Source organism: Trichomycterus rosablanca, chromosome 6 (genome assembly GCF_030014385.1).
Source record: "Trichomycterus rosablanca isolate fTriRos1 chromosome 6, fTriRos1.hap1, whole genome shotgun sequence".
NCBI classification, from domain to species: Eukaryota; Metazoa; Chordata; class Actinopteri; order Siluriformes; family Trichomycteridae; genus Trichomycterus; species Trichomycterus rosablanca.
The window spans coordinates 23725105-23797193 of NC_085993.1; the positions used below are offsets into that span (position 1 = coordinate 23725105).

The 72089-nt window shown below is 40.0% G+C and overlaps 2 protein-coding genes across 2 annotated transcripts; one reads left to right on the plus strand and one right to left on the minus strand.

The window, feature by feature from the left end:
• Positions 1–4686: 4686 nt before the first annotated feature.
• On the plus strand, positions 4687–27774 carry tomm34 (translocase of outer mitochondrial membrane 34). The gene is made up of 8 exons (XM_062996737.1): positions 4687–5113; positions 5265–5410; positions 8629–8728; positions 10054–10206; positions 11858–12015; positions 12117–12258; positions 23071–23197; positions 27355–27774. Exons 2-8 carry the CDS (start codon positions 5281–5283, stop codon positions 27454–27456), a joined length of 912 nt encoding a protein of 303 aa, XP_062852807.1. The 5' UTR covers positions 4687–5113; positions 5265–5280; the 3' UTR covers positions 27457–27774.
• A 7323-nt stretch (positions 27775–35097) lies between these two features.
• ywhaba (tyrosine 3-monooxygenase/tryptophan 5-monooxygenase activation protein, beta polypeptide a) lies at positions 35098–48402 on the minus strand. Its single transcript, XM_062997559.1, has 6 exons — positions 48290–48402; positions 43954–44254; positions 43362–43485; positions 38229–38392; positions 38040–38135; positions 35098–36829 (listed from the first exon to the last, which is right to left on the minus strand). The coding sequence occupies exons 2-6, from the start codon at positions 44245–44247 to the stop codon at positions 36773–36775; spliced, it is 735 nt and encodes a 244-aa protein (XP_062853629.1). The 5' UTR covers positions 44248–44254; positions 48290–48402; the 3' UTR covers positions 35098–36772.
• Between the last annotated feature and the right edge of the window lie 23687 nt (positions 48403–72089).

Below are 72089 nucleotides of genomic sequence, written 5' to 3' on the forward strand. Positions count from 1 at the left end.
CAACCACTATAGCCCAAGAGCTAAATAACCCATCAGCAACAACTACCCCACAGCCAAGTACCCCTTACACCAATTACCCTTTATTAATACCCTTAATTATTTATTTGTTTGACCACCATCCTTTTTGAGTTGAGTTTTAGAGTTATTCGGTTAATTGGATTTGGAAGCAGAGGGGCTGATGGTCCCTTTTGGGCTCGGATGGATTTATTATGGTCAGCTTTAACCCCTGAAGGAGTTATAATTTTGCCCTTTAAACACGAAACAACGGTTTACCATATGAACATTTTGGGTTACGAACGATCTTTTTTTACTTAACGTACGAACAAATTTCGGATTACGAACTGAAATTCGCGAAACACGTGACGTCACGAACAAGTTGACTCCGACCATCTCTCTCTCTCTATATATATATATACAGTGAGCGAACATTCATACAGCGGACGGTGTTTTTCCGGTGTTTTCTTTATATTTTGTTAAATTCTATATTAAAATGTCCCCAGAGAAGGTGCAGAGAAAGCGCAGTTTTTTGTTGTTGTATAATTACTCCTGCCAGTAGCTGTCACTGTGTATCAGACAGAGGGGACATTGAGTAAGAGAGAAGAAGGAAGTTATTCTTTTGTGAAATTACACAAAATACAACGCTATTGAAATAAATAAGGAAATAATAGAGAAATATGAGAATTATTGTTGTTTCTGATACAATGTATTATGGTGTATAGTACAGCACACGTACTGTACTGAAATGTGATGTGTGTTTATGTACAGTACAGTACTATTACTGTGTATTGTTGTTTATTATTGTTTATTACAGGAATGTCTATTCTATAATTTAAGATTTAAGGGAAAATATACTTGTATTTATAAGACATTAGAGAGGTTAGGTAAGGGAGTGGTTTGGGAGGTCTGGCACGGATTAATTTACATGATTTCTTATGGGAAAAGTAGGTTTAACTAATGAACCTTTTGACTTAAGAACAGCCCTTTGGAACCAATTAAATTTGTAAGTCAAGGGTCCACTGTATTTAATTTTCACTTTAGACCAAACAGGTAAGGAGCTATGCATGTATTTACTTGTGATCACCCTGGCCATCCAGAATACACATGGCTGCTAATCTCATATGTGTCCTGAATAGAACTATTTCTAGGACAGATACTCTCGAAATAACATTTACTCCCCTATGTCCACCCAGCCAGATCAAAATTGCCTCCAAGACCATTTCTGTCCATCGTGTGTGTGAAAAGATGTCGGGGAGGGGGGATGCCAGCACTATACGGAAACGTCAGGGGGTATGTGTTAAATGTGTAAGATGTGATACATTTGGTAAACACCAAACACTATGTGTTGAATGTGTATGTGATACAGAGGGAACAAAGATTTTTATCCTACAGCAGCCCCATGGCATGCTTCTATCTCCATACTTCACTGTGAATATGATGAATTCATACATGATCATACATGCAATCCTTCTTCTCCAAAATGACAAGCTGATTCATTGCCAGCAAGCTGTAGTTTTTGAGCACCCATTGTTATAATTTCCCTAATGCTTGATGCTAATTTCTGTCCTTTTTAGCATAGGAGTTTTTAGTGGGTTGTGGCGCACATGTCCAGCTACACATCAATTCTATCCATGATTTTCCAGGCAACCCAATGGGGGTTGCCATGAAGCCTCCCTATTTCTGTTTGCCGTTTTTTTGTTTCCGTATGCGTTAGATTTGCTGTAGTACTAACTACAACATTTCTAATGAGAAGAATTAAAATACTTTTGGTAAGGACTGCATGGTTCAAATATGAGCTCTGGCTCGACGTGTGCCGCTCTCGGATGCCACAACAACTCAAAAAAATTGAAGCTGTTGACGGAAAGTACGTGCATTAAACACCAGCGGATTCGTAAACACTGTCCGTGACCTGCGCCTTATGCGTTACATTCCATGCCAATAAAGAAATTGCAGAAATTGGACAAATAACATTCAAATCCAGACACCCAGACACGGCTTGTCCAAGTGAATACCGAACGGGTGTTTGCTGTTCCCAGTTCATTGTTTTAGTAAATTAAACAACGCAACGTGTTTTATTCTCTCCCTTCAGCTCCCCTTTCCTGCTTTACATCCACTCATGAACACTGATGGTCTGTAACGCGTTACTTAGTAACGCGTTACTCTAATCTGACCACATTTTTCAGTAACAAGTAATCTAATGCGTTACTATTTCCAATCCAGTAATCAGATTAAAGTTACTTATCCAAGTTACTGTGCGTTACTATTTTTGTCATTTTCCTTAGTGAAAAGATATTTTTGCTTTCTTCTTGGCAGGGGCGGAGCCAGGGGGTGGCCAGTGGTTGCCATGGCACAACACAATTACAGAAGTATTACTATTTAGTAGTATTCGTGGCGCGCTACGAGTAAAAGCGCCAGCTGGCTCTGCGCATTCCAGTGTTGCCAGATTGGGCGATTATCCGCCAAATTGGGCGGATTTTGTTGGAAAACAATTTAATAGCAGGTAAATAACACTTCTATTTAAAAAAAAATCTTCCGTTTTAAGAAGCTCCAGCATTGTAGAAGGCTATTAAAAGTAAAGTCCATTTTCAATGCTGATTTAGCGTAATAGTGTTGGTCAGTCTGTATCATATTCTTGAAAGAAAATTAAAATTTGTTTTCCATGCATTCACACTAGCATGTTCTGGGATTCAATTGAGTCTCATCAGTACACACAAGTTGGCAGCCAAATGATGAAGTATTGCAAAGGAATATCTTTGAAATATTCCGCATTATATAACTAATAAAGTAACTTGTAATCTAACTTAGTTACTTTTAAAATCAAGTAATCCATAAAGTAACTAAGTTACTTTTTAAAGGAGTAATCAGTAATCAGATTACTTTTTCAAGGTAACTATGCCATCACTGCTCATGAACCAATATAAGTATACACTGTTGTAGAAGTAAAAACAATCAACAAATTAGTCATTATACATTGTTTATTATTTTCAATGTTTCACAGCAGTTAGAATGTTCCTAGGCTCATCCTTCCACAACACAGCTGCTGCGTGGCTGCAGGACTTCCCTAACCCTGCAATGCAAGAGCAACACACCGTCTTGACTACTCCACTTTCCCTCAGCATTACCCACGCCTGAAGTTTACCTCAGCTGACGCTCTGACTTGGTTCTACCTCTGCTTTCAAGAAAATGAAGTCGCTGTGCTTGCTATATAAAACCTTTCCTATTTTGTTGCTATATAGGTAATTGTATGCCTCTGTGCTTTTACAGTTCCGTAGCTCCTCACCGTCTACACCTTCGGAAAAGACGAAATGGTTCACTATATCAATATAGCTAACCTCTGGCCACAATGTCATCTACCCGCTCTGTAAGCGTGGAAGGGTGGGGCACTGTCAGAACACGGTCACCACAGCTTCTTAAAATGTCCTTACTATGCAACCACCTAGCGTTTTTGGCCATGTTTGTTAAAAAAAACAAACAGTTACGAATGACCACTACTTCTGTCGTTCAGAACATAAACACTGTAACCGGAAGTCAAAAACCGGCTATGAATCACAGGAAAGGTCAAAGTTCAGAAAAATCATGGATATACAGAAACACCAGGTTTTCTTGGCCTATGCAAGCTCATCTAAGATTGGCTAAATGACAGTGGAAACATGTTCTGTGGGCAGATGAGTCCACGTTTTAGCATGTTTTCTGGAAAAAAGGACATTGGGTTCTCTATGACAAACACAAATGGACCATCCAGACTGTTATCAGCGCAAGCTGTAAAAGCCAACAACAGTCATGGTATGGGGGTGCACCAGTGCCCCTTTTTTGAGTGTGTTGCGGGCATCAAATTCTAAATGATTTTATATTTATGAAATACAACAAGGTTTATCAGTAAAAACATTGAAAATCCTTTCTACTGTGGTCAGTTAAATAAAGATTCAAAAGAAGAATATACAATGATCAGCCATAACATTAAAACCACCTCCTTGTTTCTACACTCTGTCCATTTTATTAGCTTAACTTACCATATAGAAGCACTTTGACCAACTCAAACAGCAGCAATAGATGAGCGATCGTCTCTGACTTTACATCTACAAGGTGGACCAACTAGGTAGGAGTGTCTAATAGAGTGGACACGGTATTTAAAAACTCCAGCAGCGCTGCTGTGTCTGATCCACTCATACCAGCACAACACACTAACACACCACCACCATGTCAGTGCAGTGCTGAGAATTATCCACCATCTAAATAATACCTGCTCTGTGGTGGTCCTGTGGTGGTCCTGACCATTGAAGAACAGGGTGAAAGCAGGCTAAAAAGGTATGCAGAGAAACAGATGGACTACAGTCAGTGCTTCTATATGATAAGTGGAGCTGATAAAATGGACAGTGAGTGTAGAAACAAGGAGGTGGTTTTAATGTTATGGCTGATCAGTGTATATCTTATGTAAAGCGTCTTTGAGTATCTTGAAAAGCGCTATATAAATAAAATGTATTATTATTATTATTATATACTTGTGAATTTACTAGTCAGTTACTAGTGGTAGTGAAATTAGTAAACTGCAATTTCTGTCTCAATGTGCTACAAAATGTTATTGATGACTAAAAATAAATAGAAAGATGAAACATTTCTACAGTATTAAAAAGATTAAGTTAAGTCGGTTATTAATTACTACATTACACGTCTTGTATGGCAGTTTAAAATAGCAACCTGAGAGCAGCATGGATCTAAACTGAAAGTGAAAAGTGACACCACTTCTTCGCAATGTAAAGAGATGCTGTTTCACATGAGCTAACGCTAGCAGCTCCTTCTAGCATTTTCTTTACCGACCTTTCTCTGACACTCTTACTACGTTAAAGAAAGAAGAAGCAGCTCCTGATGAACAGCAGACTTTACGTTTATGCTAAGTTACAGCCTCGGGTGTCTTAACTGATCTTTAAACGGCTTGGGAAATAATTTGAATTTATTGTTAGCTTCCTGGTTGGTGGAGCTTACTTGAGCATTGAAAATAAAGGCAACGCGCCGTCAGACCGGCTCCTGTGGATTACCTTAGCGCAACGTGCTACAGTTACCGAGCAGTTTATAACGCTCATTTTAACAATTTATTACACACAAGCCAGTGAGTTTTAAGGTAAGAACCCACCACGATATATACACTGAGGTAATGCTTTATACTTAGCTATGTACCGAGCCTTATTTTGTTGTAAATAGAATAAACCAACCTAGCTAAATGTAACAACTGTATTCAGTATCACGCTAATGTTAATCTTGTCTGTGTGTAGTTCATTAGTAAGTATCATGGCTCAGAAGCGGAGAACACAGTCCTGGGCAGAGCTGAAACAAGCCGGTAACCAGTGCTTCAAAACCGGTCAATATGGAGAAGCGATTACTTTGTACACCCAAGCCATCCAGCAGTTAGAAAAGTCCGGTATGGAAATGATTTTCGTTTACTTGACACTGTTTCCATCTGAAGAATAAGTCAAAACCGTCTGAACTCGTTTAAAAGTATTATGTCAAAATAAAGGCCCACTTCATTTTTCCACTATGTACCTGTTTTAATTAAATAGGATCTAAGAAAGCCAATGCAAAACAGTGTTTAAGAATGGTTTGCACAACGTTTTTAGGATGTGTTTACACACCGTAGCAAGTAAACAAATCACGGCTATATATATATATATATATATATATATATATATAAATGTTATGGCTGATCAGTGTATATGTGTATATATATATTACACTGATCAGCCATAACATTAAAACCACCTCCTTGTTTCTACACATACTGTCCATTTAATAAGCTCCACTTACCATATAGAAGTACTTAGTAATTGTAGTTCTACAATTACTGACTGTAGTCCATCTGTTTCTCTGCATGCTTTGTTAGCCCCTTTTCATCCAGCACCAACAGATAAGCGATCGTCTCTGACTTTACATCTACAAGGTGGATCAACTAGGTAGGAGTGTCTAATAGAGTGGACAGTGAGTAGACACGGTATTTAAAAACTCCAGCAGTGCTGCTGTGTCTGATCCACTCATACCAGCACAACACACTAACACACCACCACCATGTCAGTGTCACTGCAGTGCTGATGATTATTCACCACCTAAATAATACCTGCTCTGTGGTGGTCCTGTGGGGGTCCTGACCATTGAAGAACAGGGTTAAAGCAGGCTAAAAATGTATGTAGAGAAACAGATGGACTACAGTCAGTAATTGTAGAACTACAAAGTGCTTCCATATGGTAAGTGGAGCTGATAAAATGGACAGTGAGTGTAGAAACAAGGAGGTGGTTTTAATGTGATGGCTGATCAGTATATATATATATATATATATATATATATATATATATATATATACACAGTGGGGAAAATAAGTATCTGATCCCCTGCTGATTTTGTAAGTTTACCCCCTTACAAAGACTTGAACAGTCTATAATTTTTATGGAAGGTTTATTTTAACAGAGAGAGACAGAATATCAACAAAAAATCCAGAAAAAAAACATTAAATAAAGGTTATAAATTAATTTGTATTTAATTAAGGGAAATAAGTATTTGATCCCCTACCAACCAGCAAGAATTCTGACCCCCACAGACCGGTTATGTGCCCATGAGGCACACAAATTAGTCCTGTCCCTGTATAAAAGACACCTGTCACAGAATCAGTTTCTTCCATTCAAATCTCTCAACCACCATAGGCAAGACCAAAGAGCTATCAAAGGACGTCAGGGACAAGATTGTAGACCTGCACAAGGCTGGAATGGGCTACAAGACCATCAGCAAGAAGCTTGGTGAGAAAGAGACCACTGTTGGTGCGATCATTCGAAAATGGAAGAAATACAAGATCGTAGTCAATCGCCCTCACTCTGGAGCTCCATGCAAGATCTCACCTGGTGGGGTAAGAATGATTCTGAGAAAGGTGAGGTCAGCCCAGAATTACACGGGAGGAGCTTGTCAATGATCTCAAGGGAGCTGTGTTGTGTTGATTGTGTTGATGTCAATTGTGTTGATGTTTGGTGAACGCAGTACCCGGGTCATTGCAGCAGATTTCAATGCAAGACACCCTACGAGACCACCCATCTCCCATGCTACAGTTAGCAAACTGCTTGCCAAGTTTCGTGAAACTGGTTCAGTGTTGGATTTGCCAAAATGTGGACGCATGAAAACTGTCACTAATGAAGAAACATCAGTGGCTGTCCTAGCTTCATTCAGCAAGAGCCCACAGCGTAGCACTCGCCACATGTCATTGGAGAGTGGCATCAGTCGAACATCCCTTCGGCGGATATTAGCTACTCACAAATGGCACCCTTACAAACTCCAGCTGCTGCAGCATCTCAACGAGGATGACCCAGATTGGCGCACTTAATTTGCAGAATGGGCAAAACAAAAATTGGAACAGGACCCTCAGTTTACACAGAACATTTTGTTCAGTGATGAGGCAAACTTTTATGTGAATGGTGAAGTTAACAAAAAAACCACCGCTATTGGTCTGACACTAACCCACATTGGATAGATCCCTCCAAGACTGTTGGAACACAAAAATTGATGGTATGGTGTGGTATATGGGGTACAAAGATAGTGGGGCCATTCTTCATCAATGGAAACCTCAAGGCCACTGGATATTTGAAATTGCTACATGATGATGTGTTTCTTTATGCACTGAAGCTGGCACGTTTCCTGAGTTTTTCCAGCAAGATGGTGCACCACCACATTATGGGTGTCAGGTCCGAGCATTCCTAGATGAACAGTTTCCTGGAAAGTGGATTGTCGTCGTGGGCCAGTTGAATGGCCCCCAAGGTCTCCCGATCTGACCCCCTTAGACTTTTATCTTTGGGGTCATCTGAAGGCAATTGTCTATGCTGTGAAAATACGAGATGTGCAGCACCTGAAACTACGGATACTGGAAGCCTGTGCTAGCATTTCTTCTGCGGTGTTGCTATCAGTGTGTGAAGAGTGGGAGAAGAGGGTTGCATTGACAATCCAACACAATGGGCAGCACTTTGAACACATTTTATAAGTGGTCAGAAACTTGTAAATAACTCATGAAAGAATAAAGTTACGTTAAAACCAAGCACACCATTGTTTTTCTTGTGAAATTCTCAATAAGTTTGACGTGTCACATGACCCTCTTCCCATTGAAAAAACTAAAGTTGGATCCAAAATGGCCGACTTCAAAATGGCCGCCATGGTCACCACCCATCTTGAAAAGTTTTCCCCCTCCCATATACTAATGTGCCACAAACAGGAAGTTAATATCACTAACCATTCCCATTTTATTTAGGTGTATCCATATAAATGGCCCACCCTGTATATATATGTATGTGTGTATATATATATATATATATATATATATATATATATATATATATATATATATATATATATATATATATATATATATACACACACATATATGTATATATATTTATTTATTTATATAAATATAAATATACAGTCTCTTTTTAAATGGTTGTGCGAAACATACCTCAAACAGATAAAAAAAAAATTATGACATTATTTTTTCTAGATTAAGTAGATGGTTAAGTAGTGGTTATAGGTTATATGTTCCTTGTTGAAAGAAAGGAAACTGTTGAAAGCAGTTGTTTCTGCACTATTACTAACCTGATGTATTTATTTTATTCACAGGTCAAAAGAACCAGGAAGATTTAGGTATTTTGTATTCTAACCGGGCAGCCAGTTACTTGAAAGATGGAAATTGCAGTGAATGCATTAAAGACTGTTCAGTGTAAGTTTGCAATTTAGAACTTAAGATAAATGCATAACATAAATATGCAGTATGTGGAATAGTGGCTCTGATAGTTACAAGATGAGCTATAGCACAAAGAGACATGTTATTTAAATATTGTAGTCCAGTGCTTTCAACTGTGGATGCTATGATGTCTGTACAAAAGTGTCAATAAATCCAAAAGACAGTAATTTTCAACATATGTATAGCTAATAAAAATTTAGTTTAGATTCATGTTATATGTCACCGACATGTGGATTATGTAAATGCTCTTTTAATTTCTTGCTTAAATTATTTTTCTTGTTAAGTCCATAAATGTTTGCATTGTTAGCAGTGGAAAAAGCATGCATCCACCCAAAACTTCCATGCGCAGACAGTAACATCATAAAACCTTGAAATAGATTTTTGACACCAACCACCAACAGAACCTTATTATTATGTTTTAGGATTTTAACGTCATGTTTTACACACTTTGGTTACATTCATGACAGAAACTGTAGTTACTCGTTGCACAAGATTCATCAGTTGACAAGTTCAATGTCACACACCGTCATGGACAATTTAGTATCCCCAATTCACCTCACTTGCTTGTTTTTGGACTGTGGGAGGAACCCGGAGCTCCCAGAGGAAACCCACGCAGACATGGGGAGAACATGCAAACTCCACACAGAAAGGATCCGGACCGCCCCATCTGGGAATCGAACCCAGGACCCTTTTGCTGTGAGGTGACAGTGCTACCCACTAAACCACCGTGCCGCCACCAACAGAACCTGAAGGCTGTAGAAAATGAACACGATTAAATCAATGCCATTGTACACTCCAGTCTGCAAGCAAGTTAGCAAATGCAGCATTTGTAAAGGGTAAAATATGAAGGTATTTCAAAACATGCAGAATGCAGAATTGCTATTTTATGATATTCACAGTATAAAATGAAGTGTCATGCACTTGCACTGCTTTAATTAAATTATAATGATTTATACCAAAAGCAAAAATAATAAAGAATGAATAAAAAATAAGATGACTAATACTGAATTCACATATATTAGATGAATGGAGGTGATATTACTATTTTTATTATTATAATATTGTAATGATTTATTTATCATAATTATTATTTAGATGATTATTTTAAGAACAGCTTGTTACAGGTAGCAATAATATTATGGCCACTGCTTTTCTGGTGTGTCCTGTAAACACGGGAAGTATTTACAGGAGTGCTGTGACTGTAAAAATTTCAGAAACCACTTGTACTGACTGTACATTTCATTAAGTTTAAAGTATTAAGCTTACCTTGGCTTATTCCTCACTATTTCTCATTTAAACAGATCTTTGGACCGGGTTCCATTTGGAATTAAATCATTGCTTCGCCGTGCTGCAGCTTATGAGGCTATGGAGAGATACAGACAAGCCTATGTAGACTATAAAACAGCTTTACAGATGGACTGCAATTTACCTGCAGCTCACGATGGAACCAACAGGTAGGTGTTTGTAGTTCGTCATGAGTTATTTATTGGTGGGGCACTTTTTTAATGAATGCAGCTTAGAATCTTTCCTTGTGGAATCTTTCCCAAGAATACAGTAATGTATAAAAGTATTTGCCCCCACTTGATTTCTTCTATTTTTACATATCACATTTAAATGTTTCAGATGTTTCAACTATTTGTAATATAAAATGAAGTTAGCACATGTAAGCACAAGTGTAGCTTTTAAATGGACATTTCATTTATTGAAGATTTATTAAAAACCTATATGACCCACATAAAAAAGTAATCCCCCCTTAATTCTCAAATTTGGTTGTGCCATCCTTGGTAGTAACTGCAATCAAACATTTCTGATAACTTGAAATTAGTCTGGGTAGGAAGGTTAGTCTGCTCGTCTTAAAATTAATGTAATCTTAATGTATTGTAAAATAATTGTAATTTGGCTACATTGGTTGTTTTCGAACATGAACTTCCCGTTTAGGTCCTGTCACAGCATCTTAAGGGGATTCATGTCAGGACTCGGTCACACCACAATCTTAATTTTGTACCATTTACAGGTGAACTTGCTCGTGTTCTTCAGATCATTGTCCAACTGTCCTTGACCTTTAGTCAGGAACAGACGGGCGGACATTCTCCTTCAGAATTTTCTGATAGAGAACAGAATTTACGGGTCAATCAAGTCATCCAGGTCCTGCGAAAGCTAAACAGCCCCAGACCATCATACTACCACCATGTTGGTGACTGTTGGTATAATGTTATTTTAGTGAAATTTAGTGTTAGCTTTACACCATATGTAACGGGACCCATGTATTTTAAAAAGTGCCACCTTTGACACATCAGTCCAAAAATACCCCCAGTCTTGGGGGTAATCTAGATGTTTTTTGGCAAATGGTAGATGTTTTTTGGCAAATTTGTGTTCTTGGTCAGCGGTGGTTTGTGCTATGCAACTCTCCAATAGATGCCATTTTTGCCCAGCATCTTTCTTAATGTGTAATCGTGTACATTGATCTTAACTAGGGCTAGTGAGGTCTGCAGTTCTTTAGATGATTTTCAGGTTTCTTTTGTGACTTCCTGCATGACCCGTTAATGCATTTTTGGCTGACCACTACTGGGAGGGTTCTACTGGGAAGGTTCATTACTGTTGTGAGTTTTCTCCATTTATGTAAAATTGTTCTCAGTGTGCTTTGCTGGAGTATAATAGCTGGTAGATTTCAATTACTTTGTTTCACATCTGTATTTAAATGTCTTAAGAACATGGTATCATGTGCTGCTTTTTAAGACCTTCTTTAACTGGCAGGTTCCCAGTGGTAAATTGAATTAGATTAACTGGTTGGTTTAGTAGCTACGGGGGCAATTACTTTTTCACTTAGTGCTAGGAAGGGCTAAACAGCATTTCTCTTTTAAAAAAGGAACTAATTAAAAATGCATTTTGTGTTTACTTGGATTAAAATTAGTTATTTACTTTAAATAAATAAGCATTAAAAAAAATCACAAAAAAAGTCATTGCAAAATGAAAGCGCACGGTAAACAGCAGCACTGCGACCCAGATCAACCACACAGCAGCATAAAATGCGAAGCATGATTTACCTGTAGTTAATATGCATAAAAAAATCAGAAAATTCATTAAACAATTCTGTTTTTACTTCAGAATGACAAAGGCTCTGACTGACATGGATGGACCATCATGGAGAGAGAAGCTTCCTCCAATCCCAACTGTTCCCATGGCAGTAAAAGAAAAAATTATGCTGGCTGCCAGCCCCAATGCCATTTCTAAGCAAAATGGCATCAAGGAAACCAATACTCAAAGTAAAAAGATGTTTGTTGACAATTAATGTATTTACATAGTTCTAGTATTAATGATTACCAAGTTGACTGATAATCAACCTTTAAACTTCCGTTTATTCCAGTGGCTAGAGATGTTAAAAAAGCTAAACTGCTTAAGGAAGAGGGGAATGCATTTGTAAAGAAAGGAGACCACAAGAAGGCAGTGGAGAAATACACACAGTCTCTCAGTCAAGACCCCAGTGAGGTTACGACCTACACAAACAGGTAAAATGGTATTGTGTATGAAATATAATGTGTACCTGCACAAAAATGTAGAAAATGGAGACCAGATTAAAGCAGTTAATGAAAACATAATAAAAAATATTATGTTTTCATTAACTAGGACTGCCAAACCCTAGGACTGCCAAAAATCTGTGAGAACGGCACTCAGGTGGCACAGCGGTAAAACACGCTAGCACACCAGAGCTGACATTTTGAACTCGTCGGTTCGAAACTCAGCTCGATTGGCGGCTGTTCTCTGTTACTGGACGGGACCTCATAATTAATGCAGTTATGACCTCTGCTGGCTGATTGATTGCGCCTGCACGAGACGAGGGATGAACTCACCTCATGCAGGTGAAAAGATGCAGTCGGCTACTGCACACGTGTCGGAGGGGGCGTGTGTAAGTCTCGGCTCTCCTCAACCAGGGTGGGGTTCAACATTAGTAGAGAGGAAGCATAATGCAATTGGGTAATTGGATATGACTAGATTGGGAAGAAAAACTGTGAGAACTGCATTTACCTTTCAGTTACATTTAATGATTTAGTATTTAAATACATTTCTTCATTTCATTACCATCAACTGCTTCATTCTGGTCATGGTCACAGTCGGTCCGGTTTCACGCAGGAATATACTCTGGCCAGGACTCTAGGGCTGCCACTAACTACTATTTTTCTATCGATTCATCTATAGACTAATCGATTAATCTAACAATTAATTTTTCTTCAAAACATGTAATTCAGAATCGCATTTAAGCTTCTTTTATTTTAACAACACTGTATGGCATAATAATATGGCACAAAACTAAATGTAAACAGGGTTTATGTCCATATATTATTAATCAAAGTGCAACGTGTTTATGGCATTCCGTACACAAAGCAAAGTGCTTAAACTTATAGCAGAAATAAAATGGTTAGAGGTGAGCACGTCTCATTAAGTCCAATGTACAGTAACGACAGAATGAGCCCAGATTCTAACCTACACATTCACTCAAAACTTACTTCACATTCTAAGCGATGTAAACAAAGTGGTAAGTGTTTCACATGAGAAGCTTTTTGCGCTTTGATTGCCGCGGCACCGCAAAAATCATGAGCCCAACGCAGCAAGTGCGCAGCGCGTGTGAATGCGCCCTAACTAAGGAATACGGTATTCCAAGATCTCCACAATTAAGAAGCTTAATGAAGCGATATAGAAGTAAAAATGCGCCGTAACTGAACTCGCTAAGGAATACGGTATTCTAGGATCTTCGCAATTAAGAAGTTGAAACAATATAGACGTGCAACATCGCGCCTGTGCTGCTGTGGTACCATCAAAGCTTTGCACAGTGTACAAACCACATGTTTGTTTTGTGCCAGTTGTTAGTATTTCCAAACTTTTGCTGATTCAGGTCTTGGAAAATGTTTTGCTTTTCTTTGAAAGCTGTCTACAATCGGCCTCTGAGTGCTGCAGACGGCATTTGTTAAGACTGCGCTTAATGCCGCCAACCAGTGACTGGACCAAATACAACTTAGATCATGCACACAGCAAGTAGTGCTGAGGGAAATCATATGAACGGTTATATGAATGGAAATGTTGTAGAAATTAAAAAGGATTATTTATAAGCATAGATTTAAAAAGATGCATCGACTTTAAATATTAACTGCGTCGACGCCATCGACTAGGTCGACCAATCGCTGCAGCCATACAGGACTCCAATCCAGTTGCAATAGCAAGACATAATACACTCACAAATTCTTTCACTCACACTTAGTGGCAATTACATTGATGTATGAGAAAACGGGTAAATCTGGAGGAAACCTATTAGGACACAAAGAAAACATATAAAATGTAAAAGGCAAAAACTTATGACTGTTGGTTAACACATCAATATTTTATTTTTTATTTTTTATTTTTTTTAACTTTATTTTTTATTTTTTATTTTTTTACAAATATGACACTGGAGTAATTTGAATAGTTGAGATTAGATGATGGACAGGAACAAATCTAGTTGCATTTTGAACAAATACAATCAACCATTTAGAATAAAATTGAATGCAGTTGCTACAGTATGTTAGTGTTGGGACAGTGGTAAGTAAAACATAACAATCTATTACTGTAAGAGAATAACCCTATTATTTAGGAATTGCTCTTGAGTGAATTACAAGGGCATGGAAACAGAGGCCAGATCTGAAATATTATATAAATAAAAAGGCAGATTCCTCTTATCAAACAAGTGGAAGTGAACATACAGGTCATTAAACACGATACACTTAACAAGAATGGTAACTTTACACAACCACTGCAAAACGAACACAAAATGTGGTCTGCACTACATCAAGTAGTGTCATCATGCATCATCTCAGCATAAAGCATGAACATAAACACTTCTACTTACCTTATTACTGTTTCGGCCGTGAGCACGCTGTATCGTGGGATACCATGCTCTTCCGTAACAAGGATCTGACCCATCAAACAAAACTTGTGGTCTACAATGCCGTCGTCGCATCCACTCTTCTGTATGGATGTGAAACCTGGACCCTCTGGACCGAGTAGATCGGAAGAAGCTGGAGCAGTTCCACCAACAGAAGCTGCGAGCCATCCTCAACATCAACTGGGATGATTATGTGACCAATAATTCTGTGCTGGAAAGCGCTTCCTCTGTCAGCATTGAAGCATCCATCATGAAACATCAACTCCGGTGGATAGGCCACGTAACTTGCATGTCAGGAGATCGACTCCCACGACGGATCCTGTTTGGTGAACTCACATCGGGGAAGCGACCCCTCGGTGCCCCACTAAAACGCTAGAAAGATCAATTAAAGCGGACCCTAAAATCCACAGTCATTGACGCCAAGACCTGGGAAGCATTGACTCAAGAAAGACCTCTGTGGAGAAGAGCGGTCAAACAAGGAATTACACTATTTGAAGCCAACAGAAGAGCGGATGTGGAACGAGACGACAACGGAGGAAGGAAAGAGCATGGCAACCTTGAGCTTTTACAATCCCTTGTAAAATATGTCCAAGAATGTTTGCTTCAAGAACTGGCCTCACCAGCCAAACACTGACGGAGAACCAAGCATTGCACTGGAGAGCTATCCTCGGACTACGAGGGGATGCCATCATCATCATCATCACAGCTGGTGACATAGGCAGGCTCCCCGTGGGGACCCAGGGTAGAATAGGTCCTCAGCCCCCTCAGGCTGCTCGTAAGAGGCGAGCAAATGAGGCACCTTGTTTGCCGTGAGGTGCGACCCATGTCTGCGGAGGAAGGGATCCTGGTGTTTGAGGGAAGTGGCAGCTATGGCTGCCATGCACCCAACACAGCACTTTGGCCCCGACTTTGCATAGACAGGAGGTTGGAGAGGCCCGTTCCAATCAATTGGCTGGTCAGGACGTGCCCTAGGTTGTATCTCTAGTGAGATCCCTAGAAGGCGCTGGTATAGGGTCAATCAAGTGCCGATACCATCCGGAAGCTCGAGTATATCACCTCTGTATCCTTGGTGTGCAGCCGCTGGAGTTCTGCAGCTCTGTACATCCCCTTGTTGGGCTCCAAGGTGTGTGGGGAGCACGGGTGATGAAAATGAAACCTTTTAAACATGGATACTGAACACACCCCGAAACGAAGATTGACGGATTACGATAACGATCTAGACCTAAAATCAGTCATATGGAAGCCAAAAAACTGGTCGATGACTCTCCTAGTTTTAAGTTTACAAAATCCTTTGCAGCAGTAGTGAAGACTACCCAATCCAGCGCATGTCAGACTACTTTTACTTGGCTAAATCTGATTAACATAGCCAAAAATCTTCCTCCTAAAACAAGAAATTCTGCCGTACAAAGCTTACTGCTACCCCCTCAGGCAGTCCAAGCACTTCAAAAGCTCAAGAGGAAGCAACACCAAGTGACATAAAAATGCAAAAGAAATTAGATAACCCTCAACAACTCCATAAAACAAACCAAAGCCAAGGTTTAAAGAAAACAGACACCCCCAAAGATGTGGAAATGAGAGAGGATCATCAGAGTACACCTCCCAGAAGCAGAAGTAAATCCTGCTTAACCTCAAGTAAATTCAAATGACTATAGAGCCAATCCAAGTTCATATCAATAGAAGCTATGCAAGCTGATGTTATTCTAACCAAACTATCCCCTTTTGCTATTCAAAAAGAAATCATGGGCATAGCAAGAACTGTAAAACTGTAAAAGATGTCAACTTCGATCAGGACAAATTTTGATAGAATGTCAAAAAAAAATACAGGCAGACAACCTCCTCAATATTAAAACATTTACCAACATCAACGTAAAAACATTCCCTCACCCGACACTGAACAGCTGCAAAGGAGTTATTCGCTGCAGGGAATTAGAAGATATGGATGAGGAGGAGATAACCAAAGAGCTGACACCTCAAGATGTGAAAAATGTCAAGCGGATTGTAATCAGAAGGCAAGAAAGAACCATAAAAACAAATATATACATCATAACTTTCAACAGAGCCAATCCCCATGAAAGAGTGGATGATGAACTCTACATCCCAAATCCAATTAGATGTTTTAAATGTCAAAAATACGGCCACGGGTCAGCTACATGTAAAAATACTACAACTTGCTTTAACTGCGGAGAGGAGGGTCATGATATGCCCTGTCTAAAGACTCCTAAATGTAGGAACTGCGAGGGCCCGCATTTGGCATCAAACAAAACTTGCCCGCTGTGGATAAAAGAAAAGGAAATCCAGAAGATCAAATGTACCAAAAAAAAATCAGTCATATGGAAGCCAAAAAACAGGTCGATGACTCTCCTAGTTTTAAGTTTACAAAATCCTTTGCAGCATTAGTGAAGACTACCCAATCCAGCACATGTCAGACTGATTTTACATGGCTAAATAAAGAAAAACCTCAACTACTCAACATAGCCAAAAATCTTCTTCCTTAAACATTCTGCTGTACAAAGCTTACCGCTACCCCCTCAGGCAGCTACAAGCACTTCAAAAGCTCAAGAGGAAGCAACACCAAGTGACATCAAAATGCAAAAGAAATTAGATAACCCTCAACAACTCCATAAAACCAAAGCCAAGGTTTCTCCAACATCTCCTAGAAGCAGAAGTAAATCCCGCTCAACCTCAAGTAAATCCAAATGACAATAGATCCAATCTTACAGTGGAACTGCCGTGGCCTTTGAGCCAACTACAGTGAACTTCAATGACTAGCCATATTACTAAACCTATCTGCAATTTTACTCTTAGAAACACTAACAACACCAGGCATCAATATAATCCTGAAGGACTTTGTCGGCTATCACACCTGTGGGCCAAATATAAACAGATCATCAGGAGGAACATCCATCTACATAAGACGTACCATCCCACACTGCCAAATCCATCTCAATACCACACTTCAGGCAACAGCAATTCAAGCCACAAATATCATTGCAGACATCCCAAGTCTCCCGGAAGTTCCGGGAGTCTCCCGCATATACATAGCGGCTCCCTGATGCCCGCAAGTCAGATAAAATCTCCCTCAAACTCAAACACGCACACACACACACACACGCAGGGACACACACAGGTTTTTGCAACTTGAGATGTCTGTCATTGCAAGAACCATCACAATATGCTCCATCCTCATCCCCCCCAGCATATCTCTCAATCCAACAAGCCTAGATAAGTTAACAGAACAACTTCCTCCTCCATACATACTACTGGGGGACTTTAACAGCCACAATCCAATATGGTGGAGTCAAAACCACAATAGATTTAACACTGTGCCATCCAGAACTCTACCTTGAGTTCTCGTGGAAGGTGTGGAATGACCTGTGTGGCAGTGATCACCTCCCAATAACAATTAGGCCAGTAAAACCACAGCAGACACAAGCTCCTCAGCGATGGAAACTAAACAAAGCTGACTGGCACACCTTTCAAAAACTTTGTCAGGAGAGATTGAGTGCAGAGCTGAATCAAACTACAGACCTGGCAAATGATTTACTGACACCCTAAAAGAAATAGCTGAGGAGACAATACCAAGAACTTCCCCGAAACCGGGGAAAAGATGCAATCCCTGGTACAATGATGAATGCGAGCAGGCCATCAAGGTACGCAAACATGCAGAAAGGACTTTCAACAAACATCCCACCTTAGAAAACCTAAACAACCTAAGAGTCACCAGAGCTACAGCCTGAAGGACAATTAATGCAGCAAAAAACAGAGCTGGAAACTATTTGTTTAACAGTATCACAATAAACACACCATCCAGAAAACTGTGGAACCTTCTACGAAAGATGAAAGGTAAAGAAAGCCTACCACGAATCCAATATCTCTCATTGGTAGACGGGTTAGCTACCAGTAAAAAAGGAATTGCAGAACTACTAGCAGAGACATTTAAAAGGGTTTCAGCTGACAACAACTCCACCCCAGAATTTGCAGTAATATGGGTACGAATGGAAAGTAATAAAATCAACTTCTACTCTGATAACACAGAGGCATACAATCAAGACTTCACCTTAGAAGAACTACAACTTGCCTTACAGAGAGTCCATAACACAGCTACTGGTCCAGATGACATACACTATCAAATGTTGAAACATCTACCCCCAGACTCTATGACACTGCTCTTGAAAGTCTTCAACCAAATATGGCATTCAGGAAAAGTCATACCTGCATGGAAAAAAGCTGTGGTAATTCCTATCTCCAAACCGGGGAAAGACCTAGAGGCCTATAGCACTGACTAGTTGTACAGTAGAGTTACGAACCGTTTACCATACGAACATTTTGGGTTAAAATTCGCGAAACACGTGACGTCACGAAGAATGGTCTCTCTATGGATGGTGTTTTTTTCGGTGATTTCTTTATATTTTGTAAAATTCTATATTACAATGGCCCCAAAGAAGGTGTAGAGAAAGCGTAGTGGTGAGAAAGTGAATCTATTACTATTTGTTGTTGTATAATTACTCCTGCCAGTAGCTGTCACTGTGTATCAGACAGAGGGGGCAGTGAGTGAGAGAGAAGAAGGAAATCAGCTGTGTAAAGTATTCTTTCTTTCATTCAATTACACCTACAAAATACAACACTATTGAAATAAAGAAGGAAATAATAGAGAAATATGAGAGTTATTGTTGTTTCTGGTAGATACATTTTATATAAAAAAAAGAAGTAAATTTATTATGGTGTATAGTACAGCACACGTACTGTACTGAAATGTGATGCGTGTTTTTTATGTACAGCACTACTTTGTATTGTTGTTTATTATTGTTTATTACAGTAATGTCTATTCTATAATTTAAGATTTAAGGGAAATATACTTGTATTTATAACAAAAAAGACAATTTAAGACATTAGAAAGGTAAGGGGGTGGTTTGGCAGGTCTGGCACAGATTCATTCTATTTACATTATTTCTTATAGGAAAAATAGGTGTAACTAACGAACATTTTGACTTAAGAACAGCCCTTTGGAACCAATTACATTCGTAAGTCAAGGGCCTACTGTATCTGCAAAACCATGGAAAGAATGGTTAACAATCGCCCAATGTGGCAACTGGAATGGGACAATATACTAAAATAAGCCCCAAGTGGGTTTCGAAAGGGCATAAGTGCAATAGACAACTTGATCAGACTTCAGACTTTCATTTGAGATGCTTTTTTCAGAAAAGAACATGCAGTAATCGTATTTTTTTTATTTAGAAAAAGCTTATGATACTGCATGGAGGTATGGCATCCTGAAAGACCTTTACCATGCTGGATTCAGAGGCCGCCTACTGAACTTTATAGCTGACTTTCTAACAGATAGACACTTTAGAGTCAGTGTCAATAACTGTCAATCAAACATCCACATACAGCAAATGGGTGTCCCACAGGGGTGCATTCTTTCAGTCACCCTCTTCAATCTTAAAATAAACAGTGTCGCAAAGGAGATACCTTCAAACACTTTCTGCAGTTTGTATGTTGATGACTTATGCATTGGATATCGAGGGAAATACATGAATAACATAGAGCGACAACTCCAACTAACCATCAACCGAATTCATAAGTGGTCAGTCTCCAGTGGATTTAAACTCTCAAAAAACAAAAATACATGTATCCATTTTGTCAGAAACGAGCACTACATCCTGAACCAGAAATCTACCTTGAAGGAAATCCTGGTAGAATCAACTCAATTCCTAGGCCTGACCCTAGACAAAAAACTGTCTTTTATTCCACACATTACAACACTAAAAAAGGAGTACACCAAAAAGATGAACATGATTAAGATCCTGACCAGCACCAAGTGGTGAGCAGATTTTAAATAACTTATCCTTATCTATTTACAGATCTTTGATAAGACCAAAACTAGACTATGGATGTATAATTTATGGATCAGCTAGAAAATCATACTTGAACAGCCTAAATACCACCCACCATCAGGGTATCAGAATGGCTGGCTTTGAGTGCATTCCGAACCTCCCCTGTGCAGAGCTTGTATGTGGAGGCCCAGGAACCCTTACTTAAACATAGACACCTAAAATTAGCACCTCATAGACACCTCAAGTATGCAATCAAACTCAAAAGCAAACCCAAACTATATTTCAACCTTTGAACCTTTTTACCCTACCTTATATGACAGCAACCACCTTTTGTCACTCACATTAAACCTCACCTAAAGGCACTAAACCTGGATCTGGGTAATATAGCCCAAACGCGCATCAGTGACACGCCACCCTGGAAGATCACAAGACCTAACATCATACTGGGTATTGCCCACAACAAAAAAACTCTGAATATCTGAGTAAGAATTCATCTGCATCCGAGAAAAATTCCCAGCTCACCTGCTCACTGACGGCTCTAAAACGACAGACAGAGTGTCAGCAGCGATAACAGCCGGACAATATGCAAAAAAAGTAAACCTGCCACAACACAGCTCAATCTTTACAGCGGAGGCCAATGCCTTGCTAATGGCTCTAAATTTTATAGACATGATACAACAAGAAAAAGCCTTGATATGTACTGACTCAAAGTCCTGTCTGCAAGCACTTACAACCTGCTCACGTCATCACCCGATCCTTATTGATCTTTTGGATAGAAACCACAAGCTCACAGAACACAACTTCGATATAAAATTCTGCTGGATCCCAGGCCACTGTGGAATTCCAGGAAATGAGAAAGCATATCAGTTGGCAAGAAGAGAAACAAGAGAACAGATCATCAACCTCAAACTCCCAACAACAGACACCATACCTCTAGTGAAACAAGATACACTATATTGCCAAAAGTATTCACTCACCCATCCAAATAATTGAATTCAGGTGTTCCAATCACTTCCATGGCCACAGGTGTAAAAAACCAAGCACCTAGGCATGCAGACTGCTTCTACAAACATTAGTGAAAGAATGGGTCGCTCTCAGGAGCTCAGTGAATTCCAGCGTGGTTTCATGATAGGATGCCACCTGTGCAACAAGTCCAGTCGTGAAATTTCCTTGCTACTAAATATTCCACAGTCAACTGTCAGTGGTATTATAACAAAGTGGAAGCGATTGGGAACAACAGCAACTCAGCTACGAAGTGGTAGGCCACGTAAAATGACAGAGCGGGGTCTGTGGATGCTGAGGCACATAGTGCACAGAGGTCGGCAACTTTCTGCAGAGTCAATCGCTACAGACCTCCAAACTTGTTCCAACATGACTGCACACCAGTGCACAAAGCAAAATCCATAAAGACATGCATGAGCGAGTTTGGTGTGGACCCTCAACCCGATAGAACACCTTTGGAATGAATTAGAGCGGAGACTGTGAGCCAGGCCTTCTCGTCCAACATCAGTGTCTGACCTCACAAATATATATATATATATATATATATATAGCAAATGGCAGACAGAATGAAACACATTAACACAGAACAAGCTTTATGAAATATGCCCTGACTTAAAAATCCGCCAGAAATCATACCCAGGAAAACGTAAAGATCAAGTTATCTACTCTAGATGTCGCATTGGACACACCAGACTTACTCATTCCTACTTGATAAAGGGGGAGGATGCCCTGCAATGCGAATCCTGCCAATTACCCATCACGATTAAACACATATAAACTGAGTGCCCTAAATACCAAAGAGAAAGACAAGAATTCTCAATAGCTGGAACAATGAAAGACATTTTAAACCTTGGAAAAACTTTATTATAATCACTAAATTAAGAATACACATATAATATCAGAGACTACCTAACGGATACAAAGCACCCACATAAACAAGAGTAAACACAGTGTTAAAAGATAGATAGATAAGCCGCTCAGGTGGTGCAGCGGTAAAAACACACGGTGCAACCAGAGCTGGTATCTCGAATACATCGTATCGAATCTCAGCTTTGCCTTGCTGGCTGAGGCATGAACAACGATTGGCCTGTTGTTCAGATGGGCGGGACTAAGCCAGATAGGGGTCTCTTTCTGTCAGACTGGTGCAATTATGACCTCTGCTGGCTGATTAGAGGCGCCTACACAGAGATGAGGAAAGAGTGCTCTTAGGGTGTGTCTCTCCATACACAACGCTAGGTGGCACAACACTCGTCAATGTGTGGGTGATAAGATGCATATGGCTTGCTTCCCACGTTTCGGAGGGGGCGTGGGTTAGCTTCGATCTCCTCGGTCAGAGCAGGGATCATGCAGAGGCAGAGAGGAAGCACGATGCAATTGGACACGCTAAAGGGGGAGAAAATGCATAAAAAAAGATAGATAGAGAGATAGAGAGAGATAGAGAGATAGTGACATAAGCAGGCAGGGCGTCTCGGGGTAACCAGAGATGGCCATGAGACCAATGTTTAATGTGAACTTGTTGCCTTAAAAATAGAAAATTTTATTTTATTTTGTTTATTTATCTGTGTGCATAGGGCTTTGTGCTACCTGTCTCTGAAGATGTACCAGGAAGCTGTGCGGGATTGTAATGAGGCCCTTAAGCTGGACCCAGCTAACATTAAAGCACTGTACAGACGAGCACAGGCTTTCAAGGAGCTTAAAGTAAGTACAGAGAAATCTCCAAGCTGTGTTGTTGCAACACTTAAACCCATGTTTAAAATCATCTATATTGCACCTTTGTGGCCCAGGAGTATGTGAACACCTGAATGTTACATCTATATATTGATCATTTCAAACTGTGGATATTAATATGGAGTTGGTATCATGTTGCTGTTTTAACATCCTCTACTCTTCTGCTTTACCACTAGATTTAAGAACATGAGCACAGAAGTTGGAGAATTAGGCTTGGTTGGTGGCTGTTTGTTGTTTATCTCAAAGGTTTTGGATGGGGTTGGGGCTAGAAAGTCAGAACTGTAAAAATGGGTAACTTGGAACTTTAGAACTTAGAACAGTGGTCTTCTCTGACATTATCTTAGGCTGTGGTATTTAGATTTTACTTTATGGGAACTAAAGGACCCAGACCATTTAGCATTTAGGCAGGTAAGACACTAGTCCAGTTTAGTCGACACCTGGCCTTAGGCTTGTGTTTGATTGGTTGGTAATGAAAATTAAATCCATGGGTCTTAAACTGATCAGGTATTGTACTTCCAAAGACGGTCTGGAAAAGGTCCTATGTGTTTATACTTAAGTTCCCTTAGTCTGGACTAACAAGAAAAATTATACATTGTAAAAAAAAATTTCCCCTTTTTTCTCCCACTTTAGCGCATCCCATTTTTACCCGTCAATCAGCCTCTCACTAATGCTGGTCCCTGCTCCTGATTGGGGAGGACGAGGCTTCTCCACCCCCCCACCCCCCCGACACGTGCACAGCAATAGAACATCTTATCACCTACACTTGATGAGTGCAGTGCAGTACAGCGCTGTGTACAAAGAGCCACACCCTCTACCGCACTCCTTTCCCATCTCCGTGCAGGCGCCACCAACCAGCCAGCAGAGGTCGTAATCGCACTAGTCTGAGAGAGAGTCCCCATCCGGCTTAATCCCACCCCTATCTGAACAACAGGCCAATCGTTGTTCATGTGGCTGCTCAGCCTCAGCCGGCACGCAGAGCCGAGATTCGATACAATGTATTCGAGATCTTAGCTCTGGTGAACAGCGTGTGTTTTTACTGCTGTGAAACCTAAGCGGCCCCATTGTTACATTTTAGTCCTGGCCCGCTTAGCGTTCACACTCACAAATTTACAATCTAACCGCATAAATAATGTATTTTGCGAGCCTGTTGTGAGAACAATACACCATGTTAGGCTTAATGAATTTATCGGGATTGTTCAATTCAATTCAACTTTATTGTGATTGTGTATTCCTGGTGGTATTTTTACCATCTGAAAAGATAGCAAGAGGCCGCTGAGGTGGTGCAGCGGTAAAAACACACACTGGAACCAGAGCTGGGATCTCGAAACATTGTGTCGAATCTCAGCTCTGCCTGCTGGCTAGGCTAAGCGGCCACATGAACAACGATTGGCCTGTTGTTCAGATATGGACGGGACTAAGCAAAATGGTGTCTCTCTCTCATGACTGGTGCAATTACGCTGATTACTGCTGATTGATGGCACCTGCACAGAGATGAGAAAAGAGTGCTCTCAGGGTGTGTCTCTCCGTACACAACGCTGAGCTGCACTTCACTCGTCAAAAGTGTAGGTGATAAGATGCATACGGCATGCTGCCCACATGTCGGAGGGGGCGTGGGTTAGCTTCGTTCTCCTCAATCAGAGCAGGGATCGGCATTGGTGGAGAGGAAGCATGATGCAATCGGGCAATTAGACGCGCTAAAAGGGAGAAAAATTGGAGAAAATGCATAAAAAAAAAAAAAAAGAGAAAATATAGCAAGAGGGGGTAAAACTGGATAAAGGAGTCACAACAGCACCAAAACGTCCTGCCCAATGTACTCTTGTGGTATGTTGAATGTCGCATTTTGTGACATTGTGTCATGTGTTTGGTTTAAAAAAAAAAAGGACCGAGATCCCCCCACTCAAGTGCTCTCTACTTATTTAGCATGCATTTAGTGTGCACCAACGTTCACACTTACTGTATTAAACCACACTAACGGAGCAATTGCTGACTAGTATGAACACAAAATGCGTTACAGGCTTTAGCACTTTGCACACCAAGGTTTGTGTTTCCTGCTTGTCTGGCACTGATCTATTGCTTTACCTAGATGTTTGCAATTCACAGTATCAGCACTTGTAGTTGAGCAGGTCATGTTGAATTTCCTTGAATTACCCCCAGTCCTCTGTTTCAGGCCTGCAACACATTCCAAAAAAATTGGGAGAGGGGCAATTTAGTAATGAGGTAGAAAAAAAATAATGATGTGATTCTCCAACAAGTAATTGTAATCCAGGTTTTGTACAAAAGCAGTAGCCATGAATATCTTTTAGGAGCAGCTGGGCAGATGATCTCATGGGCTAGGTATTACTTTGTCAAACCTTTGTCAAGCACGACAGAGTTACATTTACAAATGCCACTTAGAAGTTCACTGTGCAGTCTTATGAAAAGCCTTTTGTTAACCATGTCCAGAAGCGGCGTCAAGTTCTCTGGGCCCTGAGGCATCAGGGATGGACCACCACACAGTTGAAACGTGTATTGTGGTCAGTGTATTGTGAATCAGCATTTCAGATCTTTTTGTAACAAATGGATGCCGTGTGCTCTGGACCCAAAAAGAAAAGGACCATCCAGACTGTTATCAGCAGAAAGTCCAAAAGCCAGGGTTTGTCATGGTATGGGGCGGTGTCAGTGTCCTTTGCAAAGTTAATGCACACTTCTGTGATGGCAGCATAAATGCAGGAAAGTACACTGAGATTTTAGGCATATGCTGCCTTCAAGACGACAACTTTTCCAGGGACGTCCATGCATTTTTCAACAAGACAATGCAAAACCATATGCTGCACACATTAAAAAGGTGTGGCTGCAGAAAAGGGTTTGTGTAGTGAACTGGCACGCCTGCAGTTATGACCTGTCCCCAACACAGAATGTGTGGAGTATTTAAAATGAACAACATCCCCTGTTGCACAGCTTATTACATGTGTGCAGAAAGAACACCTGAAACACTTTACTGATTTGTATTCTTGCTGCCAAACATTTATGTAATGTGTTGCAGGTCTGACATGCAGTGTATATTAACAAATGAAATTATGTTAATCAGAAAAAGCATGAAATATCTTGGGTTCATACTAGGGCTGGCACTGATCCAATACTCTGTATCGGTCTTGGTCCGATATTGGCCCAAATCACTGAATCGGATATCGGAAGAAAAAAACGTGTAATCCGATCCTATACTGTTGCTTAATGTAAATAACACTTAATGTAAATAACACAATGTAAATAAGGCCATTGTTTGTGTGTAAAGCAAATAACACACAAAGATACGTTCCAACAGAGCGCCGTTTATTGCCAGCTCACTCTGCAACTTCCGTAACAAGGTGCATCTTGATGACATCATTAAGATGTGCCACTGATCTACAACTCGTCTGCAGCAGCCATTCAGAAATTAAAACACACTGATCTACTTAAACTTTTAGCATTTTAAACAATCATCTACTACTGCCACATCTAAAAACACTGTTAAACACAATACAAATCACTTTATAAATGATAAACCGCTCACCTGAGATAAATAACCTTGTCCCGGCTTGGAGATATCTCACATCCTCAATGATTAATCCATTAGTGTGAAATAAAACAAACTACACCGTTTCCCGTTTAGCCACAGACGTCCTCTTCAAAATCCAGCAGGGTTTAATAATATGAAAACGTGACAGGACTTTAATGGAAAATCTCAACCAAACTCTGCGTCAATTCTAATTGGTCCATCGTGTTCGATTGACATCCACATCTTTCAGTTGTAGACACTTTGGACGACACACCATAAAGCGAGATGTGTAACATGAATAACAGCTTGAATATAATTGAAACCAAAAATGCTGTTAAATGTTCTGTGTGTAAAAGTTAAAATAAAAACAGCAGTTTTGCAGAAGTGTGATGTTGGAGGTTCTGTATTTATTCCTTTAGAATCTTTGTTTCACAGTCTGATCATTGTTATTTAGATAGCTAGTTTAACCATGGTGCATTGAGACATGTATTATTACTGCTTAGTTGTTTGAGAGGAGAAATGACGGTATCGGATCGGTATCGGTATCGTCGGGGTCCGTCCGAATGTCATTCATGGCAGGTTTTAATCTGTAGATGTTTTATCTCCCCTTTAGGACAAGAAAGCTTGTGTGGCAGATCTCACCAGCTTGCTTAAAATCGAACCTGACAACATGGCCTCATTGAAGCTACTGCAAGACATACAGAAAATGAAATAATCCCTATTTTGTAATGTATTCAGAAGTGCCTACTAAATATGATTCTATCTGCTGCACCAGACATTCTGTATGCTCTTGGAAGATATTTTAGAAGTGACATAAAAAAAAAAGCATAACATGAATACATTATCATGGTCAAAAAGGTGCATGTTTTTTACACTTTACCAACATTTAATCTGCAAATGACAGTCAGGTCTGGTAATAACTGGATGAAACAGTAATTATTAAGGTAGGGGTGTGTTATGTCACTCGTACTGTTGTTTTTTCATTACATTGCAGTGTTGTGTTAACAGGGTTTATATATATGGTTTACTATATAAAGCATCTCTGTTCGAACAATAAATAAATAATGAACTTAGCAAAAAGAATGCTTACAAACTGATGCTTAAAATCTTAAATCCTTATACAGTTTTTACATCCTCTACAGGGAACACTTTCCGCACACTTAAAGGTAAATTGGTGTTTATTTCCTGAATTACATATTACACGAAAGAAAACAACTCATTATCAAAACCTGAAATGTGACCAGGGGTGTTAAAATCATTTTTAAAAAATGCATTTTCTCCCCATTTTCCTCCTGATTTAGCGCACCCAATTTTGTCTTCTGCTGCTACCAGAGATACCAGATTGCACGTCGCCGTACACGCCTCTTCCGACACCTGTACAGCCCTCCTTTTCTTGCCCCTGCTTTCTGCACAGGCGTCTCTTCTGCCAATCAGGGTCCTTACACAGCTTATAAAGACCCACCCACCCACACATAGTCCGTCCCCCACCCTGCAGATACAGTGGCCAATTAGTATCTGCCGCAGGCACTGAGTTTTGAACCGAGAAGTTCAGAAACTCTGTGCTGGTGTGCAAGCGGAATATATTTCTGGCTACAAAGTGGCTACAATCTCATATTCCCCATTTTATGGCAACAAGCAAGCAGTTCTTTTGCTGATATTATGTTTCTGTTGCTAATTATCAAAAAATTTTATCAGTATGAGAGTCTTAACTTCAATTTAGAAAGATTTCAGAAATTTACAGCAATTTTACCCCTTTCAAAACACAAGAGTCAAGAGGGGCTTTATTGTCATTTCAGCTATATACAAGTACATATTAAAATGAAACAGTGTTCCTCCAGGACCAGGGTGCAACATTGAACAAAAAAGTGCAAGACAATTTCTAATCTAAAAAGTAATTAAGGAAGACAAGACTAGAGACAAGTGTTGGTCAGTACATGGTACTGAGTATATGGTACATGAGGTAGGAAAGCATATTCTGATATGCAGTTAGCAGCGCAGGATTTTTTATAGCAGCAGAGATAAGATAAGAGATAAGAAAGTAATTAGAGATGAGAGAACGTTTATTCAATGCCCTTTGTAGTGGACAGTAGGACTTACTACCTCCTGTTTTAGCCTATTTCTATACAAGGAAGCAAAGGGCTGAGTAAGGCAAAGAAGATTTTATTCAGAAATTATGCAGATTTAGAGCTGTCAGGAGATGAGGAAGAGGAAGGACAGACTGTAGAGCTGGGAGAAGAGGTCTGTTGAACCTCAGCCCAGTGACAGTGTCAAAAAATATGGAGCACTGCATTTGCCAAAACTCCTGAATGCAGTACATGCATCACCATGCAGGAGAGCAGGATGTAAAGGAAACATTTGTTAAATGTAACATGTTTTTGTGTGTTTCAAAGACAAAAAACTGCTTCCTGTTATACCATGCGTGATGCTGTAAATGCTTTTTGATGTGATCTTTAGGCGACTATTATATAAGTAGATGCAGTTTAAAGAAAAAAGTTCCACTCTAAGATTTTAATTGAAATCTATACAAAAATAATACAATAATAATACAATATTATTACATTACACCATTATATTTCTTGATCAAACAAGACCTGTTGTCCACTACAAAGGACAGCTGATAAAGAAACAAATAAATAATGATGAAAAATTTTTTTTTTGTACTATGTTTCTTTCAACCACAATACTTAAATTATTCTAAATCCTAAATAAAAAAAATCCTAAAATATGTAAACCTTTTTTCTTCCATGTCTCAGGAGGTTAAACAGTGGACATAAAAAGTCTACACACCCCTGTTAAACTGCCAAGTTTTTGTGATGTAAAAAATTAGAACAAGACGAATAATTTCAGAACTCTTCCCACCTTTAATGTGACCTATAATCTATATAATTCAGTAGTAGAACAAACTGGAATCTTTTAGGAGGGGGTGCATAAATATATAAATCTAAATACAATACATTTAAATACAAATACATGCATAAATATAATACTTTGTTCGAGCACTGCTTTGATCTTAAACAACATTCAGTATTTTTGGGTAGGGGTCTATGCATCTTGGGAATCTTTGCCAATTTTGTTTCTGCAAAAACTGATCAAAATCTGTCAGATTGCAAGGGCATCTCCTGTGTACAAGCCTCTTCAGGTCTCCCCACAGATCAGTTTTTTTTCATTTATTTTTTTCTGTAAACATACATATTTATCATTTTTTGAATTTCAGTGTTGTTCGGAAACATAGAGTTTTTATGTTCTTCAAATTTACCTTAATTAATTCAACTTCAAATAATTCCATGACTTTAACAATAAAGAAACTTTGCTTGTTTGAAACTGTGCCCATGTCTTCATTTTCTTCAAGCTAATAAATGATTGTAAAGAAACGTATTTTAGTGCAAATATGTTTTGTGTAAAATGTATGTGGTCACTGTGAATAGCTGATCTTGATTCTGGATCTGATTTAACATGTTAATCTTCAGCAGTAAATTATGCTAGCCAGCTACAGCTGATATGTAAACCCTGGTGCTATTGGGTGATGGGGCGTCTATACTCGCGATTGGGTATGTCTGAGGAGGAGAGGAATGGCTTACTTGTCAGTGGGCTCTTGGTGCTGGTTTCAAGCCTGAATAAAATAAGAAGGTTTTATCCTACCTGCCGTTACAAATGCTGAATAATCAAATCCTCACTGCACAGCAGCAGTGTTATGAGTGATGTTATGTCCTACCTGCAATTTAACACGCTTGAATTACAGTTAATTGGGAAAACCTTTACTAGATCACAGTGCTTTTCAGCCGCCATCTCGACCTCTGCAAGCAAAGTCTGGATTGTGAATGCAACACAGTGTAACAGTCAACAACAACATCAAAATTCTAAGTTTAAAATCTTATAATACACTGCTTGAAATGTGTAGCCTCAAATTTAGCTCACTATTTAGTACATAGGATGCTATTTGGAACACAACGGCTCTCCTTAGTGTTCAGCTTAGTAGAGAGAATTTCGTGCTGATATGTGACTAATGATTTATCTTATATGCTTGTTCTATATTGCATGTAGCTTTTGCTTTCTTAGCATACTCATTTGCTGATTTCACAAGGGTACAAATATCATAGCCCTCTTTTTTTTTTTTCAAATAATGTAACTCATTTTAAGGGCCTTTCCCTTCAGGTCAACAGCTTGCTATTTTTTTATTTTACTTCTCTTCATTCAGGTAGCTACGGTATGTCTGGATCCTGCAGCTGAAAGGAGCAGCTCTTTTGTGATCTCCACATTGGTAATGCCCCCAACAGACCTGACATGGTTAACAATAAGCCCCTGAGCCACTATAGACCTCTTCTTTTTATTTTCCACAGACAATCCACAGTGGCTGCCAAAAAGCTTTCATTACAAACGGTGCAAAATGAATTGTTGTGTGAATGTGTAGAGATGCGAGTATTATATAAGTTAACTGGCAGCCTATCCAGATGGCATATATGCAGGTAAATGGGGGAGATACGGTAGATGGTATTGCAAGGACTGGGACAGAGAATAAGTGTTGACTGGAAAAAAGGGTTCTGCATGACAAGAAAAGGGCATTTTGCAAATACTGCAAATGTAAAATAGAAGCACAACACAGTGACCTGATTGCTCATGTTGCCACAGAAAAACACAAAAGAATGCTCCTCTTTTCTCAGATGTTAGAACATTATTTGACACAGTCATGCCTTTGTGATGTGTGCAGCATGTGGTTTTGCATTGTTTTGTTGAAAAATGCATGGACGTCCCTGGAAAAGATGACATCTTGAAGGCAGCATATGTTGCTCTAAGATCTCAAAGTACTTTTCTGCATTAATGCTGCCATCACAGAAGTGTAAATGACCTTTGCCAAGGGCACTGACACAGCCCCATACCATGACAGACCCTGGCTTTTGAACTTGCTGATAACAGTCTGGATGGTCTTTTTCATCTATGGTCTGGAGCACACGGCGTCCATTTTTTCCAAAAAAGACCTGGAATGCTGATTCATCTGACCACAATACACGTTTCCACTGTGTGATGGTCCATCCTAGATGCCTCCGAGCCCAGAGAAGTCAACGCCGCTTCTGGACAAGTGGGTAACATAAGGCTTCTTTTTGCACAGTAAAGTTTTAAGTGGCATTTGTGCATGTAACTCTGTATTGTAGTGCTTGACAAAGGTTTGCCAAAGTAATCCCTCACCCATGTGGTTATATCAGCTATTGCTGAGTGGCACTGCTTGATGCAGTACCGTCTGAGGGATGGAAGATCACGGGCATTCAGCTTAAGCTTGTGCCCTTGGCCTTTATGCACTGAAATTCCTCCTGATACCTTGAATCGTTTGAATATTATGCACTGTAGAAAGAGTAATATGCAAATCCTAAATTGTTTTTAGATACCGTGTCCACTCACTGTCCACTCTATTAGACACTCCTACCTAGTTGGTCCACCTTGTAGATGTAAAGTCAGAGCTGATCACTCATCTATTGCTGCTGTTTGAGTTGGTCATCTTCAAGACCTTCATCAGTGGTCACAGTACGCTGCCCACAGGGCACTGTTGGCTGGATATTTATGGTTGGCAGACTATTCTGGCACAGATTAGTACACAAATGTAAAGTGCATTACAAATGAAATGTATTATTATTATTATTATTATTCTGAGTCCAGCAGTGACAGTGAGGGGTTTAAAAACTCCAGCAGCGCTGCTGTGTCTGATCCACTCATACCAGCACAACACACACTAACACACCACCACCATGTCAGTGTCACTGCAGTGCTGAGATGATCCACCACCCAAATTATACCTGCTCTGTAGTGGTCCTGGGAGAGTCCTGACCATTGAAGAAAAGCATGAAAGGGGGCTAACAAAGCATGCAGACAAACTAATGGACTACAGTCAGTAATTGTAGAACTACAAAGTGCTCCTATATGGTAAGTGGAGCTGATAAAATGGACAGTGAGTGTAGAAACAAGGAGGTGGTTTTAATTTTATGGCTGATTGGTGTATAGTAGTAATAATATATAAAAGTGCCTGTGCTCACCACATGCAAAAAAGCCAGTTTGTGTCTTCACGACTTACAGTAATTGTGAGAATTACCCACCTTTACCACTCACAGTACCTCTGCAGTTAGGGCTGTACACAGCACTCAAAATGGTCCCTTGTTTTTTGGTGGATGAGAGGGAGGCACTACAGGTGGAAGAGGGTGTCGAGTTCTGGGTGGAAAAAGCTGTTGAGTGTTGATTTGCACACAGCAGCAGTCACCTGGTGTTTAGCTCCTTTAGCATGGCTAGCTAGCACTGCATCTATTACGTTCAAAATGTCAAAGGTTTTACTACACAGCACACATTTTGCACGTCCCAGGTGCTGGCATTTCTCAAGCCATGAGTTATATTTGTCTAAATAAAGCCAGACGTTATTAAAACTGTATTTTCCAGGCATTACAAGAATTTACAATTACTTACAAGTACAAGCTGCAACTAATAACATATCAAGGAAGGTGACTGATCGGACAGAACGGTAAAGCACACTTTAACCAATATACCTTATTTTCTCACCCTACGTTCAGACCTGCAGCATTTTTACCTCTGGTTGCCCAATTCACTCACTTATCTATGTCTTGTAGGTAAATTTCATCCCTGTGCTGTGCATCACTGTCTGTACAAATATTCTGCTATGTACATATACTGTATTTGTGTAAGTCTAACACCACGACAATGCGTTTCTCTTATATCTCTAGTAGGAACAACAAACAAGGCATAGCGTTTTATGGTGGCAGAGATATTGTGTGTACCGCTTAGCTCGATGCTTAATTCCTATTGGTAATTGCCACATTGCTTCACTACTGATTTGTAACTTTTTTGTCACTGACTCCCACTTTGTGTGGCTAATGTTCGCTCCACTTTTTTTTTTTTTTTTCTTTTTATTGGGAAAAGTCTTTTAAAAAGAAAGAAAAGCTATTACAAAATTCACTTGTAACAGTCCAGTGTCATAATTAATGTTTCAAATATTGTAAACAAAAGGGTACAATTCCTGTTACAAACAAAATACACAGCTGAGGTAATTTATTAAAAAAAAAAAATAAGACACCAGAATTTTCGACTTTCCCTTATGATTAAATCACCATTTTCAGTCTAAAAACAATGTGAATGGGGAGGCTTACTTTTAAATAGAAACAGAAAGAAGAGGGTGGGGAGGTCATTAAAGTCTAAACAAAGTCTACTGTCTAAACAAATCGACAGTAATTTCCTTGTGACACATATCGACAGAGAGGTTTCCCAGATATAGAGAATCAAAGTCAAATGGTATGTTTATCTTGAATATAGTACAGACAGCCTGGTGGATAGCTTTTCAGTACCCAGACAGAATAGTACACTCACAGAAAATGTGGAAATGACCTGCACCGGCCATACCACACATTCCCCAACACCTGGATCCTTGATACCGTCTCTGTGCCGGTGTATCCAAGGATGTTTTTCCAGCAGAATTCTCTCCAGGTTAGGCAACTTGTGGCCCAGTGAAATTGACATATTTTTTCTCAATTGTCCTCAGAGAGTGATATTTTCCCCTCTTTTTCCCACTTTTCCTTAATATAAAGTGTGTTGTCCTTCTTAGAAATAAGGAATTCTTTACAAAGTCTTGATATAATTTTAGGGCAAGTATCTGATTTAATAGCTGAGCAAATATATTTAAGGATTCCTGTCTCAACAGCTTTTGGGTTTACGTGTTTAAAAGATTCATTAAAATAATATCTACAAAAATCTTTTTCCAATCCATATTTTTCTTTCAGGGACTGGAATGATTGAAATATCCCATTATGTAAAAAAGTACTAAAAGTTGTTAGTCCCTTCTTTGCCCACATTTTAAAGCCATTGTCACTTTTGTTTGGGGAAAACTCCACATCGTAGGCACACCACTTCAATAATCTTACAGATTCCTAAATCGCAGACCTTCGCTCCACTTTTCATGACAGAAATGGTAGTTACTCGTTACACAAGATTCATCAGTTCACTGTTGTTTTTAATGTCAAACACAGTCATGGATAATTTTGTATCTCCAATTCACCTCACTTGCATGTCTTTGGACTGTGTGAGGAAACCGGAGCTCCCAAAGAAAACCCACACAGACACGGGGAGAACATGCAAACTCCACACAGAAAGGACCGCCCCACCTGGGGATCGAACCTGGAACCTTCTTGCTGTGAGCCATCGTGCCACCCCTAATAAAAGTGGTATAAGTACATACTTTTGTCAGATACAGTGATGAGTATGGCTGTTGAGAACTGCGACAAGCTAATATTGCTTTTTATGTGAAATCAGCATCACTCAACCAGATCTTATACATGCAATTAAACAAGAACACTCAAACAAAACGCGTCAATTTGGAACTGATAAAACTTTTATTTCACTTTAAATTGTCTTTTACAATTCTTCTGATAACATGTAAGGTGAAACTAGAACTGTTTAACTGTTTAAAAGACATACACAAATCTAGTATTACGTCAATAACCAGGGATGTAGTAGGATATTTTTTTTTTGGTCTTTTTTCTCTTAATCTAGTCTAAATTTTTCACAACCACATGTGCGCTAAGCGATAAAACCGTCACAGAAGCTAACTGGAGGCAGAATACTGGTCAGTAAAAACAAAAGCAATCGGAGATACCAGATATACAGACAGGCTTGGCTCCACATTCACTACTGTACTTTTTATTTTTAATCTTAAGCGTAGAATAACTGTCGTTTGTTCAGCTAACGTGAGATGTGATTTTCTTCAGTGCATGAACGGCGTGTCTTCCGTCGGACACAGATGAGTTCTACACCTAAGAGGAATGTTAATGATGACATGACAAGGTATTGTGACACTGAATCAAAATAGCAGGTCGAAATCATTTGACATTTCCAAGATCCTCCAATAGCAATGGTAATCGATCTAATGATATCAGCTGTATTTATTTTTTTTTTTTTTTTTTAATCTTATCTGAAATTAGGATTTGCCAGGTAAGAGTGACCAACACTAATTTAATCCAGGACCAAGTTTAATCAGTGGCCAAGAAGACCCAACAATCACTTAACAAAAAATGGGAATATTGTCAAGCTTAGTCAATACCACAAGTACAGATCCATAATCATTAGGCAATGGATCAATAGATGGAAATGAGACAAAGCATCACTAAAACATGGACTGTTCAGGGAAATAAAATGGCACAGTAAGGAAAAAAATGTTTAAAAGCATGAATTAGTTGAAAGTAGGTTTACATTTCAATTTCAGATTTTTATTTACCTCATGTTTACTGCTGTACACTTCCCTGTGTTGAACTAGGTTGAAAAAGATGAGGCAAAAATAACATTTGTATAAGCTGATCTTTAACAGCACCTTTATGCCAACTGCATTAACAGTTTTAATTAAAAAAAAAAAAGGTGTTACCCACTGATGGAATGTTTTAGCTTCCTGTTTAATTTGAGTACATTGGAATGACGACAACTCGGGTCCCTTTTATTTTCGTTCTTGGATTCATGCAAAGTAAAAATGATAAACACTGAACAGCAACTACAGTAATGCATGTTAGTCAGTGTCACAATACAGCCTGTTTGCTTCCTTTCTGTATGACAAGACAGACTTGAACTGTCAATTCTGGAAGAAAAAAACCCCAAAACTTTATTTTGATTTAATCCAATTTACCATGGACAGGAACTAGCAGAAATTACGTATCACAGTGATTATTAAATTAATCAGGCAGTCTATTAACCGTTTGGATAAAACTTGCATTTGTTGGTACAATAACAGGAAATAAATGAGACACCATAATGCATATCCTGTTAACATTAACTTGTTCAAAAATAATTGCAGGATCAAGACAAAAAAATTGCTTTAATATTGAATCCCCTCTTTACCTCACTGGTAAGGAGGGGGTGGTTATAACCCGGTACTACATACAGTTCATGCTGCTCGTCATACAGAAAGGCCAGTTAAAGTGAAGGAGATGGAGTAGGGAATTATGGGCCGTTTGTGTACGATAAAGAGTGAGGGTGGATTTAAACAGTGAAGTGCAACGCCTTTAGTTTTCACCGTCTCCGGCATCCGCGTCGTCACCCTGGTTTTCTGATGTCCACAGCTAGCAAACAAACAGATGAAATGTTAATTCAAGTCAGATATCTAGTCGTCATACACATGTGGCAATTAGTTTAGAATTACAGCTTTATGTCATTTGTTTGTTTATTAGGATTTTAACGTCATGTTTACACTTTGGTTACATTCATGACATTACATCAAACACAGTCAAGAACAATTTTGTATCTCCAATTCACCTCACTTGCATGTCTTTGGACTGTGGGAGGAAACCGGAGCACCCGGAGGAAACCCACACAGACACGGGAAGAACATGCAAACTCCACACATAAAGGATCCGGGCCACCCCACCTGGGGATCGAACCCAGGACCTTTTTGCTGTGAGGCGACAGTGCTACCCATATAGCCGCCACGTCGCTGTATGTCATATTTACATATCCAATTTTGATAACATTAAAGGTTAGACTGTGCTAGTGTTCTATTCTTTCAAACGTCATGATGATGCCATTTAAATTTCTAATATAAATTACAATAAAACAAACGATTTGAGATTTTTATGGCTGAAGCAACATTTCAATGGGGAAAAAAATAAGAATTTAGAGTAACCCAATTTTTTCTATTCATTTTCTCCCTTTTTCTACCGATTAAGAGTAGTCAATTTGTCTTCCGCTGCTGTGGACCCCTGACTGCGTTCGAGGAGGGTATACTGCTGCTCACACTGACCCCTTCTTTTACCAGAACCAGGGTTCTTGCACAGCGTTTACCCTGTTAGACCCCACCCACTTAGTCTGGTCATTTCCCCAACCCAACAGACACGGTGGCCAATTTTGTCTGCTGCAGGCACTGGCAATTGTGCCCGCTGGATGGTACCCAGCTGACCGGTAGCAGAGTCGAGATTCGAACCAGAGTGTTCAGAATCTCTGCGCTGGTGTGCTAACGGAAAATCCCACTGCACCACCGGGGCGCCGTAGAGCAACCCAATTTTATAAACAACCAGAATCATGTATTTCAAAACAGAAATTCTATTTTAAAAACAGAAGTGAACTGTATTTCAATACCCTAATAACATTAAGATCAAACTGGTTAGAATTTATTTTAAACAACATTTTAATAATGTCCTAGTAATAAACGGCATTTGGAAAGTTAATATTTTGAAAAGATAGTGATTTCATTAGACAGTACTATTCACAGAGCACACCATATAATAGGTACAGTAAAGAAATATGAAAAAGGGGTCGTTTTTTAGCTATACTTACAGTGAGGTTGTCCCTTAGTAGCTGCATGATCAGAGTGCTGTCTTTATAAGAGTCCTCGTTCAAAGTGTCAAGCTCAGCAATTGCTTCATCGAAAGCCTACAAGAATGAGCAACACACAAAAGAGTTATTATTACAAGTTATAACAACCGTCTTCCTCTAATTGTCCAACAAGGTTTGTTTTACAGTTACCGTCTTTGCCAAACTGCAGGCCTGCTCTGGGGTGTTGAGGATTTCATAATAGAAAACTGAAAAGTTGAGAGCAAGCCCCAGCCTGATGGGATGTGTGGGCTGCATCTCCTTCTTGCTGATGTCGAACGCATCCTGATAGGCCTGCTGAGAGTTTTCCACTGTTGCTGTGTAACAAAAAAAATAAAATAAATAAAGCAGCACATCACAAGTCAGCATGTCACAATCTTAAAAAAACTAATACCAAACACTACTATAATCTAATATGAACTACACTACAGTTGTTGAAAAGGTCTTTTAAATGCCTAGGCATTAGCATGTATAGTTAACTTAGTTAGCATATTATTCATGGGCAACTTTAAAATCTGTTTAAAATTTTGAAATAGTTCTGCTTCATAGTGTTTACCTTACTGTTTGTTCTATGTTACTGTCATAATTGCTCAGTTAAGCTATTAATGAATAAACTATAAAGACTTGCTGACACAAAAGGTCTAATGCTTGTTTTTGATGAGTCATATTCTGATGAATGTTTGTCGTTAATGCCTATCTATGATTAAAGACATTCAGTTTTTTTTATTTTTTATATTATTATTATATGGGCAAATTTTGCATCCTAATTTTAATCATAAATAACAATGATCTTAATAAATATGTAATGTAAAAAATGTCTGTTGGAACTATAGGCTATTTATGTTTCGTTTTAATACAGCAATAGTTACAGTCTTGACTAACAATAATATGCTGTGGTGAGTGCTGAACATTTATTTATTTATTTGGATTTTAATGCCATGTCTAACTTGTGTCATTATATGGCAAAATAGGAATTATGTTTCTGCTTATTTTATCTAGTCTTTAAAATCTGCTCTATATTGTCATTTTTACAAGGTAGGTTAGGACTGTTCTTGTGTTGTCTCGTGTAAGAGTTTCTTTTAAGGTTCCAGACGTGTACTTGTCTTTCCTTGATGTATTTGAGGCATTCTATAGGTATGCATTTTATCGTTACAGGTGTTTGGCAGATTTCACAGGTTGGTGGTTTATTCTACCATGGCCGATTCTGAACCTTGTGTATACAGCTTGGTCTATACATCGTCTTTGGTGTGCTTGGTTTAATGTTAATGTTTGGGTGTATGTCTCAAAGTGCTGAAAATATTGACACAGATCACTGGTCTGTAATCTTAAGATCAAGCACAATTAGACTATGCAGCAACCTGAATTATGGGAGCAAGTACACCACTTTAACTTTATTAAGATACTTTGACAAGATCTCTTCCTGTCAAAGCTGGAAGCACTTTTGGATAAAAATCTGCCAAATGCCTAAATGCAAATTAGGTTTAGGTGGGCTGGACACATTTGAAAAGCCACAATCAACAACATATGGGCACATGGAGGTCACCAGCTACATCTTAACAAGGAATCATGAAGCCAGGCCGAAAATGAATACATTGTGGCAGTTTTTTTTTTTTTAATGCCTCTCCGCCTATCCCTGCTCTGACCGAGGATATCGAAGCTAACCCACACCCCCTCCGACATGTGGGCAGCAAGCCGTTTGCATCTTATCACCCACACATTGATGAGTGTTGTGCCACCTAGTGTTGTGTACGGAGAGACACACCCTAAGAGCACTCTTTACTCATCTCTGTGTAGGCGCCTCTAATCAGCCAGCAGAGGTCATAATTGCACCAGTCTGACAGGGAGAGACCCATATCCGGCTTAGTCCCGCCCATCTGAACAACAAGCCAATCGTTCATGTAGCCGCTCAGCCCCAGCCGGCAAGGCAGAGCTGAGATTCGATACAATGTATTGAAGATCCCAGCTCTGGTTGCATTGGGGCAGTTTTTAGACCAATAAGATGAACACAAACAATGATTGGCTTGTTTGTAGTTGGAGTGCTGGAGGGGATGCAAAAGAATAAAAACACGATCATATACTATATATATATATATATATATATATATATATATATATACTGTATATATATATATATATATATATATATATATATATATATATATATATATATATATACAGTGTATCACAAAAGTGAGTACACCCCTCACATTTCTGCAAATATTTCATTATATCTTTTCATGGGACAACACTATAGACATGAAACTTGGATATAACTTAGAGTAGTCAGTGTACAGCTTGTATAGCAGTGTAGATTTACTGTCTTCTGAAAATAACTCAACACAGCCATTAATGTCTAAATGGCTGGCAACATAAGTGAGTACACCCCACAGTGAACATGTCCAAATTGTGCCCAAAGTGTCAATATTTTGTGTGACCACCATTATTATCCAGCCTTGCCTTAACCCTCCTGGGCATGGAATTCACCAGAGCTGCACAGGTTGCTACTGGAATCCTCTTCCACTCCTCCATGATGACATCACAGAGCTGGTGGATGTTAGACACCTTGAACTCCTCCACCTTCCACTTGAGGATGCGCCACAGGTGCTCAATTGGGTTTAGTCCATAACCTTTACCTTCAGCTTCCTCAGCAAGGCAGTTGTCATCTTGGAGGTTGTGTTTGGGGTCGTTATCCTGTTGGAAAACTGCCATGAGGCCCAGTTTTCGAAGGGAGGGGATCATGCTCTGTTTCAGAATGTCACAGTACATGTTGGAATTCATGTTTCCCTCAATGAACTGCAGCTCCCCAGTGCCAGCACCACTCATGCAGCCCAAGACCATGATGCTACCACCACCATGCTTGACTGTAGGCAAGATACAGTTGTCTTGGTACTTCTCACCAGGGCGCCGCCACACATGCTGGACACCATCTGAGCCAAACAAGTTTATCTTGGTCTCGTCAGACCACAGGGCATTCCAGTAATCCATGTTCTTGGACTGCTTGTCTTCAGCAAACTGTTTGCGGGCTTTCTTGTGCGTCAGCTTCCTTCTGGGATGACGACCATGCAGACCGAGTTGATGCAGTGTGCGGTGTATGGTCTGAGCACTGACAGGCTGACCTCCCACGTCTTCAACCTCTGCAGCAATGCTGGCAGCACTCATGTGTCTATTTTTTTAAAGCCAACCTCTGGATATGACGCCGAACACGTGGACTCAACTTCTTTGGTCGACCCTGGCGAAGCCTGTTCCGAGTGGAACCTGACCTGGAAAACCGCTGTATGACCTTGGCCACCGTGCTGTAGCTCAGTTTCAGGGTGTTAGCAATCTTCTCATAGCCCAGGCCATCTTTGTGGAGAGCAACAATTCTATTTCTCACATCCTCAGAAAGTTCTTTGCCATGAGGTGCCATGTTGAATATCCAGTGGCCAGTATGAGAGAATTGTACCCAAAACACCAAATTTAACAGCCCTGCTCCCCATTTACACCTGGGACCTTGACACATGACACCAGGGAGGGACAACGACACATTTGGGCACAATTTAGACATGTTCACTGTGGGGTGTACTCACTTATGTTGCCAGCTATTTAGACATTAATGGCTGTGTGTTGAGTTATTTTCAGAAGACAGTAAATCTACACTGCTATACAAGCTGTACACTGACTACTCTAAGTTATATCCAAGTTTCATGTCTATAGTGTTGTCCCATGAAAAGATATAATGAAATATTTGCAGAAATGTGAGGGGTGTACTCACTTTTGTGATACACTGTATATATATATATATATACAGGGGTTGGACAAAATAACTGAAACACCTGGTTTTAGACCACAATAATTTATTAGTATGGTGTAGGGCCTCCTTTTGCGGCCAATACAGCGTCAATTCGTCTTGGAAATGACATATACAAGTCCTGCACAGTGGTCAGAGGGATTTTAAGCCATTCTTCTTGCAGGATAGTGGCCAGGTCACTACGTGATGCTGGTGGAGGAAAACGTTTCCTGACTCGCTTCTCCAAAACACCCCAAAGTGGCTCAATAATATTTAGATCTGGTGACTGTGCAGGCCATGGGAGATGTTCAACTTCACTTTCATGTTCATCAAACCAATCTTTCACCAGTCTTGCTGTGTGTATTGGTGCATTGTCATCCTGATACACGGCACCGCCATTGGATGCACATGGTCCTCCAGAATGGTTCGGTAGTCCTTGGCAGTGACGCGCCCATCTAGCACAAGTATTGGGCCAAGGGAATGCCATGATATGGCAGCCCAAACCATCACTGATCCACCCCCATGCTTCACTCTGGGCATGCAACAGTCTGGGTGGTACGCTTCTTTGGGGCTTCTCCACACCGTAACTCTCCCGGATGTGGGGAAAACAGTAAAGGTGGACTCATCAGAGAACAATACATGTTTCACATTGTCCACAGCCCAAGATTTGCGCTCCTTGCACCATTGAAACCGACGTTTGGCATTGGCACGAGTGACCAAAGGTTTGGCTATAGCAGCCCGGCCGTGTATATTGACCCTGTGGAGCTCCCGACGGACAGTTCTGGTGGAAACAGGAGAGTTGAGGTGCACATTTAATTCTGCCGTGATTTGGGCAGCCGTGGTTTTATGTTTTTTGGATACAATCCGGGTTAGCACCCGAACATCCCTTTCAGACAGCTTCCTCTTGCGTCCACAGTTAATCCTGTTGGATGTGGTTTGTCCTTCTTGGGTATGCTGACATTACCCTGGATACTGTGGCTCTTGATCCATCACAAAGACTTGCTGTCTTGGTCACAGATGCGCCAGCAAGACGTGCACCAACAATTTGTCCTCTTTTGAACTCTGGTTTGTCACCCATAATGTTGTGTGCGTTGCAATATTTTGAGCAAAACTGTGCTCTTACCCTGCTAATTGAACCTTCACACTCTGCTCTTACTGGTGCAATGTGCAATTAATGAAGATTGGCCACCAGACTGGTCCAATTTAGCCATGAAACCTCCCACACTAAAATGACAGGTGTTTCAGTTATTTTGTCCAACTTGTCCAACCCCTGTATGTAGATGTATATGTATATGTGTATACGTGCGATAAAGAAAGCATTGCAACTTGGAAGTTTTGAAGAGCAGAGATCCACTGAGTACAAGATGTCTATTAAATAAAGATGCATTTCTGATTGCCATGCTTTGAATGATTATATTTGCTTAGGCACATGTTTAAAACCCTATGAATGTGTGTATAGTCTGTGTGTAAGTATTTATGTATTGCTTATTTTATTTTTAGTAGTCTTGCAATGCACTTACATCTCTTTGCATCTCCAGATGCCACTTCAGACAAGTATCTGTAGTAATCTCCCTTCATTTTCAGGTAGAAGACTTTACTTTCTGCCATGCTAGCGTTAGGTATGAGGAACTTATCCAGAAGACTCTTAAAAGACAAAGGAGAAAGACGTCAGAAATGGCTGCGTTACTGTTTACATCAAACATTACAACCATTGGTTTTACTGCACTGGACTGAAATAAAAGATTGCTGTTTACACTAAACACACACAAATAAAATACAGTGGTATGAAGTATGCACAATTATTCTGGTCTGGTATCACAAATTGTGCTATATATGGAGAAGCATTTGTGCATGTACCCCAAGTAAGGGCAGTACCATAATTTACCAGCCAGTTGTTCTTGGGGTGGGAGGACAAGGTCATCTTATAGGGTCAGCTACAATAGATCCACACATCCTAATTTTTTTCAAACTTGGGAGTAACAAGGCAAAAACAGAGCTCTAATTGTCTGAATTTTTGTTGGAAACGCTTCCAAATCAGAACAGGTGAAGGTGTTCATAAGCACAGGCCTACTCTACACACAATCCATAACAATTCTGCACATCATTCCTCACCAGAACATCATTGCAGATGTCCTGCAGCTCGGTCTCGATCTTCTCACGGTACTCGCGTGCCATCAGCTGCTTCTTCTCATTGCCCTCTGTCTTCTGCTCGATACTGGAGATGACGCGCCAGGAGGAGCGGCGAGCTCCCACCACGTTCTTGTAAGCCACAGACAGTAAGTTGCGCTCCTCGTTGGACAGCTCGCCTCCGCCCTCGGTGACGGCCTTCATGGAGGCAGCCATGTCATCGTAGCGCTCAGCCTGCTCGGCTAGCTTAGCCTTTTGCACCAGGTCGCTCTTGTCCATGTCGAGACTGTCAGAAACAAATTCACAGCTTCATTAACTTTCAGAAATTACATCATTAACTGCAGTAATAAAAAAATGATGGTGCTCTACTGTGATTCGCCAGTTATAAAGCCTTAATTTACGTATGCAACTTTGTGTCTAAAAGCAAAGCTGCAGACTTGCACTTATGTTAAGACTGTATTTTCCAATTTTCTTGCCTAGGCCTAATGAACTACAATATTCCTGCTATAACGTGCAGCAATAAACACATGCAAATGCTATTTTACGTTCAGTCCTGTATGGAACTCACAGCTTATCTTCATTATATATAGTGCCATTTAACTTAACTGAGCATTTAAGTTAAAATGCTTAGATTACCGTTATTCGATCATTTACAGTAGCAACACACTTATTTCCTAAAAGAATAAAATAATATGGCAAACAGTAGTTGTCATGCCACTGAGATATAGCCACATGGGCCAACTTATGCCTAAGTTCATCTCAGATGGACTGAAAATCAGTGAAAACATGTGCTGTTGTCAAATGAGTCCAAGGATCAGCTTGTTTTCAGGATAACTGGACACGGAGTTCTCTCGCCAAAGATGAAAAGGATCATCCATCTGTCATGGTATGGGGATGCACCAGTGACTTGCATATGTGAAAAGCAGCCTTTATGCTTTGCTGGCACCAAGGCAATGTCTTTTCCAGAGAAATCCTTGATGCCAGGCCTTATTCTGATGACACTATAACTGTACACACAGAATGCGTGTGCATTTGTGACTGGTCTGCATGCAGTCCAGATATGTCTCCTACTAAAAATGTATGGTGCATCATGAAGGGGAAAATCAGACAACTGCAACCACAGACTGTTGAGCAGCAAGAATGGAAAAAAATCCATTTCTTAAACTGCTACAATTAGAGTCTTCAGAAGCTAAACCAAAAAAGTCTCATTAACTGGAAAGGTGATGGAACACACCTTTGTCCCAACTTCTTGGAGTGTGTTGCAGGCAAATTCTAAATCTGTTTATATTTGCAAAATACAATGATCCATGAAAACACTGGAAACCCTTTCTTTCTGCTTTTTTGTTAAATAAAGACTCAAGAGAATTAACAAATCATAGCATCTTTTTATTGCCTTTACAAAATGTCCCAACCTTTTTGGAAATAGGTTTTGTAAAAAGCTTAAGAGTTTAAGCTTTAAGAATGCACCAATGAGGTGTCTAACAACCAAATGCAAAAAAAAAAAAAAAAATATTTAACATGTATATAAGGCGAGGAACATAAGTTACTTAAGAGTATGGGACATAAGCTAAAATTTGTAGAAGAAGCCATTATTCTGTTTCTATACAATGCAGATCATAAACATCTAACTGTAGGATATTTTTTGTAAAGTATCTCATCAGTTGTAGGGAGAAAAGGTAAAGGGGGGGGGGGTGAGATTAGATTGAATAACTTTATATAGGCATAAGATTAGGGCAATCTGTAGCCTAGTGGTTAAGGTACTGGACTAGTAATCAGAAGGTCACTGGTTCAAGCCCCACCACTGTCAGATTGCTGCTGCTGGGCCCCTGAGCAAGGCCCTCAACCCTCAATTGCTCAGACTATATACTGTACTGTAATGTAAGTCGCTTTGGATAAATGCCGTCTGCTAAATGCCGAAAATGTAAACGTAATAAGAAATCAACTTTAATTCTGTAGGGTGATGAGTTCTCTAAAAGCACAAACTTACAATCCAATTTACATTACCTAATTACTTCTATTTATTGTCTGATTAAACACAGTAAGCAATTATGGATGAATAATCTCAAATAATTAGGAATACAGGATGTTCCATATGAAAACCTAGAATGGGGAATTTAAATTTCAACCAAAGAAGCCTATCTTATTGTGAATAGATAAATAAATACATAATCACTCAACTACACAAAGCTATAACATCAGTTGCATCTAACCTGGATTTTTTATGGTAAGATAGCCAATAGTGTGTCATGCTACCATCAGTAATTAGATGTACACAACTTTGATCTTGGAGGTTTAAACCAGCAAACCTGGTCATTAACTGGTGAGTCAAACAAAGACTGTTTGAGCTGATGTGAAGGTACAGTATTAATAATCACTGTATAGTATAATGAGCCTTATGTATATAGCCTTTATTTTTATAGTTACTGTAACATCACTAACTGGACATTAAAATCTATAACTTGTCAACTGACTCATTTAGTTGGTTTTAACTGACCCCCACACACTTCTTAGAATCATATTAAAAACTTACAATTAGAAAATAAAATAATGCATAATGCATGCTGGGGGAAAGACAAATCAATATAAAACATTATACAATGTTTCAATTTATGGATACTAGGTCTTGATTCTATTTTCCATTAATAGACAACTTTGTGCATTATGAACACACTCTTGATACTATTTGTATAAACACATTCATACACGTGGATCCATTTATCAGACTGCATTGATAATCAAAACAAATAAAGCAAATAAGTATTTCCAAGCTAATCGTCCCAAAATAACAAATAATTAAGGTAAATATTAAGACGCCTAATAAAATGAAAGTGACATTCCTTCATACTCCTACTTGAGTATGGATCATATAATTAAATTAATTTAAAGTTCCCAAGCCAACTAATGCAGTGGTAGCCTAGTGGTTAAGGTACTGGACTAGTAATCAGAAAGTCACTGGTTCAAACCCCACCACTGTCAGGTTGCAACTGTTGGGCCCTTGAGCAAGGCCCTTAACCCTTAATTGCTTAGACTAAGTCGCTGTGGATAAAAGCGTCTGCTAAATACCGAAAATGTCAATGTAAACTAGACAGTGAGGATCTCCTAAATCGCTGCTTGTTATCGAACCTGCAGCTGAACATTCGTCTCCTGTCACACAGTGAAACCCGATCGCGGTTTAAAAGCGTTCCGATTGGAGCTGTATGATCGGCAATGATGTAATGCTTCCTGGGCATTTGGGTATTAGCTTAGGTTTTGCATATCCGTGACAACGCCCAGGGCGGTGCCTGCTCACCCTGATCAACCGAAACAGCTCCTACCTGCCTAGCTACCAGCGCCAAACACTAATATGTAACCGTGCAAGATCTGCAAAATACAATCCGGAAACGAGCAGCGCTTCGCTCACGCTAGTCGCTTTTGCTACTGGTGCTGATACACAAAGTGCATTCTGTTTAAATGAAACTTGCACCCTAATGGTTGGTTATTAAACCCTGTATTATAAATACAGCAGACCTGACTGAAACATTGGCACAAACATCGGCTTTGCGATTGAAATGAAGCTCAGAGCGGAGGCCCACATTCGCGTCGAGCTAGCTGGCCTATTCCGTACAGCCATGATTTGAGTAATATCTGACGCAATAATTCCGACTATAGTTTTGAATAAACGACATGTTTAATTAATGCATTAATGTGTTGTAATGCATCGTGGATAATACCTGGCGTCTTGACTAAAGCTAGGTGGTTCATGTCAGCGCGAACGTTGCAGGGCAGCTAGCGCGCTCGGATTGTTAGCACGCAGGCTAACAATGTAGCCTCCCTATAAAGAAGCTATCTGTGGCCACCCTCTCATCGCCGTGCTGAATGTAGTAAACCAAGCACTGCATTAAAAGCGTTAATAAAATAACGTGTAAGCGGTTTATGTCAACGCGTTTTATTCATCGGGATTTAAAAATACATGCGCGGATGTAGAGATTTACGTTGATAACTGCGGATAGCCGTTAGCTACACTGATGTTCATGACGGCACGAATGAATGTGAGCGTGTGAACAGCGATCGATTTGCCTTTAGTACAGATTGTGTATTTGTAACTGCATCGCACAGAATGAGTGACCAGTAAATTATTGGACGCGCATTATTTCGACTGTACATTCACGCTTCACACGATTGATACAGAATCATGGCACCGCTATTGATAAGCCACTTCGGCCTGATCGGTCCTTGTAACGTCTCCGACCCGATCCGAAGCTCCGTCCGCCATTCACCCCAATCGCATTTCATCAACACATCACAATAACCAACAATCTCACAATACTGCAGTTAAACTCACAGTTTAATAATTTCGACTCCCGGTTTTTGTCTGTAAACGCTCGCAGAATCAAGTCGTCCTCCCGTTTCGCTGCTTAGGCTAGTCAGGGCAGTACCACTTCCGTCTGCGCTAACACTTCCGCTTCCTCTAGGCTCCACCTACCCCCCCCAGTATCCATAACAACCCCTATCCGGGGTTTCCCTGGCACTTCACAGGGCTTTTGATGTCACTAGGGCCATGGCAACCGTTGCAGGATGACGTCAGTAATCACCATAGTAACTGTTTCCATGAGGATTCTTGACAGCTGTACAGCAAATGACAGGCGTCAGAGCCGAGATGTTTAGATTTTTTATTCTACACGTTTAAACACGTCTAGTGATACAAACTGCAACATTCAGTTCATGTTTTTATAAAATGTATCAGCACGGTGGCTCAGTGGGTAGCACTGTCGCCTCACAGCAAGAAGGTCCTGGGTTCGATTCCCAGGTGGGGCGATCTGGGTCCTTTCTGTGTGGAGTTTGCATTAGGGTTGCCAACTTTCAGAACTGGAAATAAGGAACACCCTGGGCTTGCGGGTTGGCGGAAGGCATAGGGTGGGGGGTGGCATGGTGCGTGTTTACCTGAGCGGGGGGTAGGCAGTTAGGGTTGCACATGTAAAAAATATAACTGGTCTTACACTGTCATAGGAACGTTATCAAAATTTAACATTTTTATTTTGATATTGTTTTCATTATTTTTTTTATTTTTTTTTATTGATATTTTTTCTTCTCCCCCCCCCCCCCCCCCCCCTAATTTTTTATCCCCCAGTCTAGTCGTGTCCAATTACCCTGATTGTGTCCTCTATACTGATTCGACCCTTCACCGCTGACTGAGGACGCCTCTCAACTGACATGCGCCCCCTCCGGTACGCACAGTCAGTACAGACTGCATTTTTCACCCGCACGAGTCGAGTTCATATACTTGACAGGCACTGTGCATGGAGGGCCACACCCCCATCAGCATTATTCCTCAGCCCTGTGCAGGCGCCATCAGTCAACCAGCAGGGGCCGCAGTCGCACCAGTTATGAGGACCTATGATCTGACTTTTTACCCCTAACCCTGAACAACAGCCAATCGTTGTTCATGCAGCCGCCAGCCCAGTCGGAGAGGCAGAGCTGAGGTTCGATACGATGTATTCTAGCGTACTTTACCGCTGTGCCACCTGAGTAACGTTTTCATTCTTTATAATAATGAATCAGAACCATATTTTTGAAAAAACAACATGCATGAAGAACATCATGTAAAATTTTTTTTCTCAGTAGTGCAAACAACATTTTTACATAATCCATCCTCACACTGACATGCAGCCCCGGTTCTGTACTGCGGTTCCCCCCCCCCCGCACCCCCCCTCCAAAAACATAAATAAATTAATACATTAAACAACCTGTCAATAACTAACCCTAACACAAGAATCTATTTTATATAAGTTTCTTTCTACTCTTCTTTCTTGCAAAGTCATCCACTAATTCATCAAAATTAAGCTGTCTGACCAAATCTGATTCAATGGCCAGAAGTGACAGTGAGTTCAGGCGGTTTTGGCGCATCCTAATCCTGAGTTCATTCTTAATACGAGCCAGTTTGGAGAATGAACGCTCCCCTTCACAATTTGTGATAGGCACAGTCAAAAAAAGTCTAAGTGCTATGTAGACATTTGGAAAGGTTGACTGTAAATTCAAATTTATCATGGTTTTGAGCATTTTACTAGGACATTTTTCTTTTTCTGTTATGAATGATTTGTATTGTATCAATTAATCTGCCAGGCTCATGTTCAGATCTGAAGGATATGCTGCAGCGAGTGAGTTAGCCTTTAAAGTGAGCTCACTGTTGGACATATTGTCAGGCATGAAAAGAACATCAAATAGCTCAGTTAAGTGTGTGTATGCATTCAAACGGTGGTTGAGACAGGACACAAGTTTGTCAATGACAACATTGAAAGTTTCGATCCGAAACTTGTCCTTTCCGTTAAATGCTACACCTGGCTCTGCACTATCATCAGACATAATTTTGCGCTTCTTTGTACGCTGGAGGTCATGCCTGTACTCTTGGGAGACAGCGGTGGTGACATTTAAAGCTGCCCCTTCAAACACCTCAAAGTTATCTCTCTGTGCTGCCACAAAGTCTCGTAAAGACAAGAGAAGTTGTGTAGCTGTACATATGTCAATATCATGCTTCTGCAGCTGCAGGCTTGTGGCTTGGAACCTCTGTAGTATTGTGTCCCAGAAGTATGCCATGAAGGCCATCTCCAACGTGTCCAATTTGTCACAGAGTGCAGAGGCTTCACTTCGAGTTACACATTTCTCCTCCATATCTTTAGACATATCATTCAATGCCTCTCTCAGTTGTGCATAATATTTCCAAAGAGCCTTAGTTGACTCAGCTCGTGCGCTCCATCGAGTACCTGACAGTGATTTCAGTGTGAGTTTGATATCAGTATCACGGAAAACCTTTCCCCACCTGTGTGTAGATGATGCACAAAATGTGTACATTGCCTGTACAAAGTCAAAAAAACGTCCAGCTTCTGGGCTACTGTCAACAGCATTGACATCAACTAAATTCAGTGAATGTGCTGCACAGGGGACATAACAAATCAAAGGGTTTCTTTGTTTAAGATGAGCTTGGACTCCATTGTACTTTCCCGACATGTTACTTGCATGATCATATGACTGGCCCCTACAGTTGGATAAGTCTAGGCCCAGATTCTCCACCATAGCAACGACACACTCTGCCAAACTGTCCCCACTATGGTTTTCAATAGGCTCAAAAGCTAGAAAAACGCTCAACTACATGTCTGTCATTATTAACAAACCTGAAAATAAAAGTAAGTTGGTCCACATGAGCAAGGTCTGGAGTGGAGTCAACTATAACAGAGAAGTATTTTGATTCTTTGATCTCATTAACAATTGCCTGCTTTGTTCTCTGTCCCATCAAATGGATAAATTCTTCACACACTGTCGATGATAAGTAGGACACAGAACCTTTTCCCTTACCTCCAAATCTTTGGAGGTGCTCAGCTAGGAATGGGTCAAATTTGGCTAAGACTTCTATGATGCCCAAAAAATTACCATTGTGGGCTGATCCTAATAGCTCATCATCTCCCCTGAAAGCAAGTCCCCTCTCCCCCAAAATCTGGATGACTGCAACAACTCTTTTCAAAACTTCCCGCCAGTATTGTTTTTCTGCATCAATTTGTTTGACAATATCAGAATCAATTGTTGCTGTGCCTCTGGAGCGATTATATAATGCTAGCATGCAAGCCCTATGCTCCACACTCCCCTCATGCTCACCAATCCGCTCTGAATGTTTCCAGTCAGAAAATCCATGAACAAAAGTATTGTGCTTACTGGAAAACAGTTTGCAAGCAAAACAATACACACAGCCAGTTGAAGGAGAGTAAAGTAGCCACTGCCTAGTCACAGTTTGCCCGTTGGGTAGAGAGCAACTGAGTAGAGCATTTGTAAAGCTCCTACTGGTACCCCCAATGCCTCTATCCCTGACTGAGGCTGGGTACTTAGCACTTCTGTTTTGAAATGCAGCTTCTCCTCTACTAACAAGAATCGACTTGGCTTGGTCGGTAATGGTACTGGGCCATAAAGCAGGGTCGTTGACCGTTTCACACCAGGAGTTGGGGTCCTTGCCCTCCTCATTTGAAAAACGACACTCACACGATGCAGCTGGCTGGTCTGATTGTGGGTCTGACACACCTGCAACTTTCCTTTCATGGTCTTTCTGCTGCTGGTCTGTGGTAGCCTGGCAGGGCTGGCATTCCTGCTCTGCACCTGACTGGGTCTGCAAAGGTACATAGTCACTGACAGGTGACACTAAGCCAGTGGTGATCACATCTTCATTGCTAGAACTCTGATCACTGCTAACATTAGCAATACTTGTCTCACTCATATCCAGCAGTTTCTCAAAGAAGTCTGAGATCAAAGGAACGCTTTTCAGGAAATCTGCCTGATTTGCTTCCTTAATCTTTTTTGCTTTTCTTTTTGAGGCACCACTTTTTTGTTTGGGATCCATTTTATTAATGGCAAGTGTTTCTTAAGATGCAAATATAGAAGCTTGGCCAAATTCACTCCATTTAATCGGTGTCAAAGATAGCATTCATCAGACAAATTGCTTGTCTTAAATTTAAATAATTTATATTTAAATATTTAAATAATTAAATAAATTGCTAAATTAATTTGTGTCTCTGCGCTTAAGAGAAATTGAACATAATAATTTTGAAACAATACAAATTCAGAAACATTAAGTAAGGGCCTGAATCGCATATTTGCAACAAAACGTCTGTTATGAAATATGGTAGCTTGCCTGGCAATTTGTAGGTCCCTAGAAAGTCAAGGAGCCATGGTAAACGACTTCTATGGAAGTCAAGGGACCCATAGCAGGGGCCCTCGTGATCAAGGGCCCTCTAATGGTATGCCCTGCTCTTCTCTAGGGCCCCCTGGTAGGGGCTCTCATAACCAGGGCCCTCTAAAAATATGCCCCCCTCTTTCCTAGGACCCCTAATAGCCAGAAGTCGAAGTCAGAGCAGTGCCACAACGCCTCATCCATTTTCATAAGGGGCCCAAAAGCATGGCTAGGGCCCAAAAGCATGGCTAGGGCCCAAAAGCATGGCTAGGGCCCCCAAGAGGCCCTGGGGTCAAAGTCCCTAATAGTCAGAGGATCCTTAAAATGGAGGGCCCTCGGAAATAAAAATATATTGTATCAAAATGTTGATAGGCATCGCAAAATGTTTTGGGCCAGGGCCCCCCCAGGGCCCCCTGACCTCAAGGGCCCCTGGGCGCTGGCCCCACTGGCCCGGTCGGTAATCCAGCCATGAACAAAGCGCGTCTTGTATCAGTTCAATACAAAATGTGGCGTTTAGTTTCCAAATAAGGAACAATTCCGTATTTTATGGGACGGTTGGCAACCCTAGTTTGCATGTTCTCCCCGTGTCTGCATGGGTTTCCTCCAGGAGCTCCGGTTTCCTCCCACAGTCCAAAGACATGCAAGTGAGATTAATTGGAGATACAAAATTGTCTGTGACTGTGTTTGACAGTGAACTTGTGAACTGATGAATCTTGTGTAACCAATAACTACCTGTTCTGTCATGAATGTAACCAAAGTGTGTAAAACATGACGTTGAAATCCTAATAAATAAATATCAAATATATAAATTAGCTCTGAGTCTGTGTAAGAGTGATTGGCACCCTGGCCAGAGTGTTTTCCTGCCATGCAGCCAGAGGTTTTGAGTGGCTCTGAACCCACTGCAGACCGGACCAAAGAACTGATCTTTCCCCACTAGATTTTGGAAACCACATTTCCAAAATCTGTTTAAATTTACAAAATACAATTAAGTTGGTTAGTGAAAATACTGGAAATTTTACTTTGTACTTTTGTCAGTTAAATAAAGGTTCAAGAGAATGAACAAATCCTAGATTGTTTTTATTGCATTTTACAAAATGTCCTAACTTTTCGAAAACACGGTTATATTTGCAATTACTAGCAATTCACAATTAAATTCGCCTTTCTGTTGACTCTATTAGGTTTCTATTATCCTGGAGCTGTGTGATAGTAGTATTCAACCATTCCTGTTAATGGAATCCACCCAGATCCTTGGATGGCACGGTGGCTCAGTGCATGTTCTCCCTGTATCTGCGTGGGTTTCCTCTGGGAGCTTCGGTCCACAGTCCAAAGACACGCAGGGGAGGTGAATTGGAGATACACAGTTGTCCATGACTGTGTTTGACGTTACACTACATTACTGTGTTGTGTAACGAGTAACTACCTGTTCTGCCATGAATGTAACCAAAACATGATGTTAAAATCCAAATAAATAATGCTCTAAGTCTGTCAAGGAGTGATTGGCACCCTGACCACAGTGTTTTCCTGCCCTGCAGCCAGAGGTTTTGAGTGGCTCTGAACCCACTGCAGACCAGACCAAAGAATTGATTTTTCCCCACTAAATATTTAACTACCTGTTCTGCCATGAATGTAACCAAAATTATGAATGTAACCAAAACATGATGTTAAAATCCTAATAAATAAACATAAAATATTTAAATCAGCTCTGAGTCTGTGAAGGAGTGATTGGCACCCTGTCCAGAGTGTTTTCCTGCCCTGCAGCAGCCTGCGGGTTTTGAGTGGCTCTGAACCCACTGCGGACCAGACCAAAGAATTGATTTTTCCTCACTAAAATGTATTGTCATTCAGATACAAACCACATTTTAAAAATTCGTTCATATTTACAAAATACAGTTGGTCAGTGAAAATACTGGAATTTTTTTCTATGTACTTTTGTCAGTTAAATAAAGGTTCGGGAGAATGAACAAATCCTAGATATTTTTTATTGCATTTTACAAAATGTCCTAACTTTTCCAGAAATACCGTTATATTTGCAATTACTAGCAATTCACAATTAAATTCGCCTTTCTGTTGACTCTACTAGGTTTCTATTATCCTGGAGCTGTGTGATAGTAGTATTCAACCATTCCTATTAATTGAAGCCACCCAGATCCTTGGGCAGCACGGTGGCTCAGTGGGTAGCACTGTCGCCTCACAGCAAGAAGGTCCTGGGTCCAATTCCCAGGTGGGGCGGTCTGGGTCCTTTCTGTGTGAAGTTTGCATGTTCTCCCTGTGTCTGCGTGGGTTTCCTCCAGGAGCTCTGGTTTCCTCCCACAGTCCAAAGACATGCAAGTGAGGTGAATTGGAGATACGAAATTGTCCATGACTGTGTTTGACAGTGAACTTGTGAACTGATGAATCTTGTGTAACCAATAACTACATGTTCTGTCATGAATGTAACCAAAGTGTGTAAAACATGATGTTAAAATCCTAATAAATAAATATTAAATATATAAATCAGCTCTGAGTCTGTGAAAGAGTGATTGGTACCCTGGCCAAAGTGTTTACCTTTGGCAATTATATTTGCAATTATTAGCAATTCACAATTCAATTTGCCTTTCTGTTGACTCTACTAGGTCTCTATTATCCTGGAGCTGTGAGCTGGACCTAAATAAAGTGCAATCAATAATATAATGTAACCTAACCAGATCATGCAATATTAGCAGCATTCGGCCATTTCTGTCAATGAAAGCCACCCAGATCCTTGAGGCTAGACAACTGCAACTCGCTCATGGTTCTTCTCCTGTCTAGATCTTTCAGTGTCCACCATCAGACTGCTGGAATTAATTCAAAATGCAGCTTTGTTTAAAAAGTGCTATATAAATAATCTTCTTCTTCTTCTTCTTATTATTATTATTATTGTCATTAATAATAATGACTAATGGCTAGACAAAATTTGCTGAATTAAGGCATGACTAACCCCACATTCCAGAGACAGATAACAAGTGCTACGTTGTGGGCTCTTGCTTAATAAGGCCAGAACAGTAGTTGCTGTTACTACACCCAAAGCTGTTTTTGGCAACTATACTGTGGGAGCGGGAGGCTTGTTTGTGTGGCATTGATTGAAATCTTTTGCGATGACACGTGCTTTATTCTCTGGCAATGAGGATGATCTCAACACTTTCTGCCTCAACACAACGCCATCCTTAACATCGCCTATACAGAAAAAAATAACTGGTTTAACATGATAATTATAAAAGTTATGTTAACATGAAGCACACCTTTGTCATTCAAGAAGGCCACCATGTTGGTGACTAACAGTTTTTCCGCTTTCCCCACAGCTTGTGTCTAAATTGGTTCACTGTCTGCCAAATCATTTCAATTTTATATGGGTGTTTCCCTACTTTTGACACACCCTGTATTTTCAATCTACACTTACTCACCCATAAGTAAAAACATGTTTTAACCTACCTGACTATGAACCTCCTACCTACCTATCTATAATGGATTCAGTAAAAAATTCAGCCCTTTGAATTTCTGTGCATTTAAAAAAAAATGTAATTGCCATTTTTGTCCATCAGTCCACACTTTATCACCCTCAATGATAAGTTGAAGGCATGCTTTTATATTTTAGTAAAATAAATAAATGAAAGACAATAGTAGTGTTAGTGTGTGTGTTGTGCTGGTATGAGTGGATAAAACACAGCAGCACTGATGGAGTTTTTAAACACCTCACTGTCACTGCTGGACTGAGAATAGTCCACCATCCAAAAATATCCAGCCAACAGCCCCCGTGGACAGCGTCCTGTGACCACTGATGAAGGTCTAGAAGATGACCAACTCAAACAGCAGCAATAGATGAGCAATCGTCTCTGACTTTACATCTACAAGGTGGACCAACTAGGTAGGAGTGTGTAATAGAGTGGACAGTGAGTGGACACGGTATTTAAAAACTCCAGCGGAGCTGCTGTGTCTGATCCACTCATACCAGCACAACACACACTAACACACCACCATCATGTCAGTATCACTGCAGTGCTGAGAATGATCCAACACCTAAATAATACCTACTCTGTGGGGGTCCTGACCATTGAAGAACAGGGTGAAAACAGGCTAAAAAGGTATGTAGAGAAACAGATGGACTACAGTCAGTAATTGTAGAACTACAAAGTGCTTCTATATGGTAAGTGGAGCTGATAAAATGGACAGTGTGTGTAGAAAGAGGGAGGTGGTTTTAATGTTATGGCTGATCGGTGTATATAATTTGTTTATTGCATTTTTCCCCTTTTTTCTCCAGTCTTTAGCGTGTCCAATTACCCATTTGCATTACGCCTCCTCTCTACTGATGCCATTTCCCGCCCTGATTGAAGAGATCGAGACAGACCCACGTTGTTCATGTAACCGCCCAGCCCAGCCCAGCCCAGCCGGATGGCAGAGCTAAGTTTCGAACAGATGAGTTCGAAATGTCAGCTTTGGTGTGCTAGCGTGTTTTACCACTGCGTCACATGAGCCCCCCATAGTAATAATTTTTAATATTTATTTACTTATACAAATTAGCAAGAACAAAAAAAATGATGTGAGAGTAAGAACATGATAAAGACAACGAAAACGCAGAAGGACAAACTAAAAACTGTTACAGTAAAATAAACTCCTAAGATGTGTCTAGAATTCAACTGGCTTAACCTGTTTCAACTGGAATTTAATTCAATGCAAACCACATTTTCAAAAAAGTAAGGGCATTTTATAAAATGCAATAAAAAAAAACTTTGTTCCAGCCCCTAAACATTTATTTAGCTGGCAAAAGTATAAATAATTCAAATGCTTGAACAACCAATACAACCCCAAATCAGAAAAAGTTGGGACAGTATGAAAAATGCAAATAAAATTAAAATGCAGTGTTCTTTACATTTACTTTGACTTTTATTTGATTGCAGACAGGATGAACCTGAGATATTTCATGTTTTATCTGCTCAACTTCATTTCATTTATTAATAATCCTCCATTCCTGCATTTCAGGCATTGTCTTCAAAAATGCATGGGCGTCCCTGGAAGGATGACCTCTTGCAGGCAGCATATGTTGCTCTAAGATCTCAGTGTACTTTTCTGCATTAATGCTGCCATCACAGAAGTGTAAATGACCTTTGCCAAGGGCACTGACACAGCCCCATACCATGACAGACCCTGGCTTTTGGACTTACAGTCTGGATGGTCCTTTTCATCTTTGGTCCGGAGCACACGGTGTCCATTTTTTCCAAAAAAGACCTGGAATGCTGATTCATCTGACCAAAATACACATTTCCACTGTGTGATGGTCCATCCTAGATTACTCCAGACCTCAGAGAAAATGACGTAGCTTCTGGACATGGTTAACATAAGGCTTCCTTTTTGCACAGTAAAGTTTTAAGTGGCATTTGTGCATGTAACTCTGTATTGTAGTGCTTGACAAAGGTTTGCCAAATTAATCCCCTGTTCATGTGGTTATATCAGCTATTATTGAGTGGCGGTTCTTGATGCAGTGCCGTCTGGGGGACCTTGGCCTTTATGCACTAAAATTCCTTCCGATTCCTTGAATCGTTTAATGATATTATGCACTGTAGAAGAAGAAATATGCAAATCCCTTCCAATCTTTCTTTGAGGTATTGTTAAACATTTCAATAATTATCTCACATATTTGTTGATAAACTGGAGATTCTCTGGCCATCTTTGCTCATTAAAGACTCATCAACGCCTTTCCTGGATGCTGCTTTTGTACCAAACCATGATTACAATCACCTGTTGACATCACCTGTTTGGAGTGTGTTGCAGGCCTGAAATGCAGGAATGGATGTTTATTAATAACTGAAATGAAGTTGAGCAGACAAAACATGAAATATCTTGGGTTTAAACTCTCCGCAGTTGAATAAAAGTCAAAGTAAATGTAAGGAACACTGCATTTTTATTTTATTTGCATTTTCCATACTGTCCCAACTTTTTCTGATTTGGGGTTGTACTTTGTTACATTCCTTTGTTACAAACCTTTATTTATCTGACAAAAGTACAAATAATTCAAATGCTTTTCTCTGAACAACCTCAATATATAAATTGCAAAATTTTTAAAAGTATAATAAAACTTAGGCTTTACTCACCTTTACCATTAATTTTCATTACACTTTTATTCCTTTTGGTATCTTAAGATGTAATAGCTGCAATTAAAACCTTTGCCCACGCTTGCATTTAACAATACTTCTGCTGCTCAACAGTCCCTGTCTTATTGTGCTCCTCATAATTTTATATACATTTTTTAATTAGAGACAGACCTAGATTGCAGGCAGATCAGCCAAATTCAAGAATACTATTAAAGCAATTGAGGGTTAAGTGCCTTGCTCAGGGGTCCAACAGTGGCAATTTGGCATTGGTGGGGCTCAAACCAGCAACCTTCACTGGTCCAGTACCTTAACCACTGAGCTACCACTGCATTGTTATACAGACAGTGGTTTCATATAAAAAAATAAAAATAAAAATAAAAAAACTACACCAGTAAATGGAGTTAAGGAACTTTAAATCTGTGCATTTTGAAGACTACATGCTGCACTGCTATGCTACCTTTTCACAGACAAAATCCATCTATTTAAAAATGTACGATAATAAAAATCTGTCAATAAAAGTTAATTGCTGCCATCACAGTGAGCAAATTTAAGGCTAACTTTACCCACTGTGATACACCTAGTCAGCACCTGCATGCTAAATAAAAAGCTTGACTTTGTGCTGTTAAAACCTTCTTCTTGTGTTAGGGTCGGCACCGACCCATTTTTAGGTTTTAAATGCATAATAGTACCACATAAATTTGTTTATTGCATCAAGGCTTTTTGACTTTGTCAGGAACCTCTATTTAAACAAAATAAAACAAAAAAACAATTTCACTAAATTATAAAATGCTCTGGTAAAAATGATGACCTTTGTGTTGTTAGGGTCGGTTTCAACCCAGTTATAAAATAAGATTATAAAACAATAATTAATGCCAAAAATGAAATCATGCCGCTCAGGTGTCAAGTACGCTAGCACACCAGAGTTGGGTTTTCAAATACATTGTATCGAATCTCAGCTCTGCCTTCCGACTGGGCTGGGTGGCTGCATGAACAACGATTGGCTGTTGTTCATAGGGTTAGAGGTAAAGTTGGATCATAGATCCTCAAACTGTTGCAACTGCGGCCCCTGCTGGCTGACTGATGGCACCTGGAATAATAATACTGATGGGGGTGTGGCTCTCCGTACACAATGCCGATTGGTGTATGAACTCGACCCTAGCAGGTGAAAAATGCACTATCTGTACTGACTGTACGTGCCAGAGGGGGCAAATGTCAGTTAAAAGGCGTCCTCAGTCAGTGGTGAAGGGTCGAATCAGTAGAGAGGATGCCATCGGGGTGACTGGACATGACTAGATTAGGGAAGAAAATTGGGGGAAAAAAGTTGGAAAAAATAGAAAATTCAAAACTGAAATCACACTGTCAACCAACAGCCCACTGACAGCCAGCTCCTCTCCCAGCAATGAGGCCACTGATAGTCTCTGGGACGCGTCGACAGGCAGAAATATTGTTCGGGTAACAATGTCACTTCAGACCTTTCGAATGATATCAAGAGTCCTCAGATTTGAGGTTCTAGAGCAAAATCTGACAAGCTTGCTCCCATCAGGGATGTCTGGGAGAGATGGGTGCAGCTCCTTCCACTGATGATCAACCCAGAGCCAGAGGTGACAGTAGATATACGTTTTGTCCCTTTCCGTGGAAAATGCCCCTTCCGGCAATACATGCCCAGTAAGCAAGGAAAATACGGCATAAAAATCCGGGCAGCCTGTGATGCAAAAACCAGCTATGCATGGAATCTACAGATTTGCACAGGCAAACCTGCGTGTGGCATCCCTGAGAAAAACCAAGGAAAATGCCAGTGGTCAATAGGTCAAATAGGTCAAGTGGTCAATAGGTATATAGGTCAAAATTGACCTGTAACACCATATATGTTACTATAGTTAAAAATATTAAAATAAAAAATAAATAAAACAAATGTATTTAAGCGATGTGTTATAATACCCCTCAGTAATAGTGAGGTAACATAACAACCTTTTATTTATTTATATAATTCTCTTGAGGTTCATTTTACCATTTTTTAAATTGAAAACAAGGGGTAAGCTGTCAAAAGAAAGGCCCAGGGGGCCACACCAACACTATTAAAACCAATCTTTTCATAAATAAGGAAGCCTTACAAGGTAATTAAGAGGTAAGAAACAAATTGGATGATAAATAATTGTTTTGAGGATATTTTGTGGTTGATTTAAGACACAAGTTAAAACCGACCCGTTAACATAAGAGATAGTAACAGAAAGCTAACATAAGAGGAAGGTTAAAACCTTTGTTTACATTTTATTGACAGTAATCATAACAACAATTACACACACAATCTGGTAACAGAACTGTAAAGAAGACGTGTGGTGCATAGAATTAGCCACCAGGGTGCAGTGAAGACTGCTTTTTGGATTACAGACCATTTTTATATACACCGTTCAGTACACTCACTGTTCATTTTATCAGCTCCACTTACCATATATAAGCAATTTGTAGTTCTACAATTACTGACTGTAGTCCATCTGTTTCTCTACATACTTTTTTTAGCCTGCTTTCACCCTGTTCTTCAATGGTCAGGACCCCCACAGGACCCCCACAGAGCAGGTATTATTTAGGTGGTGGGTCATTCTCAGCACTGCAGTGACAATGACATGGTGGTGGTGTGTTAGTGTGTGTTGTGCTGGTATGAGTGGATCAGACACAGGAGCGCTGCTGAAGTTTTTAAATACCGTGTGTCCACTCACTGTCCACTCTATTAGACACAAGCCCGGTCACTAGGTTTTCAAACAGACCCTATATGTGTATAAGAGAGCAAGTGGATAGGGAGTAAGGCTAGGAACATTAGAGTTAAATTTAAACTGTTCTACACTGGAGTAGATGGGTGGAGAAATAGAGCAGGAGTAATCTTAAAAGAATGTAGTGGAAGTGAAAAGAGGGTCTAGAGTGTGAAGTGGGAAACTGATGGAGTGCTGATAAATGTCATTAGTGCATGTGACCCACAAGTGAGTTGTGAGATGGAGGAGAAAGAAGACTTCTGGAGTGAGTTAGATGATGTGGTGGAGAGGGTACCCAAAGATGAGAGAGTGGTGATTGGGGCTGATTTCAGTTGGCATGTTAGTAAAGAAAATGGAGAGGATTAGGAGGTGCTAGTAGATACGGTGTTAAGGACAGGGATAAAAAAGGGCAGATGGTGGTATATTTTGCTAAAAGGATGGACTGCTGTAGTGAATACACATTTTAAGAAGAAGGAGAAACACAGGGCGACCTAAGTGTGGGGAGAGGTATATTATATCATATGCAAAAGACGCAACCTGAAAGACAATGGAGACTGTAAGGTAGTGACCGGGAAAATGTAGTTATTCAGCATCGGATGATTGTCTGTATGATCTGTTTAATTTCCTTCAGGATCTATCTATCTATCTATCTATCTATCTATCTATCTATCTATCTATCTATCTATCTATCTATCTATCTATCTATCTATCTATCTATCTATCTATCTATCTATCTATCTATCTATCTATCTGATGTCTTTGAAGGTAAAAAGAAGAAAGAGAGTAAGGGCGGAACCAAGGATCTAATGGTGGAGGTTAAAGGAAGAAGACTGCGATGTAAAAATCAGGGAAGAGGAAAGACGGGCACTGGGTGGTCAAGAGGTGCTAGACATCTGGGTAACGACCACAAATATGCTGAGGGAATCATCTAGGATGGTACTTAATGTGACATCTGGACGGAGGAAGGAAGAAAAAGTGACTTGGTGGTAGAATGAGAAAATACACGCAAGTTATAAGAAGAGTTTGGTGAAAGAGAACTGGATCTCCAGAGAGATGAAGAGAATAGACATTAGTATAGTATAGTATAGTATATAGAATATAGTATGAGTATAGAGATGTGGCGTAAAGCAAAAAGAGAAGTGACAAAGGCTAAAGAACTGAAGCTGAATGCTAGGAAAAGTAAAAAGGACTTATAATGATTGGCCAGGAGTAAAATGGAGTACATGTGAATGAATGAGAGAAAAGGTGGTGGAAAGGTGCAGTTACAAGGAGTTGAGGTGATGAAAGTAGATGAAAATGGTGCAGCAAGTGGAGTAGGTGCCACCTAGCAACTGGGGATCTGGGTTTAATCCCATCTGTCCATTGTTGTTTGTAAGAAGTTTGTTATTAATTTTGCAGTGGTTTTCTTCAGATACTCAGATTTCCTCTTAGAGTGTCTTCTGCCAGTGTTTTTTGAGTAAGTAAAGTACATTTTTTTAGAAAAAAAGAGAGATGAGAGTGGCACAGCAAGCAGTCTTGGCGCCCCAAAGCTTTAGCAACTGGGGTACAATCCCTGGCTCCATGTTTTTCCAGTGTCTGCGATGGTTTTGTTTTGCTTTCATCCCACTTATTTAAATTAAGTCAGTAGATAAACTAGCTTAGGATCCAGATTCACTATAATCCTCATTGGGATGTTACTAAATAAATTAATGGTGTTAACAGGCACAATTGGCCTTGTCTGAGGAAGGAAAGGATAGATATGGTTTCTCTTCACTGTAGCTACAAAAATATGATCTTTCACTGTCTCTGAAAGAATCCACTGGTGGTGTAAGAATGCTCCAGCGACTGCAGCTACTGACTGTTTTGGAGGAGTAAGTTACGACTCCTCTTGGTCAACATGGGGTGGTGCAAGAGGCAAAGGATGTGAGGAGGATAGCTAGGGTAGGAGAACATGAATATACACTGATCAGCTATAACATTAAAACCACCTCCTTGTTTCTACACTCACTGTCCATTTTATCAGCTCCACATACCATATAGAAGCACTTTGAAGTTCTACAATTACTGACTGTAGTCCATCTATTTCTCTACATACTATTTTAGCCTGCTTTCACCCTGTTCTTAAATGGTCAGGACCCTTACAGAGCAGGTATTATTTGCATGTTGGATCATCCTCAGCACTGCAGTGACAATGACCTGGTGGTGGTGTGTTAGTGTGTGTTGTGCTGGTATGAGTGGATCAGACAAAGCAGGTCTGATTGAGTTTTTAAATACCCACTCACTGTCTGCTCTATTAGACACTCCTAGCTGGTTGGTCCACCCTGTAGATGTAAAGTCAGAGACGATCACTCTTCTATTGCTGCTGTTTGAGTTGGTCATCTTCTAGACCTTCATCAGTGGTCACAGGACGCTGCCCATGGGGTGCTGTTGGTTGGGTGTTTTTGGTTGGTGGACTATTCTCAGTCCAGCAGTGACAGTGAGTTAGACACCCAAACAATACCTACTCTGTAGTGGTCCTGGGAGAGTCCTGACTATTGAAGAACAGCATGAAATGGGGTTAACAAAGCATGCAGAGAAACAGATGGACTACAGTCAGTAATTGTAGAACTACAAAGTGCTCTTTTATGGTAATTAGAGCTGAAAAAATGGACAGTGAGAAACAAGGAGGTGGTTTTAATGTTATGGCTGATCAGTGTATATATATATACAGTGTATCACAAAAGTGAGTACACCCCTCACATTTCTGCAGCTATTTAAGTATATCTTTTCATGGGACAACACTGACAAAATGACACTTTGACACAATGAAAAGTAGTCTGTGTGCAGCTTATATAACAGTGTAAATTTATTCTTCCCTCAAAATAACTCAATATACAGCCATTAATGTCTAAACCACTGGCAACAAAAGTGAGACTTAGTGAAAGTTCCTGAAGTGTCAATATTTTGTGTGGCCACCATTATTTCCCAGAACTGCCTTAACTCTCCTGGGCATGGAGTTTACCAGAGCTTCACAGGTTGCCACTGGAATGCTTTTTCACTCCTCCATGACGACATCACGGAGCTGGCGGATATTCGAGACTTTGCGCTCCTCCACCTTCCGCTTGAGGATGCCCCAAAGATGTTCTTTTGGGTTTAGGTCTGGAGACATGCTTGGCCAGTCCATCACCTTTACCCTCAGCCTCTTCAATAAAGCAGTGGTCGTCTTAGAGGTGTGTTTGGGGTCATTATCATGCTGGAACACTGCCCTGCGACCCAGTTTCCGGAGGGAGGGGATCATGTTCTGCTTCAGTATTTCACAGTACATATTGGAGTTCATGTGTCCCTCAATGAAATGTAACTCCCCAACACCTGCTGCACTCATGCAGCCCCAGACCATGGCATTCCCACCACTATGCTTGACTGTAGGCATGACACACTTATCTTTGTACTCCTCACCTGATTGCCGCCACACATGCTTGAGACCATCTGAACCAAACAAATTAATCTTGGTCTCATCAGACCATAGGACATGGTTCCAGTAATCCATGTCCTTTGTTGACATGTCTTCAGCAAACTGTTTGCGGGCTTTCTTGTGTAGAGACTTCAGAAGAGGCTTCCTTCTGGGGTGACAGCCATGTAGACCAATTTGATGTAGTATGCGGCGTATGGTCTGAGCACTGACAGGCTGACCCCCCAACTTTTCAATCTCTGCAGCAATGCTGACAGCACTCCTGCGCCTAGCTTTCAAAGACAGCAGTTGGATGTGACGCTGAGCACGTGCACTCAGCTTCTTTGGACGACCAACGCGAGGTCTGTTCTGAGTGGACCCTGCTCTTTTAAAACGCTGGATGATCTTGGCCACTGTGCTGCAGCTCAGTTTCAGGGTGTTGGCAATCTTCTTGTAGCCTTGGCCATCTTCATGTAGCGCGACAATTCGTCTTTTAAGATCCTCAGAGAGTTCTTTGACATGAGGTGCCATGTTGGAACTTTCAGTGACCAGTATGAGAGAGTGTGAGAGCTGTACTACTAAATTGAACACAACTGCTCCCTATGCACACCTGAGACCTAGTAACACTAATGAGTCACATGACATTTTGGAGGGAAAATGACAAGCAGTGCTCAATTTGGACATTTAGGGGTGTATTCTCTTAGGGGTGTACTCACTTTTGTTGCCGGTGGTTTAGACATTAATGGCTGTATATTGAGTTATTTTGAGGAAAGAATAAATTTACACTGTTATATAAGCTGCACACAAACTACTTTTCATTGTGTCAAAGTGTCATTTTGTCAGTGTTGTCCCATGAAAAGATATACTTAAATATCTGCAGAAATGTGAGGGGTGTACTCACTTTTGTGATACACTGTATATATATATATATATATATATATATATATATATATACAGTATATATATATATATATATATATATATATATATATATATATATATATATATATACAGTATATATATATATATATATATATATATATATATATATATATAATACAAAAATATATACAACGATACTGGATATACACTTTGGATGTACAGTATGTCTCATTGAATTTAACGTTTTAAACAAAGCAGGCTTGGTTAAAATGTAGGACAGACAGACTGGCAGAAGAAAGGCAAAGGGATGTCGTAAAGACACGCACACGCACACACACACACAGCCATACAAAGTCCTTTATAAATAGTCCTGCTCATATTAACATGGTTTTAGGAATAGTTAACAGAAGATGTCAGAGTAGCACATCTACTGCTACTGCAAGTGCGGAGAAAGGGGGGCACTGAATTGGGGCGTGAAGCATGAAGGAATTCATAATGATAAAGCCCTCTAACATTTCTACTGGGTCCCTTATATTAAAAATAGATCAGATAATGACACAGGCTTTACTAGCCTCTATCTCTCATATGTCTAAAATCTTGTGTCTGTGTTAGTAAATTAAATGTATTAATGTAGTCAATCAATTTTTAAAAACATATGGTCACAGTGGGTCCAGACACTGCTCAGAAACCCTGGACACAGACTGACAGACAGTGTATAGATAGGCAGTTTGCTTTACCTACTATTACAAAGAAGATTCCAGTCTTTCATGACCCAAATGACATGTAGCAATACTGACCTGCTAGTAACATCCCTAGAATATACTATTACATTGATAATATAATTTTATTCAACAGTGGATTCTATCTTACACTCTGCAATAAAGATTTTTGTTGTGCTGCAGAACAGGGAAGCATGATTGGGTGTAATATTCCGTCCATGGCATAAAACAAGCTTAGTCATTCTAGTTTTAAGAGCAGTAGAGACACTGGAACTTGCCAACCTATTGATTTACCCTCTCCATCTGGCCATTTGCCTAAGGCTGGTAACCTGAGGTCAGACTGACAGAGATTTCCAGCATCTCTATGAAGCTACTCCACACTTGTGAGGTAAACTGTATTCCATGGTCAATAACAATGCACTCAGGAAGTCCAAAGTATCTAAAAACTTGAGTAAACATGAGTTCAACTGACATAAAGGCAGAAGGGAGGCTGGGAAAAGGGAACCAGACACACAGACGCACAGACTTAAAGTACCTGTCAACAACAGCCAACTGTGTTACCTCTTCACTAGGGAAGATCTGTGATAAAGTCAGGGGCACTCTGGAATGCACAGTGGAGAAAGTTCAGAAATTGGTGGGTTGTGGGTCCAGGTTATTAGCTAACACTTTAGGTGGACTAGGACGAATGTGAGGCTGGATAAGCAGGCCGAAGACATTCAAGGGCCTGGAGTGTGTTCAATTTCCCTGTTGAAGTCCCAGTCAATGGCCTGGATAGAGCCTGCATAATAGGCAATCGTGAAGTTAAATCTTGCATAGAATAAGGCCCATCATGCCTGTTTAAGGTTTAGGTGCTTGACATTGGACTTATAATGATTGGCCAGGAGTAAAATGAAGTACATGTGCATGAATGAGAGAAAAGGCGGTGGAAAGGTGCAGTTACAGGAAGTAGGTGGAGTAGGTGCCACCTAGCAACAATGGTCCTGAGGATCTTGATGGTGTCTGGGTTCTGATTAGGGCACTTGGCAGGTTACTGATGGAACAATGCATCGGCATTAGTGTTCTTAAAGTCAGTCGTAAAGGCAATCGTGAAGTTATATCTTGTGAAGACTAAGACCCATCGTGCCTGTCTAGGGTTTAGGTGCTTGGCAGGCCAAGACTTCAGGTATTTGATGTTTTTATGGTCAGTCAAAATCATGAAAGCATGGTCAGGCCAGTTCCATCTAGCATTGCTATTCTTAATGGTGAGATGTTCTCTGTCCCCTACATCATAGTTACATTCAGCAGCTGACAACTTGCGAGAAAAAAAGCTACAAGGTAAAACTGTTCCTGAATGTGCACTACATTTCTCAGGACTGGAGGGAGTCTTCGACCAAGGCAAGATAGCGCAGATTCCTGGCCTTTTCGGTGGCAGCTCTGCCATTTTGAGCACTGTGTGATGCGATGGTTTGATGCACCACAGTGGAAACAGAAACGCTATCTCTTCAACACTGATTTTATCTGGCCCAAGCTGCATGAGCATTGTATGCTGACTGAAAGATACAGGCTGCAAGCTAACTTGGCAGTGAGTAAATTTTTTAGGAGTTCATCCAAAAGGATGGCTAAGTCAATAAGGGTATTGAGAGAGGCGGCTTTGACTCGACCTGCAAGCTTTGCACTGAAACAGACACCAAATGGCTTAAATAGACAAACACAGGTAACATAACAAACTCAAAACAGGTTAACAAATTCAAGAGACATTAACTGTCTAAAAAGCCACTAACAAAAAAAGAGGACAATTAATAAGGTGGCCAAAAATAGGGAAACAAATTAACAAATGAAAGACACAAAAATATCCTCAGCCCGCAACAGAGAAAGTGGATGGAATAGGAACAGCACAGAAGTGTGAACTGGTCCCAACCGGGACCAGCAATGCATGAGTAGCACCCCAACCCCACCAACTGGCACAGCCTACGTATAAAGTGGGTCTATGGGTGGGGTCTGCTCTGGGAATGGGATGTCATGCCATGTCTGGGGCTAGCCATCCTCTTAGGGGGGTTTTGTCGTGAGGCCCCTATGAGGCACAGATGATTGTTAATTAAGAGAAACTGACACATCAATCATCTCCACCTCTGTGCCCCCTCTGCTGGCCAAAATGACAACGCAGAAGTACACAACTCTTAACGTGGCTCATTGCTGAACTACTTTAGCAGCTGCCACATTACACATTCAGAATAACATCTCATAAAATTTTGTCTTAGAAACTACAAGTATATTATAAAATGTTTATTTAATTTAATGACTAATTTATTAAAATTTCACTAACCAGTTCATTCTGGTCAGGGTTGCAAAAAGGGGTAAGTGTCACCCAGAAGGACTGGGCTTATTCATACGTACCATATGGTGGGTTAAATCTGGTTGACTGTAGAGATATGACTAGTAACTGTAAATGTTTTTAATTAAATTATGGTTGGGAAATCATGGTGGCACAGCTGCTAAAGTGGGTGCTGCACAACAACATGAATCTAGGGGATCCGACATTGATCTTTTCTGTAAGTAGTTTTGCATTTTTTTGTGAGTCAGTAAGTGAATGTCAGTGTTGTCTTAAACCCCAAATCAGAAAAAGTTGGGACAGTATGGAAAATGCCAATAAAAGAAAAGTGCAGGGTTCCTTACATTTACTTAGACTTTTATTTGATTGCAGACAGTTTGAATCCAGGATATTTCATGTTTTATCTGCTCAACTTGATTTCATTTGTTAATAAACATCCATTCCTGCATTTCAGGCCTGCAACACATTTAAAACAATGTACCTCAAAGAAAGATTGGAAGGTATTTGCATATTTCTCCCTCTACAGTGCATAATATTAAACTTCTGTGATTGCAGCTTTAATGCAGAAAAGTACATTGAAATCTTAGAGCAACATGTGCTGCCTTCAAGGCATCATCTTTTCCAGGGACGTCCATGCATTTTTCAACAAGACAATGCTGCACACATGCTTCAATGACAATGCTTCAACAAGACATGCTGCACACATTACAAAGGCATGGCTGCTGAAGAAGAGGGTACGGGGACTGGACTGGCCTGCCTGCAGTCCTGACCTGTCCCCGATAGAGAATGTGTGGAGAAAAATGTGTCAACAGGTTCATCCTGTCTGCAATGAAATTAAAGTCAAAGTTAATGTAAGTTAATGTTTTTTTTATTATTATTTGCATTTTCCATGCTGTCACAACTATTTCTGATTTGGGGTTGTACAAAGTAGACTAAAGTGACCTAAAATTACAGTACTGTACTCTAAATACAATTACCATCAATATTAGTAGTTTCATATTATTTTGTGTCTCGGCTGATATTAGATGATATTTTTAAAAGCTGAATGCATGGAAATAAAGCAGCTGATCTTATGGCTGAGTGGCAGAATGGCACAAGCAGCCTCATGCTACATGCCTAAGTGAAATGAAACTTATACTTTTCTTCCACCTATTTGACTACAAAATGTAATAACGTTCCAGTAAACCTTACTGAATTTAAAAGACAGTGTGTACAGCATGTCCATATTTCACCACAAAATATACATAAAATAGTCAATTGTCCTAAAATTGTGCTGCTTTTTGGATTTGATTTATTCCCTTTTTGGATATATATGAGACTGGGTGCATTTGGCAGATTAGGTTTGGTAAAGTGACAAGAACAGTGAGGTAGAAGTGACTTGCTGGCAGCAGTTCATCATTTTCTGTACAAATAAAAAATCTTTTAAAGCTGGTAAAACTGTGCTGTAGAACAGGCTCAACAAAAAGGAACAAACAGAAAGAAACAGAAAGTGTAAACTGTATAAACTGAATAAGGTCACAACTTAAACCTTATACTAAAAAGACATCTTATTACACTTCATTTATGTAGTAAACAATTTATATTGGTCAAGGTTATGACAGATCAGAATTCTATCCAAGGTACACTGAATGCAGAGCAAAGAACACCTTGAACAAAGCACAGTCACTCATTTCTAAGAGGCTATTTACAGTAGACAAACCACATACTAACATGTTTTGGGAGGAATGAGGAGCTATAGTTGCTATAGTTGTTTTAATTTCTGTTTTGTGTCTGATCATTTGAGGAGAATGCATTAATACACATACTGTGTCAATGTTATTGTCACTCCATCCTTATCATGTCTAACAATATAAGAACATACACCGATCAGGCATAACATTATGACCACCTATCTAAAATTGTTTGGGCCCCCTTTTGCTGCCAAAACAGCCCTGCAACTGCGATGCACTGTGTATTCTGACACCTTTCTATCAGAACCAGCATTAATTTCTTCAGCAATTTGAGCTACAATAGCTCGTCTGTTGGATCAAACCACACGGGTCAGCCTTCGCTCCCCACATTGCACTGGTTTGCCACTGTTCCCTCCTTGAACCACTTTTGATAGATACTGACCACTGCAGACCGGGAACAACCCACAAAAGCTGCAGTTTTGGAGATGCTCTGACTCAGTCGTCTAGCCATCACAATTTGTCCCTTGTCAGACTCACTCAAATCCTTACACTTGTCCATTTTTCCTGCTTCTAATACATCAGCTTTGAGGATAAAATGTTCACTTGCTGCCTAATATATCCCACCCACTAACAGGTGCCGTAATAATGGATAATCAGTGTTATTCACTTCACCTGTCAGTGCTCATAATGTTATGCCTAGTTAGTGTATATCTCTAACTATTTTTTATATATTGTATTATTATTATTGTTATTATTTCTTAAATCTGTAACTACGCTTTGGCAATACGAATGTCCATATTTGTCATGCCAATTAAGCTACATTTTAATTGAAAATAATATTTACAATTAGCAATTACATGATTAACACTCCATAACATTTTTAAAAGATTTAGAGAATCTGAAGAAATCTCCATATTTAAAGGATAAGGTCTAAATCAATATTGAATGTCCATGACCCATGATACCTTAGGTGGTACTGCATTAAAAGCCAACATGCTTTTGTAATTAATATAACCTCCGAATTTGGGAATCCTTGATTTTATTTTATTTCTAAAAGACAAAAAGGTTGTCAGCTTCGTTAGCCATCTAATCTTTTGTTGATTTTATTAATGATTTTATTTGTATGGATTGCATTTAACCACGTGTTTGAATTTGTGTGTTAATTCTATGTAGACTGTTTTGTGGAATTTAATTGTTAGTGTTTGTTTGTTTATTAAGATTTTAACGTCATGTTTTACACTTTGGTTACATTCATGACAGGAACGGTAGTTACTCATTACACAAGGCTCATCAGTTCACACAAGGTTATATCGAACACAGTCATGGACAATTTAGTGTCTCCAATTCACATGTCTTTGGACTGTGGGAGGAAACCGGAGCACCTGGTAAACCCACGCGGACACGGGGAGAACATGCAAACTCCACACAGAAAGGACCCGGACCGCCCCACCTGGGGATCGAACCAGGACCTTCTTGCTGTGAGGCGACAGTGCTACCCACTTAGCCACGGTGCCGCCCAATTGTTAGTGTTAATATAAGTTTGGTCTAAAAAGGTATTCATCAGTACAATGCTGGAAATGAAGGCTTTGTACAGAATAAATTTTA

Coding starts and splice junctions, on each gene's coding strand:
- tomm34 (XM_062996737.1), top strand. CDS start 5,281: ATGGCTCAGAAGCGGAGAACACAGTCCTGGGCAGAGCTGAAACAAGCC. Junction 10,207..11,857: donor GCTCACGATGGAACCAACAG/GTAGGTGTTTGT, acceptor TTTTTACTTCAG/AATGACAAAGGCTCTGACTG. Junction 23,198..27,354: donor AGGCTTTCAAGGAGCTTAAA/GTAAGTACAGAG, acceptor TCTCCCCTTTAG/GACAAGAAAGCTTGTGTGGC.
- ywhaba (XM_062997559.1), bottom strand. CDS start 44,247: ATGGACAAGAGCGACCTGGTGCAAAAGGCTAAGCTAGCCGAGCAGGCT. Junction 43,486..43,953: donor ACATCTGCAATGATGTTCTG/GTGAGGAATGAT, acceptor TTGTCTTTTAAG/AGTCTTCTGGATAAGTTCCT. Junction 38,136..38,228: donor CCTGCAGTTTGGCAAAGACG/GTAACTGTAAAA, acceptor TCATTCTTGTAG/GCTTTCGATGAAGCAATTGC.